Raw genomic sequence first — 72,089 nt, 5'->3', positions numbered from 1 at the left:
CACAAGGTATTAGCCAAGATTTCACAATTAATAAGTCTCTGTGTCATGATTTGGGAGCTTGCTGGTGGGACAAAGAATGACAAGCTACACACCTCTCCTCTTCCAATCATAGGGAAATGGGGGTTTGCATGGTGGCCTGATCTGGAGGGTATGACTTTGAAATCTATCAATCCAGAAAATGCCTAGCCATCTGCTTTCCTGGAGCTGACATATTGTTATTCTGTGCTGGGTGGGGATCATGAGTATTCTTGCAATGATGATTACACAGGGTTCTGACACGTAGTAGGGACGGGGAAACATTATGGTGGTGATGACCCTGTACATACGATTTCTGGTGGTTTCTTCATATTGAAATTTTCCTGTGACCAGTACATATAGGAGGACTCCCAAGCTCCACATATCCCCTGCCAGGCCATCATAGGGTTTTTTTGCCAAAATCTCTGGAGCCAAATAGACCAAGGTGCCACAGAATTCCTCCAACGTCTGCCCCTCTGCCTGCTCTCTGGCCATACCAAAGTCACAAAGCTTGACATTGCCAGCTCTGTCAATAAGGATATTTTCCAATTTAATATCACGATGGGCAATTCGTTTTTGGTGGAGAAAATGAACTCCTGAAACGACCTGTTGGAATATTGGTCTGACCTCATCCTCCTTTAGAAAGTATCTCTATGCCAGGTCTTTTCCTTCAATATACTCCATGATCACAAAAGTTGTTGAACTTGTGTCAAAAACATGAAAGAATTGAACTATGTGTTCCACAGATTGAAGTATCCTTGCTTCAGTTTTGATACAAGCCAGAGAATTCTTTTTTTATTCTCCAGGACCTTGATAGCCACCTGTATATGTGTAGGAAGGTGGCAGGCAAGCTTCTCCTCCCCATATCCACCAGAACCTACAGATGATAAGATCCTGAAATCCTTTTCAAGGATGTTTTTTTCTGAGGGGCTGGCCATGATGTTCTGCTCAGTTAGACACTTTATCTTGTTGCCAATTCCTGGGACAATCAACACCAGAAACAATAGTTAATGCAATATTAGGATGGATGTTTAGTGCTATGAATTCTGTCATGGAATGTGGGATATCCCAAACAATCTAATGATGCAGGTCAAGGACATAGAAATACTAGAATAAAACAACATCCAAGCACTAGATGAGGAATCATAGTAAAGATTTAAGATGGAAACTTTGATGTATACGTGCAAAGGAAAAGAGTGAGATCAGACATAGAAAGACTTGGGCATTTTTCAAGAATGTATCAAATGAAAAATCCTGGCCCAAACTGATCTAGAGATTTAAGATACAAACTTATAGGGGAAAAAACTAGGGGTTATGTCCCAACCAAACTACAGTCCAGAGGATCTTTCAGCGATTGCTCAACTCTGAAGCCCCAGGAAATTTGAAAGTATGAAAGAAATACCTAGATGAGTGTGACTATTAAAATAAGATCAAAAAAATCACTTAAAGACTTGAGTCATAAACAACTGGTGTGACACGTAACAAAATATCCTCAAGCCAAGAAGAGCCCAGGCTTCTTGGATTCACTGAATTTATCAAAACTTTGGAGAAGAATGAACAGTTTGCTGGGGGATTTGCTGGTCAATCTGACACAAACTGGAGTCCTCAGGGAGGAAGGGACCTCAGTTGATGACATGTCTCCATGAGATCCAGCTGTCTGGCATTCTCTCAACTAGTGACCATGGGGGAGGCACTTGCCCATTGTGAGTGGTGCTATCCTTGGGCTGCTGGTGCTGGGTTCTATACAATCAGGCTGAGCAGGCCAGGGGTGGCAATCAAGTAAGCAGCATCCTTCTATGTCCTCTGCATAAGCTCCTCCCTCCAGGATCCTGCTGTTTATTATTTTGCTTGTTTGTTTGTTTCATTGTGGGTATTTTTTTTTCTCATGATGGATTTTTTTTGAAGCAATAGAAACCCTAATTAAGACAAACAAACACTAATGTTAAAGAAAACACTTCATGAAAGAGAAAGCAAAGAATGCATTCAAACTAATCTCAGTGCCAGTAGTACCCTGAGTCCAAAACTAAATAAGCTCAATTAATAAAGACAGCACAAACTGCGAAGCAGTGGTGACCCACACCTTTAATCCCTGCAGGCAGATCTCTGTGAGTTCAAGGCCAGCCTGGGATATAGAGTGAGTTCCAGGAAAGGGACAAAGCTACACAGAGAAACCCTGTCTCAAAAAAACAAAAAACAGACAAACTAACTAAAAAACCCAAAATGGGAATATGTTGAGTTCCAGTTGATTAGAGAACTCCAAATCTATCAGGACCGTTGTTCCATTCTCCCTGCAGGCACTGCCCTTTATGGACTAGTATCTAGCATTCTTCATACTGCCTCTTTGTAATTTCACCACAAGCAACCAACCAATCATGGTTTGTCAGATTGTTTTTTCTTGGCTTCTATACCATAACAGGACCATAGTTACTTTTATCATGGATGTGATCAAGTCCCAGTGAGGAATCAATTCTAGGGAGGAAGGGTTTAGTTGCACATAGACTTTCAACAGACACGGAAGCCATGGGGCTGGGAACATCTTGTTCCTTGTAGATCTGGGTTGTTACATGGCTGGTGACATGGCATTAGAAGTTCTCTGTTGGGTGGTGGTGGCACACGCCTTTAATCCCATCATTCAGAAGACAGAGGCAGGTGGATCTCTGTGAGTTCAAGGCCAGCCTGGTCTACAGAGTGAGATCCAGGACAGGCACCAAAACTACACAGAGAAAACCCATTTCAAGGGGAAAAAAAGTTCTCTGTCCACTAGTGACTTACTTTCTAGAAAGCTTCACATCTGTGGCTTCCACAACTTTCCAAGCAGCACTAGCTCCTGGAAACCAAGTGCTCAAAAGGCCTGAGATAAGGTTAACGACACCATAGTGGTAGTTTGCATGAAAAATGTCCCTACAGTCTGGTCATTTGACCACCAGTTTTTGGCCTATTTGGGGAAAGTCAGGGGGTAGAGCTTTGTTTATTGTATTAGAGTTCACAATAACAACAGAATAATTGATACAATGATTCAATCTCTCTCTACCTCCTTCTCTCTGTCTCTCTCTCTGTCTCTCTCTCTCTGTCTCTCTCTCTCTGTCTCTCTCTCTCTCTGTCTCTCTCTCTCTCTCTCTCTCTCTCTCTCTCTCTCTCTCTCTCTCTCTCTCTCTCTCTCCTGGAGTTTATTGAAATTTCTTACAGGCAGCAGTCCAGCTAATCCAACAATGGGTGACTATGAACTGCAAGTCCTTGAATCCAGAAGAGGCTTGGTCCACGAGGCTGGATCTCACCTCCAGTCTTCAGTATATGCTGGAATCTCAAATAATTAGGCTCTAATTCCACTGAAAGAACAGGCTTGGTAACAAGGTGAGGGCAAGGGAGAAATGAGCAAAAGCCTTTTTCCACGTCTTTATTAGTCTTCCTGCAGAAGGTGTGGCCAAAATTAAAGGTGTGTCAGGGTGTGTCTTCTGGCCTCAAAATCTGAATTAAAGGTGTGTGTCTTCCCACCAGAGATCCCCCCCTTTTTTTTTTTTTTTTTTGGTTTTTCGAGACAGGGTTTCTCTGTGTAGCTTTGCGCCTTTCCTGGAACTCACTTGGTAGCCCAGGCTAGCCTCGAACTCACAGAGATCTGCCTGGCTCTGCCTCCCGAGTGCTGGGAATAAAGATAGTTGTTTCCCAGGCTGGAGAGATGTCTCAGCGGTTAAGAGCACTAACTGCTCTTCCAGAGGTCCTGAGTTCAATTCCCAGCAACCACATGGTGGCTCACAACCACGTGTAATGAGATCTGGTGCCCTCTTCTGGCCTGCAGTCATTCATGCTGTATACATAATAAATAAAGAAAAAAAAAGATAGTTGTTTCCCTCCTCTTGATCCAGAAGAAACCAAGCAAAAAATAATCTCACAGGTATGCCCTCCATTTCTGGATTGTAGTTCATTCCAGATGCAGTCAAGTTGACAACCAAACAACCAAAAATAGCCATCACAGTTTCAGAAGTCCATCACTGGTATTGTCCTTGAGATTAAGGACATTAACTAGCCTAGGCTTCTCTATCAGGTCTATCTGCTTCCTGATTTAATACGAATTTGTGAGGCTTTCAGCTTCCCACTCAGGCCCTTAAAGACATTGGAAAACTGCATCCTCACATACAATATATTATTTTGTCCTGTCAGGTTTTCCTGAAAATATTCAATGCAATTAGTCATTGATCAAGTTTCTTTTTGTTTCCTTTTCTTTTTTGTTTTATTTTTAGAGAGAAGGTTTCTCTTTGTAACAGCTTTGGTTATCCTGGACCTCCATTTATAAACCAGGTTGGCCTTGAAGTTCACAGAGATCTTCCTGCCTCTGCCTTGAGAATGCTGGTATTAAAGCCCAGAGACATGTGGTAATAACTGCCTGACCTTATAAATTACTGAAACATACATAAAGTGATAGGAAAAAGACAAATCATACAATAAGAAACTGTGAATCTTTTTGATCAAGCTGTTGACAGTCAGTTGAATGTTTTAGACTTTGAGGGAGGGCCTGCTGCTAAATGTCAGGCAGGGAAGGGCACGGCAAATGGGTGGAAAACACTCAGGAGTGTCTTCCTTCTGTGACTGACAGGCTGTGTAATGTTAGGATAATTCATGGTCCCATGCACCTCATTTCTCCCAATCCGTCCCTAAAGTCTGAGAAGGGCATGATGTACCATGGTAGAAATAACACAGGTCTCAGGGTTTGGTGCTCTCCCAGCCCTGCTCCTCACCATATGCTGGAGCAGAAAAAGATGGCCCTGACTTCTGAGGTAAGGAGGACTGTCCCTTGGCATTTGACTTCTCCATGGAAGCCTATTCAATATACTCTGCAATAAAGTAGAAACTCAACCAAAGTCAGGGAGTTTTATAAGCATATTTTTATGTGAAAATACTTTCATGTTGAATAAAAAAACAAAGAAGTTGGTCATTTTTAAAGGGAAAATGTGCACTGTATATGTGTAAGAAGATTTTATTATTGTCATAATTATTGAAAATAGTTTTTTCTATCATACAATATATCCCTAGCAGAGTTTCCCCTCCCTATACTCCTCCCTGCCCTCTCCTCCAGATCCACACCCCCTCCTTTTCCTCTTCAGAAAAGAGCAGGCATCCAAGGACATCAGCCAATCAGGACAAACCTTGAACATTAAGACAAGCCAAAAGGCCTCATATTAAGGCTGGACAAGACAACCCAATAGGAGGAAGAGAGTCCTAAGAACAGGCAAGGGAGTCAGAGAAACACCTGCTCCCACTGTTAGGAGTCCCACAGAAGCACTAAGCTTACAACTGTAACATATGTGCAGAGGACTTAGTACAGACCCATGCAGGCCTCTTCCTTGCTGCTCCAGCATCTTTGAGCACATGTGAGCCCTGCAAATAAGTACTATTAAAAGCAGATAAAAGGATACATAATTACTAATAAAAACAAATTTATGGAAAGATACTCTTTTTCTTAGACATTAATGGCTTCTGTTTGAAAGGACATTTGTTGCTCTTTGCAAATTTGATAGCAATTGCAAATTTATAGACCACCAACACTGGAGTGGGCAATGAATCAGTCACCATCCTCTATGCAGGGCACACGCCCTGTCATACCTTTTACAGCACAGGCCTTGTTTGAAATGTATGTGCACAGACTTTCTTTACTAGTAGGAGAGCACTTATACCATAGAGTTCAGGTAATAGAATAAATAGTAATCATTCAAAAAACAGATATGGGAGGTCTAGAGGCACTTAATTAGTCAGGGAATTTATGAATCAACATATTAAAGACAAGGTCTTTTAAATATAAAATAAAAGAGACAATTTATAGGCTACAATATGCCAGATTGTAAGAGAATAAATATCAAAAATGTACACTTGGGGAAAAATTTCAATGAGAAGATTCACTGGAAAGGAATTTTCTTCCATGTAATATGTCTTTTGTTTGAGCCTTTTCCTTACTTTCAATTTTTATTCAGTGCTAATAAATTCATTAGACTATGCAATTATGTTCATGAGGATTTCATTTCTACACTTCAGGGAATTTTTTAATTTAAATTTTTGTGGGCTTATGAATGTATGAGTACACCCATGCTAGGGCACATGTGTGGAGGTCAGAGGACAACTTACCAGTTTCAGTTTTCTCCTTCTGCCATGGGGGTTCTGGGAACCTAACTCGGGCTGTAAGATTTGATGACAAGTGCTTAAACTTTATCCTGCCCAAAATCTTTGACTCTTGGATGTGAAGTTTACATTCCAGTTGGGGGTAGTGTTGTATCCCAGAAAGAATCATGCTCAGTGATGTTTGAGGTCTTGTGATATACTCATAATTTTTTAAATATTTTCAAGGACTTCCAGCACCATGTTAGTGTTTTGGTGAACTATTTCCTAGAGAAAATTTAGGGGTATGGGAAAATTGATATAATTATCATAGTCTCAAAAATATATAATAATCTTTAAATTTTTATTAAGGACATAAAACATAATAGGAACTTTGAAATTGTTTAATTTATAAAAGTTTCTCATTAGGGCTAGTGAGGCAGCAAAAGCAGATTGTTTTGTCATTTTGATAATATTATTGTGAGTGCCTGTTTCCCCCTTTAGTAAACAAAGCAATCATTTAACAAATGTTTTATCAAAACAATTTTATCTTACTTTGAAAGTAAAAGAACAGAGATGAATCTGTCTCAAATACACTAATATGATTGAATGTACATATTATGATTATGTGTCAACTTAGAAATATTTGTTTATAAGAATTGAAACTTTTTTCTTTTAGCAAAAATAGATGTTTTCATACAAATATATTCTATTAGTTTCCTCTTCCCCAGCATATGTATGTTTTATGTGGGCCTTTTAATACAGGTATGGCACATCCTTGAGTACATAATGAAGACAGAGATCTGTGATGTCCAGTGTCCTCCTCTATCACTTTTCACCTAACTTTTGAGAAAGAGAATTTCACATAACCTGGAAGATACCATTATGCATAAACTATCTGGCCAAGAGTCACTGTGGTATTCCTGTCTCTGTGCCCACCAATCCTTGGGCTACAGATACCTGCCACCACGCCTAGCTTTCTAAGTGGGTACAGATGATTTGAAATCAGGGACTCATGATTTTACACCCTCATCCATCCCTCTAGACTGCATCTTTATGTAGATTCCTCTAACCTGTGGTGTTCATTAGCTTGAAGCACCACATTGTTTGATATGAACAGACTCATCAGTGGCTCATCTGGTGGGTCTTTGTTTTCTAGTTGGGGTGTGTTGAGAATCATTGCTTAGCAGAGACTTGGATTTGTCTCTAAGACACCAATAAACACTTTGTTTGTCATGTTCTACTTCATAAAAGCACAGTCAAAGCTGAGAAGGTAGATGCTCAGTGGGTAGATGTGCCTTATGTCCAGCCCTGCATCTGTTAAGAAGTACCAATTGCTAAGAGACATTCAGTGTGTGTGTGTGTGTGTGTGTGTGTGTGTGTGTGTGTGTGTGTGTTTGTGTGTGTTTGTATGTATGATATTGTATATGTGTGAGTGTGGTGTCTGTGTGTTTGGCATTAGTAGCAGGGTGAGGAACCCTAACACACTGGATGAGAGGTGTGATCCTCACCTAAACCTGGCTCAATCCATCTATTATCATTTTGACTATATTAGTGAGTTGTATTGGTTTGTGGTTTGGTGTACTTTGATTAACATTCCTACGTGGACACCACCTTTACCAGTGGTAATCCAGAAGTCCTCTTCATGCTAACAAGGAAGCCAGACATGTAGAATATGAGGTAACAAGCCAAGAACTACATGTCAAGAATAGATAAGAAATATGGGTTTATTTAAATGTAAGAGCTAGCTACTAATAAGCCTGAGCCATCAGCCAAGCATTTATAATTAACATAAGCCTCTGGATGGTAATTTGGGAAGTGGCTGCTGGATAGACTCAGGCATACAGGATAGAAAGCTCCACCTCTGGTGGTTACATTTATGGGAAACATAGGAGCCCTGAATGAAGGAAGCTGGGAGGAAAAAGACATAGGTGTTAGCATATTAGTCAAAGTTTCATTTGGTCCCAGGAGGAGGGGGCCTCACGACCAATTAGGCTGCCCTTCTCTTCTGCCATGCTCCTGTTCTGAAGCCTAGGAGAGAAACATATTCCCAAGGCAGCATCATACTTGTGTGCCTTGACACATGCAAAGAACCATCAGAGCAGTCCCCCTTTTCCTCATGACTGGGCAGGCTATGCCCCTCCCACTGTGCACTTGAAGGGAAATTTGTTCTCGCTATTCTTGTGCAATGCCCCTGTCCCGTGTGGTGATATATTGTGTACCATAATAATATTTGCCTGAAAATCAGAGGATCCAACAAGCCACCAGATTAAACATAGAGGCCAGGCAATAATGGCACATACCTTTAATCCTAGCACTAGGGATACAGAGATGTGTCTGGATCTTTGTGAGTTCAAAGCCAACTTGGACTACATGAGATTGACTCAATCTAGGAGAGAAACAGAGCCAGACTATGGTAGCATGCACCTTTAATCCCAGCACTTGAGATCCTTTGCTTGGGAAGCATGCATGCCTTTAAACCCAGGAAGTGATGGTTGGGTGGGGAAAGGTATGTAAGGCATGAGGAGACAGGAACTAGAAGCTTTTCAGGCTGAGTAGTCCTAGAGGTAAGAGGTGGCTTGTTTCCTTGTCTCTCTGATCTTCAGGCAAATGTTATGAGGGTACACAGTATATCACCACAGTCCCAGGTCAACACATACACCTCTTTCATGTCACTTTGTTCATAGTAATGGTCTCAGGACAGATTCTATTTCTTACTGTACACCTCCTCTCATTGCCCCTGTACCCTCTCCATCTAATCCCCCAATTAGTCTATATTATTCCCATTCACCCATCTCCCTCCTCCAGAGGACTTAAAGTTCTTGCAGTTCTTTCCAAGAGAAAGTCACAAAGTTAGTTGGAGAGGATAAAGTGACCAAGATGATGATCAGCATGAGATAGGCACACAAGTCATCGCTGTGGGTACTGGTCCTAAAAGCACAGTCGAAGCTGGGGAGGTAGATGCTCAATGGGTAGATGTGCCTTATGTCTAGCCCTGGGTCTGGTAAGCAGTGCTGGGGCAGGAGTAAGCTAAAGGAGAATTAAATTGGTCATTTCTATTTCCCCCACTTCAAAAAAGAAAAAAAAAAAGGGAACATGAAAATGCCTCTATTAGTGACTTTGAATTAACAGGTCTTATTCAGTACTGAACTGCCTTGTGTCAGAGCTCTGCTCCTGATTCCTCCTGTCTAAAACTGTGCTCCCTTTAGCCAAATTTTATCCCCTGCCTTTCTACCTATTCCCCCTCCATGCTATCTTATAATATTGTAGCTCCAATCTCCATGCACTTACATGAGTGAGAAAGTAGAATTCTGCCATCTAACATGATCGACATCATAAGTCCCTGCCCACTGGCAGGAGAATGACAGCTTGTAATTCTCAAAGCATATACACAGTGGAGGAATGCATGTGTGTGGACCAATCAACTGGGCTCCCTGTCAGACTCGACTGTCTCTCTTTTCTTTATAGTCCCTGACACAAAGATTTAGGTCTCACCTGAGGGTGGGCAGGTAATGGCAGCACAGTGCTCTGAGTGCATGGGAAATTCACTTCATCAGCTTTCAGCCCTGAGTGGCCTGGATCTAGAGGTTGTAGGTACAACGTGGGGCTGGTCACTGGGCATGTCTGCCCCTGTGGGTTGTTGCTCTGTGGAGAAGCCTATGTTCAGAAACCCAATGAGTTTCCCATTCAGAGGTGGCTCAGGGGAGAACTCATCAGACAGGCTATCCATTGAATTCATGTTGACTGCAATGTCCCCTGTAGCAGGGTCAATGATGTTAGTTATCAATGAATCTCTTTCAGGGACTACGTTATCTGAATGGGGCATCATTTCCAGGCTGGAGTATGTGTGGGGCATTGTGTAGCTTCTGCATCATTGTCTCTTTCTTCTATAACCTCTTCCTTAAAGTGATTCTTACCAACTTCCATCCTGGTTAGTAAAGCTGGTTCTCTAGCTCTCCTCTTCAAGGTGTAATGGAGGCTAATAGGACCTGCAGGGGTCATATTTAAGGAGGATGTGTCTTGCTAATGTCTATTCCCACAACCTAGTTGGTTTTTGAGGAGTTGTTGTTGTTGTTGTTGTTGTTGCTGTTATTATTTGGTTGCCTGTATTTTAGGGATGACACATTCTCTTCACAGGTATAGCTGATGGTGTGCATAGTCTCCATGACCCAGGGAAGGATTTCTTTAGTGGCAGGTGGTACATGCTCTTGAACATGACCTGCCAAGTCATTCCACAAGCTGACACATTGTTAGCCTGTACCAGATAAGGACCATGAGTAATCATGCAATGATAATGTGGCAGGGTTTTAACAAATGGTAGGGAATGGGGCACATTGTAATGGTAATGATCTTGTGCATATAATCAAGGGTGGTTTCTACATGACTTATGGAAAGTGCCCAGTGACCATGACTTATAGGATGATTTCCAGGCTCCAAAAATCAATTGCCAGTCCATCATAGGGTTTCTTTGCCAAGATCTCTGGGGCCCAATAGAGCATGGAGTGTCAGCCCTCCTCCAACATCTGCCATTCTACAAGCTGACCTGCCATGCCAAAAAAATCACAAAGCTTGACCTTGCCAGCTCCATCAAGAAGGATCTTCTCTAATTTAAGATCATGATGTACAATTTGTCTTTGGTGGAGAAAGTGACTGCTGACATGACCTGTTGGAATATTAGTCTAGCCTCCTTCTCCTTTAGATAGTCTATCTCCCTGAGGAACATCTCCAGATCTTTTCCCTGCAGCATACTCCATGACCACGTAAGTCATTGTCAGTGTGTCAATGACATGAAGAAGGTGAACTATGTTTCTGTGATCCAAAGATTGAAGTATGTTTACCTCAGAGATGATATGAGCCAGAGCATTGTGGTGTTTCTTAAGGGTCTTGAAAGCCACCTGTGCATGTGTGGGAAGGTGGCAGGCAAGCATCACCTTCATAAATGCCTACCACAACCTAGAGATGTTATATCCTGAAATCCTTTTCAAGAATGTCTTCTTCCCAGAGGCTGGCCATAATGTTCAGCTCAATTTCAGTCACAATTTTGGTGGAAAGTTCAGGGACACACAATACTCTAGAAACTTATTATAGCTTTAGGATGGACATTAATAACTATGAATTTTCTGTCTTGAAATCTGAGATAACTCAAACAACCTAATGATGCTTTATAAGGACCTAGAAAAAAAAATAAATCTACAGGTTAATTTACATAAACAAACTGAACAATGGTGTAGCATATGCCCATATTCTGGGGAAGAGTCCATGCTCAGATACAATGACCACTGAACTTTCTGCTATATAGAAGATCTAGTATTAGAGACAATATCATAAGAAACAAAACAATTCCAGAAACAGAAATATGATATTTTTTCTCCTGTAAAAGTGAACAAGAAGGGGGCTGAGCCCTTATAAAAAAAGAGTAGTACTCACAGAGATAAAGTGGAGGAAGTGATGTAGAGCAGCAGGGTATGACCAAAGTGCTGGATAGGCATGTATGGGAATGTTATAATGAAATTACTATGGGTGGGATACAGTAACACATGCTCTAACTGAAGAAAATTGAAACCAAATTAATAAAATAAAGACCAAATGAATTTTGAAATAGAAAATTGGGTAATAGTGAAGAAACAGATAAGACATTCACAAATCAAACATAGGATGTAAACCAATAACATACATGTAGACATGAAATAGCAAGCCTTAACCCCTGGGGCCAAAACCAACAAACTGGAAACAAACTCACTCTAGCAAAGTCCAGTAGATTGGAGATTCCTAGCCTGTCAGAGCCAATTTTAAGCCCTTCTGCTCTGTAGGCAACCAACACTTACTCCAACATACAAGGACAGGAACTCAAAGCAGGCAGTGCATAACATGGACTAGTTGCTAGCATTCATCATAATGTCTCCTTGTGATGTCACCACAAGCAACTGACCAATCACAGCTGGTCAGAACTGACAGTAGTTTAGATCATCTTCTGTACCACAACCAGTGCCCTGAGTATTTTTCTCATGGCTGGCACTAAATCCCAGACTAGAATCAACTCTAGGGAGGAAGGGTTTATTGGTGCACAGGCTTTCAAGATTCTGAAGCCATGATAGTGGGAGCATCTTTTTCTGTATAGAGCTGGTAGTTAGGTGGCTGGTGACACTGCATTAGAAGTTATCTATGCCCAAGTGGCACAGTTTCTGTAGCTAGCTCCACATCCATGTGTTCCACAAATTCCCAAACTAGAAACCAAGTACTCAACACATCTGACATTTAACAAACCCCCTGTGGTACTTTGGATTAGAGATGTCTCATACAAACTGGTCATTTGAGCACATGGACACACAAGGACAGTTGATGGTACAGTTTGGGGAACTTTTTATGGTAGACCCTTAGTGTCAGAAATTCACCATTGGGCCTGTCATTGAGATGAATCAGCATAGTCTTCATTTGCTCTCTCTTTCCTGTTTGAGTTTGAGGATATGATGCTCAGCCTCCTGCCTTTGCTTTCAAGAGTACAGTAGTTGACATGCCTCTGTCCCACCAACATGGGCTTTTATCCATCCAAAAATAAACCGAATATGCTCTTTCTTTCTTAAAATCCCATGTTTATCAACTTCTATTACAACAGAATAGTAACCAATAAACATGGGCTTAGCAAAGAGGGTTCCTACCCATCCTCACGCCACCTGAGTGGTCCAGAAGTCAGGCAGATTGTTTGCTGTCACATGGTCACACAATGACTGTCTCTTTTCTACCTTCCCCAAACAGAGAAACAATGACCCCTGCAAGTAGCCTCAATTCTACATCCCTCCCTCTGTCATGTAGCACAGGCCTCATATTAAATAAACTAACTTGCTTCCTGATTGAGCTGGACTTCCCCTTCCCAGAGAAATCTTGAAGTTCATGGAAACATACTTCAGCTGATGGAAATGCAACTACTTCAGACTCCCATTGAGTGGTCATCATTATTAGAGTCCTTTTGCCTGGAAGGAGGATCTATCCTAGCATCACAGTCCCTCTACAACCCCAATCTTTACCTCACTCCCCACTAAAGAAACAAACTTTTACAACAAAGAGATACACAAGAATCAGTGGTAGACTTGAAAGTCTAAATAATAAAACTAGGCAATACAATATAAAAGAACCAATTGGTTAACAATGTCTTACATTGTTACCATGAAAATTCACTGATGAATCCAGCAATTAAAAAAATAACTGTAATGATCCACCAAAATTCCAGTAGCCCATTTGTAAACAGAAAACAGTGAAATACAGAAGAACTATGTAGTCCTGATCAGATTCTCCATTGTATACATACATACCACCAAAGTATAAAATAAACTAGAACATAGCTAAAAATGACAACAAATGAAGGTGAAAAAAGTGGAAAATCTCAGTCATTGAAGGAACAGAAATACATCCAGATTTTAAAACAAAAATAAATACTGTCAAAAAAAATCAATCAATAAATGCCAAATACCAAAAACCAAACAAAAAAACAGAGAAATTCACATTTTCAAGATCCAACTGGCTGGGAAAATCCAAGTCTCTGAGAAATGACCAAGTCCAACTGCCCATCTACCAACCACCTTCTTCTCTATAATACAGAGACAAAAACCCAGCTCCAGGTAGCCCCTTCTGTGGAGTGGTAACTAGGTATACTTCACAATGAGTCCTCATGATGTCACCTGCAATGGGCCAATCACGGCTCCACAAAAGCTGCAGGCACAGCCCCTTTCCATCCTGAACAACGTGATACTTATTCTTGTCATGGCTGTGATCAAATAGCTTTAAACAACTTACTTATGAGAGGAGAGCTGCTTTAACCTCAGATGTACAAGGGCCTAAGTCAACATGTGGAGAAGTTTGTGGAGTGGACATCAGGAGTGTGATGCAGTTGGTACATGACATTTTCATCTCCTGTTCTTCCAGTCACCTAAGATTTTTCTGGTGGGTCCCATCTGCCAAAATGCACAGTGTCCCCAACAGCACAGCCTGGTGATGACTGTGTCACTTATGTGACAGTGGTGGACATTCCATATCAAATCACTTTCATGGGCCCTTGCTACTTTAATATAATATTAATAAATGTAACAGAAAAACTTACTTACAATGATGGACTGGAGAAACTTTGAGCTTCCCAGGGTCATGGACACAGCTTTATTAACTGCTTCAAGCTGTTAATGTGCCTCTGACATGTTCTTGTCTTCTCTAAGTAGCATTCATGAAAACTTTAGAGTATTTCTGTTGGCAACCAGAGTCCTTATATCTTCTGAATGTCCTGTCCCTTACACAGTCTCATTCTATTTTTCTGTTTCATACTCACATCCTTTAATTCTGAAAGAATGGCCTGAATATAACTACACCTGGTCATGTTCAGAAATGTCTATGTTAAGACTCATTTTCTTTGTCCTCATTGATTGTAATAATTTTCCAGTGCAGTACGGGGATTCATGAACTCAGCATGGGTCACTTGTAGTAGAAAGTAGATAGAGAGCAGGCATGGTATGAATCAGGGCCTGGTTCATGCTAGGTAGCAAGGAGGATGTAATTCAGGCAAGAAGGAAGGCACAGTTTGGGAACATGGAGGCCTGATTCAAGGAAAGTTCAAGGACTGTCCCAGCAGATGGAAGGACTGTATATGGCAGGTCAGCCCGAATCAGGGTTACTTTGTTTTCAGACCTTGGCATGTGGGATGGCTGCTGGGACAGTGAGGACATGAGGCATTACGCTCTTGCTTTGGTTGCCAGCATTGTAGATACTTAACCCCAAGGTCAGGATCCCCACGACCTAAAGTGTTCTGATCATTTTAGATCTGGGGAGGGTTGACACTGGGGCAACTAGGGCTGCAGAAGGTTTTCATGTCTGTATTGACTGAGCCCTGAGATTCTGCAGTTCGTTCACAATCTCACACTGAAACAAGTCGTTAAGTGAAAGATAGGGCCCCCACAGCCTCATTGAGAACTGGAAATGAGTAATGTTCTCCCTTTGTCTTCCCCACAGAACCATGTGATCACCAAAAAGTCATCAACTCAAGTTGAGTGAGAACCTTCAGTTGTGTCTAATGTGACTCAGCATAGTGGAGAGTTGTCCAGGGATGGCTGCAGGAAAAACAGTATGGCTAAGGATGAAGACAAAAGCCCCATTCCCTCCTTTGTGATTGGGAAACACTTGCCTGGTATAAGGCACAAACTCCTAAGGTCAGAGCTGGTGGATTCATAACTGGATGAATGGAAAAATCAGTATGTCTCCTCTGGTCATACTTCATGTCCTTTTAGAAATTGAGAGCCACATTCCACAGGTCACACATCATCATAGCATCCTTCAGGGATTCTCTCAGAAGCACTGGAGCAAGATAAAGGGAGCAAGTCCCTTAGATTCATGACCTTGGACAACTTACATAGGCATCCTTTGAGACTTCTAGGTCTTTCCTCTTTGTACTAAGTACAGAAGCATCTTAGTGCAGGAAATGAAGTCACAAGGCCTCTTACCTACTCAGTGTCCTTGACATGGGCTGCTGTGGAAACCTTTTACCTCCATCTAATCTCACCATTCTGCTGAGCTTTCACTCCCATAGAACTTTCATGCTATGGATTGCATCTGGTTCTTTCTGGTAGACAGTGAACCAGGGATCAGGAGGTCCCATAGTCATTTGTACCAGGCCGCTTGTCCTTTGGCTTTGGTCTTACCTTTAGCTTCATTCTTATAATCCATCGAGAATCAACATCATTTGGGTGTCATTTTCCATATGAGGTCTTGGTCACTAACCTATGACATTGAATGTCTACATAGTATGCAGGAAAACCAAAGTGGGAAGGTAGGTATTCTGTGGCCAAGACACAGAGGATGGTCAAAGGCTATTGCATTCCACATTGCTTTACTGGGGTTTGCATCTCTGTGGAGCTGTCCTCCTTAAGTCTCACCAGGTGGTTTCCAGAGCCCACTGGTGTCAGAAGTGGTTGACCTTCCCTGGGGCCCCAGCAATGGAAAAGCTATGAAGTAAGCTGCTGGGTGAGAGCAGGAAAGGTGCACACAATAACATGCCTTTCCATCAGGGCTTTACTCATGGGCAGTCTGTTTCCACCAAAGGTGCATTAGTCCTTCCTTGACATAGTCCCTGAACCTGGGTTATCCTACTGACCACCCAGCAATGGATCTGCCAGATCTTCAAAAGTGCTCAGACTCAGCTCCAGCAGCAATAAATCCCCATGGCTCACGAATGTATCTGCCTAATGACACCAATATATTCCCAGAGTAATAGCTATGTTTTCTTGTCCATCTACAGACCTCATCTTATCTCAGTGTTCCCTACACTTGGTGAGTCAGGATTGTCCAACTGGGATTATACTGAGCAGTATGTGTTGGGAAGCAGAGTGGTGTGTTGCAGGGACTTACAACTTAGTGTATGTGGTATTGTAGGTGCAGGTTGCATATTGCTGAGTCAAATCTAGCATTGTTGTGGGTATTTTCACAGGATTGGGCAGGACACGTGAATTTCTATGTATCAGGACCCATTGACGCATATCCCCCACAAAAACCACTATATCCAGCCTTGCTGCACTTTATTTTCTGTTTCTCAAGCCCTAGGTGTACTGTTTGATACCAGGCTTCACTCACCCCACAGTCATCGAAATACACTTCAAAAATATACCAGATCATCACATCACTTCACATTCACTGCAGGGGAAGGCACTGCAGCACACTCTCTAATCCATCAGCACACACACACACACACACACACACACACACAATACACACACACACAATACACACACACACACACAATACACACACACACACACACACACACACACACACACACACACACACACACACAGAGTTTTCTTTTTAACATGATCATCATTACCACTGTTCCATATATACTGCTGTATATTCAGCACTGCTGGACAGTCCTTGTGAGTGGAAATTTTCTTCTATGATTTTTTTTGTTTTGTTTTGTTTTGTTTTGTTTTTTGAGCAGGGTTTCTCTATGTAGCTTTTCTCCTTTCCTGGATCTCACTCTGTAGAGCAGGCTGGCCTCAAACTCACAGAGATTCTCTGGGCTCTGCCACCTGAGTGCTGGGATTAAAGGCATGTGCCACTACTGCCCAACATTCTTCTATGATTTTTAGTAAACATAATTTCCATATTTTGTTAGAAGATCTTCTTGTCATTTTTCTATTCCAATGATTATTTATTTTATTTTTTTATGATTTATCTAAAAATTTATATTTCTTCATATGAGAAAAAATCTATTACTGAACTTTAGTTGAATGATTTAATTTCTCTTGTCTTCTAGCCCTGTTTTCCGTGCATACCATTCCATGTTTTGAGGCTTTCTACTTTGTTTTAGATATACTTGTTTTTCATCTCTAGGACTGTTTAATTTTGTAGTAGTTATGTGTTTCTATTAAGTTCTATTTTCATATCATAAAATTCTTCCTTCTTTCATTTCAGTTTGGATTTGTTTTCTGAATTCAATCAAGAAATTGTTTATATCCCAGATGATTTGTACAACAAGAAAATCTTTGATGAATTTATCTAAACTTATTCAAAATCATTCTTTTTAAATTTTTATTAATATATTTATTTTACAACCATACCTTGGTTTTCCCTCCCTTCTCTCCTCCCATTTCCTCTCCTCTTCCTACTGCATAACCCCCCATCAAGCCATTCCTCCTCTATTTCTGTTCAGAAAGGGGTAGGTGCCGCATGGATATCCACAAAGCATAGCATATTAAATTGAGGTAAGACTAAGCACTTCCCCTTATATTAAATCTGCAAAAGGCAATCCAGTGTGAGGAATAGATTCCCAAGAGCCAGCCAAAGCATAAGTGACAGCCCCTGCTTCCATTGTTCAGAGTCCCACAAGTAGATCAAGCTACACAACTGTCACATATATGTAGAGGGCCTTGGTCAGTCCCATGCAGGCTTTCTGGCTATTGGTTCAGACTATGTGAGTTCCTATGGGCCAGGTTAGTTGTTTCTGCTTTCCTGTGACGTCCTTGACCCCTCTGGTTCCTACAATTCTTTCTTCCTCTCTTCAGCAGGATTGCCAGGTACAGCCTAATGTTTGGTTGTGGGTCTCTGTATTTGTTTCCAAAACAAAAACAGAAATAACATGAACTACCCAGGACAACATAACTCTTTCCCATAACTCTTCTGCATGAAGACTCTCTGATGACAATTGGAGTAGTCACCAATCTCATCACAGGAGATGGCCACTTCAGGTTATGTATCTCTCTTGAGAAGTTTTAGCTGGTTTCCTCCTTGTAGATTTTTGGGCATTTCCCTTGCATCAGGATTCTACTTGACCCCAAAATTCCCCTCTTCCAGTCATCCCAGTACACTCCCCCTCCAACCACCTGTTGGAGAATATTATTTTAAGGTGTGTTACTTTTGTTTATGTTGCATTTTTTAGCTCTATGAAGCTGTGTTAGCTTGCCTGTCTTGATGGACTAATAAACAACTGGATAACCAATAGCAAGGAAGGAGAGAGGATAGGTGGGACTGATGGGCAAAGAGAAGGAGAATTATGGGAGGAAGAAGTAGCCAGAGAAGGAGGAGAACCCAGGGGCCAGCCACCCAGCTATATAGCAAGCCATGGAGTAATAGACAAAGGTATACAAGAATAGAAAAGGAAAAGCCCAGAGGCAAAAGACAGATGAAATCATTTAAAGTTAAGAAATACTGGCAAGAAACAAAAAAAGCTAAGGCTGGGCATTTATACTTAAGTATAAGTCTCCATGTGTGCTTTATTTGGGTGCTGGGCAGTGGGCTCCTCAAAAGTATAAAGACCAAAAACAATCAACTACATCCACCTCCCAACCCAAACCCTCAAGTTCCCATCCCCACCTTCCTCCAGTCCACCCAGGAAAGCTCTATTATTTCCCCTTCCCTGGGAGATCCATGCATCTGCCTTTGGGGTTTCCATGTTATCTATCCTTGAATTTGGTTGAAGCCTATCTTATAGTTGGCCCATACTTTAGGAATGATCATTTGGGAAAGAGTTATGTTGTCCTGGGTAGTTCATGTTACTTCTGTTTTTGTCATGGGGCTTGCTTATCTAGATTTAGTTTGTTGGTTTAATGCTTCTGCTATCTTTGTGTTCAAGGAGTGTTTGGATTGGTGCTTGGTGTTCCTAGTTTGGTTGTACTTGGCTCATCTGTGTTCTTCTTGAGCTCAGGTGTGGAGACCCATGGCGATGGATTGTATCGGGGATAGCTGACTGATGCTGTATGAGCTGGGAGTGGAGTCCCTTCTGACCTCACGAACTTCAGGAATTGTGATGGGATGTGTGCTGGTGCAGGGTTCAGAATGTCCCACATCCTCTGATCTCAGGAGCCATGTTATGTCTATTACAATTGTTGTGTGTGCCTGTCACTATGTGTTATTATATATTCTGACCACACTGTGCAATGGGTACATTCACCAATGGTTCGATCTATGGGATGAACAAGCCATGATATTGCCACAGTTCTACCATCCCCCTAAACTGATGTTCCTAAAATCACTGTTGCTGCTCATATGCCCCATGATTAAATATTTCAAGGCAAATGATTTCATTCTTGTGTTTATATCCTATGATTGGTGCTCAACATATTAAAAATAAACTCATATTCCTCCTCTAACTCTGTATACATCATTGGGCACTTTTTTGTTGTGACCTTCATTCATCAGGATCCCTTAAATCCATCTCCTTGAGATACCTTCTATGATTATCTTCATTAAAATAACCTCACACCATTGTATTGTTCTGGGCATCGATTGGTTTTCTCTATGACAGCTATCTAATCTTAAAATTCTATTTGTTCATATAGGTATATATTACATACTTACAGCCAGCACTCAGTAGTTGAAGGCTGGAGGATTTCAAATTGAGGCCAGTCCTGGGTTACTATGTATTAATAATGGACACATCCTGACAAAACCCAATGTGTTAGAAAGAGTTTATTTGGTTCCCAGGTCCTGTTTAACATCCATCATTGGGGAAGTATTGAAGGAACTGTAGCAGATACAGAGAATAGCTGCTTACTGTTTTGTTCTTCATGGCTTCTTCAGTTTGTTTTCTTACACATTTCAGGACCAATTTACAGGCGTGTAGCCACTAACAATGGGCCTGGATCTCTCTTATTAGGCGTTAATAAAAATGGGTCCTGAAACCTGCATCCAACTGCAAAATCACAGTTTCAGGCACTCAGCACAATAACCCACTTTGGTTGTGAACCATCTTTCTATGCAAATAGATGGATATGGAAAAGATTATATTGAGTGAGAGAACACAGATCCAGAAAGACAAATGCCAGAGGTCATCTCCACAGCTGTTTCTGGCTCCCAAACTTCTGAAGAGAGGATAAAACATGTGGGAACAGAGAAGGGAGGGGATACCAACAGTGCCTGACACCTCAATTTTATGTCAAGCTTTGGCTATATGTATATTCCTCTTATACAACTAGATATTGTGTCCTCCTAGGGGTCCTCCTGAGACCCTTCTAGAAAGATTTAACCTTGCAGAAGTTGAAATCTAGTCCTCTGTGTGTATGTGGGCCTTTTGCTGTGGTGGAAGAAATGTCTAGACACAACAGACACATAGTTGTATATGTATGTAAGGGATTGGCTAGAGCAGGGCCTGAACATGTGTGTGTATGTATGTATGTGTGTGTGTGTGTGTGTGTGTGTGTTATGTATGTATCTATGTATGTATGTATGTATGTATGTGTATGAGTGTGTATGTGTGTGTTTGCATGTGTGTGTGCATATGTTGCATGTATGTGTGTGCAAGTGTATGTGTGTGTTTGAAAGAGAGAGAGAAGAGAGAGCAGAAAGAGAAGTAAGAGAGATCTATGATTGTAAGGCAGGGGACAGTCAGCATGACCTAACATCATCCCTGTGTGTATGTCTGGCATTGGCTGTAGGGGATGGGGTACCTAGCATTGATGTGACACCTAGCCATGAATGTGTGTTTTAAGCTTTGCTTTGGGGGAGGTTTTACTGAGGAGGACATGATACTTCAAGTCATATATGGGTCCTTTGACTACAGGGGGATATACCTAGCAGGTTCTGAGATTTGTGTTCTTGGCTCTAATGGAGGTGCCATCCAGCAGGACCTGATAGCGAGCTATATATGTGTATGAAGGTCATTGTAGTGCAGGTGTCAAGACCTACTAGGTATCAACTCATAATAGCTAAAGCACCCCCCTCCACACACACACAGTTAGGTGTCAGGTCCTGATGCACTTCTTACTCTCTTACAACCCTAGCTGTCCACACAGAACTAGGTGTCAGAGGTGGCAATGTAGTCCTACCCTATAGCCATGCCATATACATGTCCATGGCTACTTGTCAGGCCCTGCTAGTAATCCCATCTTCTACAGCAATGCCACACACCCAGAGGTAGGTGCCAGGTCCTACTAGGTACCCTTCTCCTAAATCCAAAGCTCTATCCACAAGGCTAGGGGAAAACTAGTGGCACCGCACAGTCTGATTAGGGTTCCTACAGGCCTGCATGCACGGTTGTTTGCACATGTACATGTATGTATGCATGGGTTTGTATGTTTGTGTGTTTGTATGATTGTATGTTTGAACCTGGTGTTTTGCTGTGGGTGAGGGGGTATGTAGCAACTCTTAAAACCTATGTATGTGACTTTGCAGTTGATGAGCTCTTACAGGACCCTTTATGGAAATTCCTCCTTGCAGGGAAAACTCCCCAATATGGGGCCACTTTCATGGTCTGCTAGTTACAAACTCACCCCAACTCCTACTCCCCCTCCCTTCACAGATGTCAATTCCTACTTTCACACACATACACACTCATACACACACACATACATACATACATACATACATACATAACACACACACACACACACACACACACACACACACACACACACACATGTTCAGGCACTGCTCTAGCCAATCCCTTACATACATATACAACTATGTGTCTGTTGTGTCTAAACATTTCTTCCACCACAGCAAAAGGCCCACATACACACAGAGGGTTAGATTTCAACTTCTGCAAGGTTAAATCTTTCTAGGAGGGTCTCAGGAGGACCCCTAGGAGGACACAATATCTAGTTGTATAAGAGGAATATACATATAGCCAAACCTAACCATGTTTGTGTATATGGAACTTTGGTTGCAAGTGTAGAGATAAATACCAGAACCTGACTTGTCTTCTATGAATCTGGGGAGCTGTATCGGGGGTGTTTGCCTGTAGGTGAGAGGGTTCCTAGCAGGATATGACACCTAGCCCTGTACATAGGACTTTGGCTGTATGGCAGTGGATCTCTAGGAGGACATGATGCCTAGCTTTCATGTCCTGATCTAAGTCTGTCATTTAGGCAAGTTGAGGCAGGAACTCAAGCAGGAGCTGAGGCAGAAAACATGGAACAAACCTAGCTACTATCTTGCTCTTTATGGCTGGCTCAGTTTACTTATACAACTCAGAACCAACTTGAAGGAGTGGAGTCACCCACAGGGGGCTGGGATCTCCTACATCATTAATCAAGGAAATGGGTCCTGTAAGACCTCATCAACTGCAAAGTCACAAGCCTAGTATCAGATGTCAGCACATTAATCCTCTTTGTTAGTGAGCCATCTTCCTAAGTAAATGGGTGGATTTGGAAAAGATCATATTGAGTGAGTGAGTCCAGATCCAGAAAGAGAAATGCCACAAGTTCTTTACATTTTTCTGTTCTTAGTTCCTACTGTTTGCGTGAGAGTGTAAAATATGCAGGGAGGAGCTACCTAGGATGACTGGATACCTTGATCTGCATGTGTAAGTGGAACTCCTGCTGTGTGGGAGGGGGTACTTAGCCAGAACTGAAACCTGACTCTGTGTGTTTGTGGGGCTTTGAATGTGTGGGAGAAAAAATGTGGTAGATCCAGATACATGTTTGTGTATGAGAGGCACTGGTTACAGGAGAGAGGACACATATAAGGGCCTGCATCTCCATTCCGTGAAACTTTGGTTATAAAAGAGGATACCTAGTAGAAACTGACATCTGTGAAGGGAGGGGGAGTAGGAGTTGGGGTGAGTTTGTAACTAGCAGACCATGAAAGTGGCCCCATATTGGGGAGTTTTCCCTGCAGGGAGGAATTTCCATAAAGAGTCAGACACATTGTCATTCTGTATTTGTGATGCTTTGGTTGTATGGCCTAGACTGACACTGACATGTGTGTGTGTGTGTGTGTGTGTGTGTGTGTGTGTGTGTGTGTGTGTACACTGGGGGTGGCAGTGTCAGAGGCAATTGAAGTTCAAGTGTCAGCCCACCAGGAGGCAAATTCCTGATAGACGAATCGTGGATAGGCATGGCCCCAAGACTACAGATGCCTGAATGTCTTTTGCTTCTGCTGTGCCAGTAAAAGACCTGAATGAGAAGACTATCTTGCTTGCCTACATGGTTAGTCTATAACAAGTTGCTTGGGGATGAATGTATGTGGGTCCTTGGGGATAATTGCTTTTCCACCTGTAATACATAAAATGTTTAATCATGTAAGGATATGGAACACACTGTAACCATTCACTTGAAAAATAGAATGAAACCCACATTCTAATTTTTATATTGTCTGAAAAATTTTGCTGGGGTATGTAAGCTGCAAGGGAAAGAATAAAGATGGAGTTAGATAATAGAAGGAAAACATCAAGAATGAAAGGAAAAGGAAGAATAAAGGTAGAGAAGGAAAATATCAAGACTGAAGGGACATTTCTGGATTGAGATAAGAGAATACAGAATACAGAAGAATAAAGAAGGAGCCGGGTGGTGGTGGCACACACCTTTAATCCCAGCACTTGGGAGGCAGAGTCAGACGGATCTCTGTGAGTTCAAGGCCAGCCTGGTCTACACAGTGAGATCCAGGACAGGCACAAAGCTTACAAAGAGAAACCCTGTCTCGAAACCCAAAGGGGGAAAAAGAAGGAAGAAAGAAAGAAAGAAAGAAAGAAAGAAAGAAAGAAAGAAAGGAAGGAAGGAAGGAAGGAAGGAAGGAAGGAAGGAAGGAAGGAAGGAAGGAAGGAAGGAAGGAAGGAAGGAAGGAAGGAGAAGAAGGAGAAGGAGGAGAAGGAGAAGGAGGAGAAGGAGAAGAAGAAAAGAAGAAGAAGAAGAAGAAGAAGAAGAAGAAGAAGAAGAAGAAGAAGAAGAAGAAGAAGGAGGAGGAGGAGGAGGAGGAGGAGGAGAAGGAGGAGAAGGAGGAGAAGGAGGAGAAGGAGGAGAAGGAGGAGAAGGAGGAGAAGGAGGAGAAGGAGGAGAAGGAGGAGAAGGAGGAGAAGGAGGAGAAGGAGGAGAAGGAGGAGAAGGAGGAGAAGGAGGAGAAGAAGGAGAAGAAGGAGAAGAAGGAGAAGAAGAAGAAAGAAGGAAACCATCAAGAGAGTGTGTAAGCATCTTTCACCTTATTCCCTCAGAAAGAAAAGTCACAGAATGTCAACTCCGTGGATTATCCTTTGAGCCCTGTGCTGTTGGAGGTTGGTCCCTCAGACAATGTTGTAGTGTGTGTGTGTGTGTGTGTGTGTGTGTGTGTGTGTGTGTGTATCATTATTTCATTGGGGGGTGGCAGTACCTAGCAGTACTGAGCAAACTATCCATGTTTGTGAACTGAGCCTTTTTATTGGGGGAGGAGGTACCTATCAGGACCTGACACCTAATCCTGTGTGTGTGTGGTCTGTTTAAGGGAGGGGATTCCTAGCAGGATCTGAAACATAGGGCTGCCTGTGGGCTTCAGCTGTAAGGGAGGGGACACCTAATATAACCTGACACCTGTCCGTGTGTGTGTGTGTGTCTGTGTGTGTGTGTGTGTGTGTGTGTGTATGTGTGTGTGTGTGTGTATGTGTGTTTGGGTGTAGGTGTTTTTCCTGCTAGATGTCTTTCCCTACAGCCAAATTTTCTCTCTCCTATCTCTGTCTCTGTCTCTCTTTCCTTTCTCTCTCTCTCTCCTTCCCATTCTCCTCTCTCTCTCTCTCTCTCTCTCTCTCTCTCTCTCTCTCTCTCTCTCTCTCTCTCCTCTCTCATATGAGTGTGTGTCTATGTGTGTAATTTGGCTATTTGGGTTTGGGAACTAAGCAGGGCCTGACATCTAGGTTTATGTTTTGTGTGTGGACTTAGCTATATATGCTATATAAGCCGTATAGAGGAGGCTATACCTAGCTGAATCTGATCCCTATCCATATATGTGGGTGTGAGGCTTTGCTTGTGAGGGCAAGAAGTCAGACCTGACATATAGCATTTATTCTTTGGTTTGTATGTGTGTATGTGTGTGCATCTGTGTGTGGGGGCATCTGTGTGTGTTTTCATGGGTTTTGTCAGATTTGTGATCACCTAGCATGATCTAACACCATCCCTGTGTGTGTGTGGCATTGGCTATAGCAAAGAATCTACCTAGAAAAATGGGACACCTAGCTATGCATGTGTTTGTGGAACTTTGCTTTAGGGGAGGTATTACTGAGGATGATCTGACACACAGACATGTATGGGGGCCTTTGACTGTAGGGGGTTATTCCTTACAGTTCCTGACATTTGGGGTTCTTCATACATGAGGCCTAGTCATGTGTGTGTCTGTGAGTGTGAGTATGTGAGCTGGTACATAGCAGGACATGAGACTTAGCCCTGTGTGAGGAGCTTTTGATATAAGGGAAGGGATACCTAGCAGGACATGTCACCTACTCCTGTGTGTTCCTGGGTGCATGTATGTGTACCTGTGTGTGATGTGTGTTGTTTGCTTGTACTTACACACACACACACACACACACACACACACACACACACACACACACACTGTACCTTCACCAAGCAATGCATGTTGGGCCCAGCAGAGACTTAACACATTCCATTGTATATGTAGCTGCAGTGACTGGGAGGAGAATGTGTCCAGCAGGACCTGAGTCCTTGCTGTATGTGCACACTAGTGCCAGGTGTGGGGAATCATCCACTTGGGCTTATACTGAGCAGTGTGTGTTGGGAAGTAGGGTAGTGTACAGCAGGGACTTACAGCTCAGTAGATGTGGTATTGTAGTTATGGGATGCATACAGCTGGGCTAAACCTAGAATTGTACGTGGGTTTTTGGATTGGTGATGGAATACACATGAACTTCTAGGTATCGGGTCCTATTGGCCAATATCTCACACAAACACTGCTATATATAAAGACTTGCTACATTCCCTTTCTCTGTGTCTCAAGACCTAGATGTACTGCCCTGTAGAACAGCTAACCAGTCACCCCACATTCACTGCTGCAGTCCCAAATGCACTGCCATCCAAAATGCACTGCAAGTCAGCCTCATGTTCATGCTGGGGGAAGACTATGCAGCACACTGTCTGACCAATCACCACAGGCTATCTCCCTCCTTCTCTCTCTTTCTTATGACATCATCATCATCACTGCTCCACTGCTATTTCAGGCACTGTTGGACACCCCACTGGTACCCTACATAGATGCTAAGTGTCAGATCCTACTGGATCTAGACAGCTCCCAACTGCTGCTACCCAACATACACTGTTGTGTTCACAAGACAAGACAAGACAAGACAGAGCATCTACCTGCTGATCCCACAGAGAATCATCTCAGTATCAAGAGAGGCTCTCAACTACAGGCCTTACTAGCCAAACCCCCCCCCCCCCCCCCCCCCGCTCCTGCTGCCAAACCCACCCATGTACTACTAGTTATCAGGCCCTGCTGGAAAATTCCTTCCCCTACCACTAGAGCCAGAAACACTGCTTGGTTTCAGGCCATGCTGGACACTTGCCTGAGGCCTGCATGCACCTCTATGCATCACATCCTCAGCACTCCCCAGTCCTAACCCATATATTGTATAACAGGTCATGTCTAATAAGTTTTTGTTCCTATACATCTATTGCTGCCCCAAAAGCACTGCTAATTTTCAGCCATGCTCCCATCCCCCATCACTGGTTTGTAGTGTATGTTGTCAGCAGAATGGTGCTATTTTGGGTAATGCTTGATGCCTATTATTGTGTATTCATACAATATACATGACTGGAATCTGCACAGAGTGGTGATAAGTGCCTGATAGCAAGAAACTTGCTATTGTCAGTAATGGGGTATCTATCAGAGCCTTAAAAATTGCAGTATTTGGCTCTTCCCTTGCCCGCTCACCAAGAAAATTGCCCCTTGTGGCAAGAGAAAAAATGGGAGTCATAAGCCCACCCTGCACCAACTGGGAACAGATAAGGCCCCATCTCCAGACTGGGGAGGCCAGGTGCCTAGCCCCTAAGCCCCAGGGGCACATTTTGTGCCCCTCCCCCAAGCCACTGAAGTCCCAGGGACTGGCCAGCTGCCTCCTCCCCCACTCCCTCACCAAGAAAACAGGACCTACCCTGCACCAACGAGGAATAGCTGTTCCATCAGACAGAGCCCACTGGTGCCCATTGGACTAAGATCTGCTCCCTGAGACACAGAATCCACCAGTACCAATTGGATCAAGAGCCTGGATTAGACCAAGAACTCCCATTAGATCAAGAATATCAATCAGACCAAAGAGGCTTCCTCAGACACAGACACCATTTACACAGAGTGGAGGAAGAGATGGGTAGATGCCAGTGAAAGAATACAGTCAACAACATAAAGACCAATATGGCACCATCAGAACCTAGTGGTTCTACATCAGCAAGACCTGAACATCCCAAAGCAGAAGAAGCAGAAGAAATCAACCTTAAAAATGATTTTAAGAAGATGATAGAGGTCTTTAAAGAGGAAATGAAAATTTCCCTTAAAGAATTCAAAGAAAACACAAACAAAAAGATGGAAGAAATCATTAAATCCCTTCAAGAAAGCCAAGAAAAAGCAATTAAACAGGTGAATGAAACAGTCCAAGATTTTAAAAATGAAATAGAGGCAATAAAGAAGACACAAACTGAGGGAATGCTGGAAATGGAAAATCTGAGTAAATAAACAGGAACTACAGATGAAAGCATAACCAACAGAATGCAAGAGATGGAAGAGAATCTCTAGCATTGAAGATATGATAGAGGAAATAAATTCATCAGTCAAAGAAAACACTAAAGCCAAAAATGTCATAATATGAAACATCCAGGAAATTTGGGACACCATGAAAAAAAAAAAACCAAACATAAGAATAATTGGGATAGAAGAAGGAGAAGAATACCAACTCAAAGGCACAGAAAATATATTCAACAAGATCATTGAAGAAAACTTTCCCAACCTAAAGAAGGAAATGCCTAAGAAGGTACAAGAAGCTTACAGAACATCAAACAGACTGGATCAAAAAAATGTTCCCTTGACACATAATAATCAAACCACTAAACATACAGAATAAAGAAAAATATTAAGAGCTTCAAAGGAAAAAGGCCAAGTAACATATAAAGGCAGACCCATCAGAATAACACCTGACTTTTCAATGGAGACTCTAAAAGCCAGAAGATCCTGGATAGATGTTATACAGGCACTAAGAGACCAGGGATGCCAACCCAGACTATTATACCCAGCAATACTCTCAATCACCATAGATGGAGTAAACAAAATATTCCATAAAAAAAAAACAGATTTAAACAATACCTATCTGCAAATCCAGCCCTGCAGAAAGCACTAAAAGAAAAAATTCCAACCTAAGGAAGTTAGATACACTTATGAAATGCAATAGATAATCCCACACCAACAAATATCGAAGAAGAGAAACACAAAACACACAGCACTACCAATAAAAATAACAGGAATTGACAATCACTGGTCATTAATATCAATGTCTCAATTCACCTATAAAAAGACACAGGCTAATAGAATGGATACAAAAACAGGATCTATCCTTTTGCTGCATACAAGAAACACATCTCAACTTCAAAGACTCAACTTCATATGGAAAAAACAAAAAACCTAGGATAGCTAAAAGAATCCTGTACAATAAAGCAATTTCTAGTGGCATCACAATCCCTGACTTCAAGCTCTATTATAGAGCTACAGTAATAATAATAAAAAAAAACAGCTTGGTACTGGCAACAACACTGACATGTGGACCAATGGAATCGAATTGAAGACCCTGACATTAATCCACACATGTATGAACATCTGATTTTTTACAAAGAAGCCAAAACTGTACAATGGAAAAAAAGCAAGCATCTTCAACAAATGGTGCTGGCATAACTGAATGTCAACATGTAGAATGTTGCAAATAGATCCATATCTGTCATAATGCACAAAACTCAAGCCCAAGTGGATCAAAGACCTCAACATAAATCCAGTTACACTGAACTTGACAGAAGAAAAAGTAGGAAGTAGTCTTGAATGCATTAGCAAGGGAGATTACTTCCTAAATATAACACCAGTAGCACAGACACTGAGAACAACAATTAATAAATGGGACCTCTTGAAACTGAGAAGTTTTGTAGGACAAAGGACATGGTCAATAAGACAAAACTACAGCTTACAGAATGGAGAAAGATCTTCACCAATATCACATCTGCAGAGGGCTGATCTCCAAAATATACAAAGAACTCAAGAAACTAGACATCAAAATACCTAACAATCCAATTAAAAAATGGGCTATAGCGCTAAACAGAAAATTCTCAACTGAAGAATCTCAAATGGCCCAAAAGACATTTAAGGGATTGCTCAACATCCTTAGTCATCAGGGAAACACAAATCAAAACAACTCTGAGATACCATCTTATACCTGTCAGAATGTCTAAGATCAAAAACATTGAAGACAGCTTATGTTGAAGAGGATGTGGAGCAAGGGGAGCACTTCTATACTGTTGGTGGGAATGCAAACTTATACAGCCATTTGGAAATCATTATGGCAGTTTCTTAGAAAATTGGGAATCAATCTTCCTCAAGACCCAGCTATACCACTCTTGGGCATATACCCAAGGAATGCTCAATCATACTACAAGGACACATGCTCAACTATGTCCATAGCAGCATTATTTGTAGTACCCAGAACCTGGAAACAATCTAGATGCCACTCAGCTGAAGAATGGATAAAGAAAATGTGGTACATCTATACAATGAAGTACTATTCAGGAGAGAAAAACAATAACATCATGAAATTTTCAGGCAAATGGATACAACTAGAAAATATCATCCTGAGTGAGATAATCCAGACTCAGGAGGACAAACATGGTATGTACTCACTCATAAGTGGATACTAGATGTACAGCAAAGGATAACCAGACTGCAACCCACAGCTCAAGGTAGGCTAGCTAGTAAAGAGGACCCTAGGAAAGACACAGGGATCATTCAATGAAGAAGAAATATATATAAGATATACTTGAGCAAACTGGGTGTGAGGGGGGTGGTAATGGAGGGCAAGGGATGGGGGAAGAGGACATAGGGGAACAGGAGGTTCGAGCTGGAACAGGAACAAAGTGGGAGAGCAAAAAGATACCATGATAAATGAAGACATCATGGGAATAGGGAGAAACAGAGTGCTAGGGAAGTTCCCAGAAATCCACAAGGATGATCCTACCATAGACTTCTGGCAATAGTGGAGAGGGTGCCTGAACTGGCCTACTCTGGTGATCAGATGGCTGAATACCCTGTCATCATAGAGCCCTCATCCAGTGAATGATGGAAGCAGATGCAGAAATCCATGGCCAGGTACCAGGCCAAGCTCCAGGTGTCCAATGAGTGAGGAGGGATTCTATGAGCAAGGGACATCAAGACCATGATGGGAAAAGTACAGAGAAAACTAGCCAAACTAGTGGAAATGCATGTACTATGGACCAATAGCTGAGGAGTCCCCATGGTACTGGACTAGGCCCTCTGGATAGGTGAGACAGTTGTTTACCTTAAACTGTTTAGGGCCCCCCAGGCAGTGGGATCAGAACCCATCTCTAGCACATGAGCTGTTTGGTTTTTTTGGAGCCTAGCGTCTATGGTGGGACACTTTGCACACCCTTGGTGCAGGGAGGAGGGGCTTGGACCTGCCTCAACTTAATGTACCAGGCTCTTTTGACTCCCTGTGGGAGACCTTGCCTTGGAGGAGGTAGGAATGGGGGATGGGTTGCGGGGGAGGCTGGGGGCAGGAAGAGGGAGGACAGGGGAATCTGTGGTTGGTATGTAAAATGAATAGAAAATCTCTAATAATAATAAAAAAATTCAACAACCAAAAAAATTGCAGTGTTTGTTGGGCCAGTAGTAAACATGGGGGTAAGGGTGTGTGTGAAGCTTGGTCTGATTCCTAGCATGTCATGTAGGATGAAGACTGGTGTTCAAGTGAACCTGACACACAGCACTTTATATGGCACTGTGGTTTAGGAGGGGGTTAATGTCCAGCATGTCCCATTAACTAGCAGCAGAGTGTGAAACGCAGTACATTGTGTGGCTGAGGAGGAGTCCAGCAGAACCTGATGTCTAGCAGTGTAGGTGTGTCTCCAGCAGAAGAAGGGTGTCCAGCAATGCTACTTCCCAGCAATTGTGCAAGGACTGATGGGGGAGACATTCCCAGTGTGGTCTAATAGCTGTCATTTAATATGAGGTAGAATGTCAAACAGGACCTGATACCTAGAAGTATATGTGTGGTCACAGGGGTGGCGGTATGTCCAATGTGTTTGTCAGTATGTCAGAGGGGCGCAGTGGAAGAATGGGGTGTTAGCTTATGGGTGAACTGGTGTCCATCAAGGTCTGATCATTCATTTTGAAGTAGGTTGGCAGTGTGGGATATGATGTCTAAGAGTGCTTGACACCTCAGAGTGTGTGTAAGGGTTAGGGCGTCAGTAGAGCCTGATACCTAGCAGTGCGGGTGGGGCAGCGGCAGGGCGATGTGTGCATTGCAGAGCCTTCAGCTAGCCTTGTAGGAGTTGTCATGGAGTGTTGGAATACCCAGCAGGTCTGATATCCAACAGGTGTATATGGGTTGATGGAATATGGTATCCAGTGGTCCCTGATACTAACATTGTAGTTTGTGGTGATGGGGTGTGATATTCAAGAGGGCCTGAACCCTAGCAGTGTATGCGGAATTTCAGGGATGTGAGGGTGTCAAGCGTGGCCCAATAACTAGCAGTGTATTTGGGTACAGTGCCAAGAGAGTGTCCTGTATGGCCTGATAATTAGCCGTTAAGGCGGGATTATGTGGGTGACATTCGGGATCCAGACCTAGGAATACACGTGAGGTGTGTGTGAAGGTTTGTTCAGTGAGTCCCTAGCAGACAATGTGTGGTTTGGTGGGAAGTCATCCATGGTTCCATACTTAGAAGCGTACTAGAAGCTGTGTGTATGTGTGTGTGTGTGTGTGTGTGTGCGCGCGCGCGCGCGCGCACGCTGTGTGGGTTGTTAATCACAGTCTGACAGCTGGCAGTGCGGGTGAGGTGGCATGGCTGTAGTGTCCCATGCTGCATTCTACCCAGTGTTGTATGTCAGTGCAGGAGGATTCCAGGAGTGTTTGAACCAAGCAGTAAATGTGCATTCTTGAAGAAGCTGGAGTGTCCATCAGGGCCTGGCACCTTTCACCATAGCTCAGTTGACACTGTGGTTGGAGGCATGTCTAGCAGTGTCTAAAACTCGGCATTGTGTGTGGAACAGCAGATGGAGAGTTGAGTATCCAGGCCTAATACCTAGAAAACTATTTGGTGAGTGTGGGTGAGGGGTGTCCTTCATGTCCTTACACTGACAATGTATGTCAGGTGTTAACGGGGGAGGGGCATGCATAGCACATGTAAGTGTCTAGGTATCAGGCTCTGCTGCTTTTCCCACCTGACTGTACCATCCAATACAGTGTTGTTACCAGATCCAGATGGACAGCTCATCTTTATCCACACAACGTGAGAGGTGTCATCTCTCATCACACCACACAGCAAACACTACACCTACCCGTAGACATGCAATATACCCTGCTATTCACCATGCCCAGTTAAACTCCATATTCCCTCTGACATTGCAGATAAAATGGAACAATTTAGGACACTAAAAACACCCCCCTACACACACCACCTACGTCCCCACACTTCTAAGTACCCATCCCTGATGGATGCTCCTTCCTGTGTCACTACTGCCTACATCCAGTGCTAGGCTCCTGGTCCTGCAGGATGCACACTTAAAGCCATACTCACACTATGCATCATGTCATTCTGGCCTCCTCAGCTTCAGCCCACATATTGTGCAAGCTGTCAAGCTCTCTAGACTGGGTCCATTCTCCATTTCCATCCAAATTATACAGTCATTTTTAGGTTATGCTGAACACAACCCTGGCTCTCCACCCCTATTCTAAATTTTAGGTATTGGTCCCCAATGTAAACACTCTAGTTACCAGCCATATTCAATGCTTGGTATCCTTTCCCTGGCTGCTGCAACCTCACATGCACTAACAGGTATCATAGTTGTTTTTCAGGCCATACAAGAACCCTCTGCTCTGTCATGGCTAACAACCTACATACACTGGCAGGGTTCAGGTGTTGCTGGAACTCACCTCCTTCTCACTGACCCATGTACACTACTCTGGGTGTCCTGATACATCATTCCCTTCCCCAATAAAGTGCTAGGTATCACAGGCCCCATCATGCTGCTGAACACACCGTGCTGGAAATCAGGCCCAGCTGAACACCTCCACTACATTCCACATAAAATGCAATGTATCAGGCCATGATAGACACTACTGTCACTCAACATACACTGCTATTTTATCAGTCCTTATTGGGGACACCAAATTACCATCACATATAAACTACTAGGTTTCACACTCTAATGGACACTTAACCCTGGAGGTGCTACCATGTGTACAATCCTAGGTTTCAGGCTCTACTTGTTCCCTCCCATACTTAATTCACTTCATATACTCAAGTAGGCATCAGACTCTTTAGAGTATTTCACCCTGCTTCTACCTAACATGTACTGCAAGGCTGTAGCAAGGAATCGTCCACCATGGCCTATAAAATAGCAGTGGGCATTGAGTGACAATGAGGTGGAGTTTGTGTCCAGCAGGGCCTGGGATGTGGCTCTGTAGGTGGAGTGGGGGAGGGTGCTCTAATAGGATTTGATACACATTATATGTAAGGATTCATAGTCAGTGTCCAGCAAGGCCGGACACAGAGGAAATTACATGGGGCTGTTGGGGAGCTGGAATCAGGCTGGTTCTAATACCACTCAATGCATTTGGGGAAGTATCAGGGGAGACAATGTCACGGAGGACCAACTACTAGCAAGGCTATCTGAGCACAGCAGCTTGGAGGGGACATATTTGTAAGGTCTTGACTCCTACAGTTATATGAGTTTTGGGAAAGGGTCATCCTGAACTGATACCTAGTAATCTATGTGGACTTTGATATGAGTGTGTGGGGGTAACAAAGTGTCGGGTAAGGGCCTACTATCTAATTGTAAATGTGGTTTGTGAGCTGCAGATGTCCATCAGAGCCTGAAACCTAGCAGTTTTGGAGTATGTGGCATGTCTAGACTAGCCTGGTGCCATGTAATCAATGTAGGGCAGCAGGAGTGTGGTGTGTTCTGCATGGGTTGACATCTAGCAATGTGTGTGGAGCAGAGATGGGAAGTGTGGAGCAGGGATGAGGTGTGTGCAACTCTAGGCTTTCTGGTTTCCAGGAGCAGCAGCATGGAGCGCCACCAGCTCCAGAAAGTCCTATGTATTTCCTATCCTCAACCTCCTTCTTCTACTGGGCTGAGGTTTTTGGGAGTCAAGAACAAACTAGACAGTCAGAGCTGGAAGTGACCCCCCACATTGGATAGTGATCATTCTGCTTCTATCCCACATCTTCATGCAGTGATCTTGTGGGATATGTGAGTGTAAAAGATTGGTGAGCAGAACATATCTGCCCATCTTCCTGGACATTCCCTGGACATGCTACCTCGCAGTGATCCTCCATCTTTGCTTAGAACAGAGATTTTTTTCCGCCCTCTGGGCTGTGACAGGGCCAGACTTTTCCTAGATGCCCTCGAGTATTGTCTTCTGTAGCCCTTCTCCAGCTTCTGTATTTTCTTGACTGATGGATTAAGAGCTCTTGTGTCCACAGTTCATCTTCTCTGTTGTTTCTGATCTTCCTCCTTGTGAGGCAGAAACTTACATAGGTCTCTTCTGTAACTGTTGTGTGAACGTTGCAGAGTTTGGATCTGGGTTCAGCTGTTGCATTTGAGACTGTGTTCAGTTTCCTAATGTGTTCCCTACTGTTTCCTTTTCCATACATGTCCTGCAGTGCTTTGTGGACAGACCATTTCCTCTGCCTTGATTTCCTTGGGGTGCCTCTGACAAAATCACCTGACATAATGTAGGTGGGTTTGTTGATGGGGTTTGTGTTTGATTTCACGTTTCTAGACTCTGTTCCTTCCCCATTGCGTTTTCTGGATCTCTGATGGTTTGTGGGAAGTGCTGGGACCAGAAGTGCAGGGTCCGGAGGAATCTCTTCTGCCCTCTGCGGTCTCTTCTAGGATTAGATCTAGTTGGTTGTTAGAGTTGGTGTTTGGGCATAGGATTGGCATTTTGCTGGTTCTATACAAGAAAAGATCTGTCACCTTAACAACAGTGACTGCTGCTGAGGAATAGGAGTGTCTGGGAGTTTATATTCCTTTAGATTTTTCTCAGACATCCCAGTTTTCCAATTACCAATTAGAGTAAATTCTATTGGAATTCTACTTCAATATTTTTTTGTTTGTACATTATTTCTATCCAACACCAGTGAGATACAGTACAAGTAGATGGCTTCAACTGCACCATCTTTAAGTTATGGATGGCCTGGGAAATGAGGTCCCTGGACTCTGCCCTTCTCAGGCAATCCAGTCTAGAGGCCATGCAGGGATGAACATTCCCTTCCCAAGACTCTGCTGACATTTTCTTAATCTGCTCAGGCAGGTTTTCTGGGTCATCTGTGAGGATAGAGAGGCATAGGTGACCTTTCTACAATGTCAACATATACACAGCATCAAAGTGGGACAGAGATTCCACAGTAACACACCCACTGGGAGGCTTTCACAAGGGGATCCTCCTGTTGTCCCCAGATCTTGCTGAGAATTTGGGGGTGGTGGTCTGTGGTTGGATGCTGGAACAGAAACCATTTCCTTGCCCTCCACAGAGTATCCTCCTGAGACAGCTCCTCTAGAGCTCAGGAAATGACCTGCTGGTTTTCTTGAGAAGGGAAGTGGGATGTTCTCTCCTGTATCTTTAGCACTGGTGCCAAGTATGCATGTTCTCAGGTCAGGAATTTTCTGGGTATATATTTCAAGATGTGACCAGACACCTACAAGAAAAACAATATTATAAACCAATGAAGAAGCTTGCTGAGAGTTCCACATTTCCAAAGCATAAGATCTTTGGCCTTGGCAGATAATGGCAGGTTTACTTTTAGTGGAACTTAGGGACTAATGAGGTGGGTATAATAATGCCCATTGTATTTCAATGTGACCTTCCCTAGGCCAACATCATTAGGTCCCTTTAGGGACCTCTGACTGCAGGGAATGATTTCTTATGGCTGCCCTGCTACTTTCAGGAGTCCGGCTCTGATAACAAAGAAGGAAAAGCAGTTCTCCAGCATCATGTCTAAACACAGGCACTCTACTTCCTGCACCCCATCTCACTCACACTTGTCTACACCAGACAGGATACATACTTGGTGAAAATAGGCTTCCATAATAGAACATGTCCAACGAACCTGCAGGTGGTAGGAGAGAAATCATGGCAAATGAGAAATCTGGAAGTGACCATTAGCCCCCCAAGTGACCCAACTGGACCCAACTGGTCATCATGGCTGTGTCAATAGCCCACAAGGTAGAATTTAAGCAGTGTCCCATAAAACATGCTATGTTCAAAAGAGCACCTCGAGGACTCAGCTTCGTCCTCTGTGAGGTGGAGACCTATGGAATGCTTTGAGATGATGTGTGTGAAGATCCTGCCACAGTAGCTACTACTGATGGCACCTGGTACTGCTGCATCCAGCAGACATGCAGTGAAGCGGGGAGGTGATATGTATAGGGGCATGATCCTCATCTGACTTCTCTTCTCCCAGGTCAAAAAAGCTGAAGGCAAAAAAATGCTTCACAGAGTAGGAGATATTCACCAAGTTCCCATCAAACACACAGCAAATCTTAGTAGAAACAGAAAGAAACTTCACATCTGCTCATACTGAGATTTGCCTCCTTAGAGACCATCACATGGGTCTGGAGCCAGGGATGCCCTTGGGCTGTCTGTCCTGGGATTCACTGACCTGGCTACAGCATCCCAGTCTCCCTTCTAAGGCCCTGGCTTCAGTAAAGCACATGGCTCAGTCAAGTAGGTGACTTAGTAGTCAACTACTGATGTAGAGCAGCCATGGGCACATAAGCAAGGAGCTCAGTGAGTCTGGAATGGTTTTCCTTGCAAGTCTGTGTGCACCCTTGTGCTCATGGTTCTTCAGCCCATTACAAAGCAGCTGGCCAGTTGTAGAGTAACTGTCCCCCCATACTGGTGTGAAAAAAATGTTTACCCTGTTCTACACAAACAGTTCCTCCATAACGGTTTGGGGACAGAGTGTCAGAGGGGAGGGATGTGCTACTTGTGTCAAGTCATTTCAAGATGCCTCTAAATCCATGGTTCTGTCGTCTTTCACTACACCTTAGGTCCTCTGCATCTTGAGCTCAATGACCACTTTACTTGGAATTGAAAAAGGCTGGCTTTGGCAGCCTTATGCTTATTTGTCTATAGAGCATTGTCAAGGCTAGACCAGATCTCAGAAGCCTCTCTCATACAACAGGACTAAACTCAGTGATCTCAATTACACTTTCAGCCACGGGACACCCACAGATGAGCCCTGGCATTCAGTCGCTTCTGATTGTCCACTCTTTTTTTTTTTTTTTTTTTTTTTTTTTTTTGGTTTTTTCGAGACATGGTTTCTCTGTGTAACTTTGCGCCTTTCCTGGAGCTCACTTGGTAGCCCAGGCTGGCCTTGAACTCACAGAGATCCGCCTGGCTCTGCCTCCCAAGTGCTGGGATTAAAGGCGTGTGCCACCAACGCCCAGCTCTGATTGTCCACTCTTAATGGCAGAGAGTAGTGATCTGCCTAGAGGTCCTCCACAACACCACCAAAGACAGCTTTCACAGGAGGACATCAAAGCAGAGAGCCTGGCTGAATGCCACAACTATATGGTCATCAAGGCTCTGTCTAAGCCTGACCTTTGATGTGGGATCTGAATAAAATGTAGTTCCAGGACTACTAAGTTTTTTGTAGCACTGGCTTTAAGCAAGCAGCTCACAACTAAGTTATGTGTCCTCTGTACTCCAGGACGGGAAAGCAATACTCACCTTCCAAAGTGGAGCAACATTCCAGCATTCCATCCACAGTGATACCCATTTCCTTCCAGCCTGCTGTCACTTTCCTGTTAGGAGACAAATATGGATCTGATAAACACCCCACAGTAAGGGTCCTTCACCAACAGTGAGACTGACCCAGCATGCAGTGGGACTGTGTCTCCTGTGATGAGAGGGACAAAGGGACATAGGCAGGCTGCAAACCCAACAGCAGGGAGGGGAGGAGGGGGAGGAGTTTCACCTCTGCCCCAGTGTGAGGAAACATCTCCCTTGGACCTGACCTTGAAGGGGAGACAGATGAATGAGTATTGCTGTAGTATGTCCTTGAAGACTGTCCCACAGGGGCTTCTAATCCACTGGCAACTTTAGGTGGGGTTTTGGCACAAGACTCCACGCTGAGAAAGATGCTATGGAAGGCCAGCCCTAGGACATATCCCTTGTTAACTATGGGTTCCTGTGGTAAAGCCTGTGGTAGATGGCTTACCTCTTCCTGCGCTGGATTTTTTGGCTGGGTACGTGGACACACCGCCATCTGGACTTCTGCAGGGCTCCCACTTTGGCTGTCTCAGTCACACCAAGAAAATTCCTACCCAATGTCTGAACCTGCAAAGAGGCTTATCACTTCAAAAGATAATGAAATATGGAAGGCACAGTCTTAAGATCTTTGAAACATATAATACGTAGTCTTGACTCTCATATCCTCCATTTTCAAGTGGCTCCTCTCCTCTTCCTCTTTCTTGGCCTTTGGTGTTTCTTCCCTGAAACCTTCGATCCCCTCTAATTCTTTCCTCCTTTAGCCAATTCATTCTGGCTGCCTCTGCAACCTCTGCTTCTCATGCTCTGCTGTCCACCTTCACCTAAACCATTTCCTGTTACTGGTGGTGCTGCTGTGGGACTGTTCCTTTGGAAACCAGATTTGCTAATTTGCATACCTATAATTATCCTGTGTTGGTTGCAATGCACATTAGAAAATATTTGCATTAAGAAACACAGAAGGGCATCCTGGGCACCCCATGTTGCTGCATGAGTGTACCTACACTGCTCTCCACTTCCAGTGGTGCCACTTCCTTCTCAGAAACATGGTGTCTTCGTGAGGCTGGCAGGCAGCAGCACAGGAGTCTCACCCAGTTCCCAATTCTCTTCTTAACCCTTTTCCAGCCTTGAGATAGACTGCTGGCAGATGGTGTAGTTTTACCTTCAGGAGGGACAGTTTCAAAGTTGTTTTTGAACGTTGCCTGAAGGGAAGACCTCTGGGTTCCATGGGTGGCAGTGGTGGTCACACCCTGAGGTGCCTCCCTGTACTTCTTTACAGATGGTTTCTTCTGAGTGTATGAGCAATTCTTTAGGGTGTTCATTTCCTGGGGTGCCTCCCAGGACAAATACTGTGCAGAAGAAATGCCCTCAGAGAATGGGCATCTTGAGAACAGTCCCTTGCAATTCAAGCTAACTACTGTTAAAGTGCTCATGAGGTGAGTAACCTCGGGAGAATACTTGGGAACTGGGTGGGGAGGGTTATCCCCCTTCTGCTGGAAGCACAGGATGGTAGGCATGCTCAGGCTTCTGCTCCCCTTCTTCCATGATCTCTTCTCATCCTGCATCAGGTGTTCATCCAGCAAGGCAAAGGTGTGAAGGGAAGGCTCACTCAGTCTCCTCTGAGGAGGAAGGGAAGTGAGAGCATCTACTGGTGACATGGCAACACAGGCCTGCATAGGCTTCACAGCATAGTTAGTGTGGTCCTGGGCTGACTCATGCTTTAAAATTAGGTACGTGGCCATGATGTTATTGAATTTTTTCTCACGTATACAATCACTAATATCCTTGGGATCATAGCCCATGCCCCACATAGCCACCACAAGGCTGGGGTTTGGGATGGTACTGTATGTCTCTGAGGATAGTGGGAGTTGCCAAAATTCTTCTCTGTCCTTGAACCACTGGTGCTGCATAATGTCACTTATCCTGGGTCTCTGCTCAGGCATCATAGTGAATAACTGCACAATGAGGTTTACAATGTTTTGAGAAAGTGTGGAAGGAAGGTAGTAGCAGGGATTCAGCATCTCCTCCTTCATGTCTGAATAGGTCCTTGCTTTGAATGGGAAGGATGCTGTCACCATTGTATATAACACCACTCCCAGGCTCCAGATGTCCACCGCCCTTGCATCATACTCTGTGTCAGTGAAGAGTTCTGGAGCACAATATTCAAGAGTGCCACAGAATCCCTTGGACCTCTGCCCAGAGGTGACTCTGATGGCCAGGCCAAAGTCACACAGCTTGACACTTCCTTTGCCATCCAGCAGGATGTTATCTAGTTTGATGTCCCTGTGTGCAATGCCATTCTTATGGCAGTAGTGAACAGCACACACAATCTGAGTGAAGATGTGCTGGGCCTGCTCCTCCTGCAGACAGCCCACTTTCTCAATATGGCTCACCAGATCTCCCCGAGAAGCATGCTCCATCACCATATAGGTGTGCTCTTCGGTGTTGATGATGTGGAACACCTTGATGATGTTTGGGTGGTCCAGTGTCTTCACAATGTCGATTTCAGTTTTGTTGTTGTGGTCATTATTCTCACCATTTTCCAGGATCTTGATGGCAACCTGCACCTCTGTGTGGAGGTGGCAGGCCAGCTTCACCTCAGCAAAGGTCCCTTTGCCAAGGGTCCTGAGTATGATGTAATGATCTGTAAGGTTCTCCTCTTGAGAGGTGCTGGCCTTCAGGTCCAGCTGCATTGACACCTCCTCTCTGGTCTTGCTATTATGTCTCTTGATGTTTTCCATGACAACACCAACTGAACTAAATCAGATTAAAACAATGAGAAGTAGGCCTAAAGGAAGGGTTTATAGCTTTCGATTTCTACATGGAGAAGTGTCAGGGATGTGAAGCAACCTTACAATGAACTTCTGGGTCACAGAAAAATGAATAAACTCAACTCCCAAAAATCACCTTGTAAATATTCTGAAGATTAAAACTGAACCTAAGGAATTGAACAATGATGAACATGCCAAAGGCATAAAGGCTTGATTATTGAAAAGGAAGAACAAAACAGACATCTTACCAAAAGGGATCAAGAAGGAAAAAACACAGTGTAAATCTATGGCCAAACTGTAGTGCTGTTACAGCAAACAATGGCTAAAATCTAAAGAATCACTTGGAAGTATTTTTTTTGGCAATCAACAAGGGCTTTTATTTTGATATGGAGATGATATACCTATTGTGTAAACATTTCTTGAAGGTAAAATGTGTCAATAAATCTATGCAAACCACACAATTTCATATGCAGTCTTGGGAATAAATTTTGCTTCCTTGTTCACTCCTGAGTCCTGAATAACTGAAACAATGGAAATAGTTTAACCATAAACAGTTGGGATACTTTCTTTATGAAATTATAGACTACAAATAGTAACATGGAATCAATATTTCTGGAGAAAAAACTAAATCAGAGGGACTAGAAAAAATCAGGAAGCATAATTTAGCAGATGCTGTCCTATGATGAGGGACAGGAATATAATTTTCAAAAAAAGAATTTCTGTTACCACATTTTAAAGTAATCCTTTACCAGTCTATTCCATCAAGATTACATATTTTTCCTGTTCCCAAATGGTATATTTTACTCTGAGACAATTTGGTGAATATGATATTACATTTGTTTATACTATACTAAAAAGTGGTCTCTAAATAATGTGGAATATCATTCTTTATTAGTTATAGTTATTTGCTTTTCTCTAACTCAATTCATGAAACATTTCTTAGAAATCCATGATCTCAATCATATATTTTTAAACCATATGTACATTTGCAACTTATCTTTAATTGAATTTTTAATATTTTAATAATTTCAAACATGATTATTCAAGTAACATTATTTTCTTCTACTTCTCTATTTTTTCAGATCTGACAATGTTTCTATAAAGGCAAGTGTAACAAGCAGGTTTCCTGATAACATGATAAGTATGAGGGCGATATCTCAAAGGTTTCTCTGTTCTCTGTGTAGAGATATACCAGAAAGGCTACTTAGGAGTCAATAATGTCAACACTTTGCTCATTCCAATTGTTCAAGTTTTTTAGTACTTTTATCTGTATTCTTTTAACAGTGAAGACAATTTTTTATTCTTCTCTCACATATTACAATCTGACCATAATTTTCCCTCTCTTACCTCCCCCAGACCCTCCTCCCCTCTTATCCAGTTCTACTCTCCCTCCATCTCCCCTCAGAAAAGGGCAAGCTTCCCAGGGACATCAACTAAGCATGGCATAATATATTATTATAGACCAGGCACTTATTGTCACATTAAGGCAGGACAAAACAACCTAGTAAGAATAAAAGGGTCCCATAAATAGGCAAAAAAGTCATCGATCAACCCACTCCCACTGCTAGGAATCCCACAATAACATCAAAGTAGTCAGCTAAAACATAAATGCAGAGGATGTAGGTCAAACCCCTACAGGCTCCCTGATCTCTGTGAGCCCCCATGAGTCCCAGTCAATTGATTCTGTAGGCTGTGTTCCCATGCTGTCCCTGACGCCTCTGGTTCCTCTAATCCTTCATTTGGAAGTATTTTTCAAACACTACACTGGTATTAATTGCAAAACTGCAGCAAATGACCAAATTTCTAAACATATGTAAACTACCAAAACTGTAAAGAGATCATATAAAACACTGAGTAGATCAATAATGAGAAGTATAGTCAAATATTCATTGAAAAAAATTCTCAAGAAAACAGCTTTTGTCCGGTGACATGATTGTGTTCCATCTTGCTGCATAGCTGGAAAAGGGCCCTGTGGAAACCCCCAAAGCTAACATCTACTGCCAAGACAATTGCTTACACACAACCTTATTGTTATGCCCTATTGCTGAAGACAACACCCATGTATGTCAGCCAACATAGAGAAGTTGAACTGGTGCATAACTAAAAACTTCACTTCTACTGACTGACATTCATGATACAGGAATGTACTCTGCATTCTACTGAAGGAAAAAGATAATCATCACTATCATCCAGTTACAAACACTAGGACAACAGTGACTCATTTGCAAAATGGATTGATATAATAGTAGCACAAATACTATGGCAGTTACCAGCCACTTTCTGATTGGATTTAAGGCTGACTCCAGGAGATGGAAGGCATACCTGATACTGCTAAGGTGACCAAGAAACTAAGTAGATAGACCATGGACCTGGCCAAAAACCAGATACTATTGTTCTGCTAAAGGAACACAGTGATCATAGAACCTACATCCATTAACTGATGGAAGCAGATGCAGTGATCCACAGCCACACACTGGGCTGAACTCCTGGAGATCAGTTGAAGAGAGGGAAGAGGGATTATATGAGAAAGGGGGTCAAGATCATGATGGGGAAAATCACAAGAACAGCTGACCAGAGCTGTGGAAGCTCATGGACTCTGGACTGACAGTTAGGAAACCTGAAGGGGACAGAACTAGGCCCTCTGAATGTGGATAACAGTTGCTTGGCTTAATCTGTTTTTGGGACACCTGGCAGTGCGACCAGGACTTATCCTAGGTGTATGAACCGGCTTTTTGAAGCCCATTCGTTATGGTGGGATACCTTGCTCAGGTTTGATGTAGAGGAGGAGTTTGTTAGTCCTGCCTCAAGTTGGCATGCTTTTGCTGACTTCCCAAGAAAGGCATTACCCCCTATGAGGAGAGGATGGTTGAGGCATGGGAGGAGGTGGAGGTATCTGGAGAAGGGGAGGGAGGGGGAACTGAGGTTGGTATGTAAAATGAAAAAAAATTTAAATGAAAAATTGACAGAACATATGAAGAGGATACAGAGCAAAAAGCCCGTAGCTCCTAAAATTTAGTCTTTTTCCAGAAAACAGTTGCAAAAGAAGATGACTTTGTGATGTGTGACATACCAGTCTCAAAAGGTAAATTTTGAGGGAACATAAACAGGCTAGTGAGGACTTAGAAGAGGACAGTGGTCTCCATGGAATGGCCCATAGTGTCCTGGGAAGGAGCCTGGATGTCTCAGCCACCACAGACTCTTCAGACTAAAGAGTGAGGCACAGAATCCAAGGTGGTTCCAAATCCAGGCTTGGGCTCCTGATTAGCCACCCAGTGGGAACAAGATCTGGTGGTCTAATCCTCACTCCAAAGTGGTTTTGACAAAGAGAACAGTGTGGGTCCCAGGAAAGCATAGTAGTCCCGGGAGACAGCTGCCAATCAAGCTGTACCTGGTGTTGCTTCAGTAGATCAGGAATCTTTTTCCAAATTCGCGGCTTAATGCACGGTCTGTGCACACTGCCTCTGTCACTGGTGTCCTTGTTATGAAAGCTCTGCCTTCAACATCACAAGACTGGCACCAACTGTCTCTTAGCCACCCAACTCGTGCTGTGCATCCTGATCTGTGAGCTGATTGGTGACAATGTACAGAACTGAGCCAATCAGATTGGGTAGCCAATCAGGACTCTCATTGGTCAGGATGAAGTCATGTGACTAGTGTCTGCCCTATAGTGGTTTGGCGCTCACCTGGACTGCAGGTTGGGGTCCTGTGAGAGCAGGGTTAGAGCAGAAGTCTTTGCTTGTTCTGTGCCTTTTGTGCAGGGACACCCCAGCTCGTCCGCATCTCCCCACACCTCTTTCAGTTGTGAAAATAGACTTGGCTTCTGAAGGTCAGATTGGGGTTTGATCTCTGTTTCTAGTCTGTCCTGAGTAAAAGGTTCATCGGTCAATATATTTGAACAACTGACTTGTGATCATGCCTAAATGGAGCATCAACAGGCTCTCAGGAATTTCTGTCTTCAAAGAACTAAGAATCTGAAACAAAAATCCAGGCTCTCTGAAGAATGCAGTATCCATGTCTTGAGTTCGTGCAGACCTTTTTTCCCTAAGAGTACCCTGTCTTCCTTAATGCCAGTGCTGAGGTCTATGTTAAAACTTTTACTTTGTAAAATTGAAAGTTTCATCATTAACTAACCATGGCTTATCATACCTTTTTTTTTTCTGGGTCTCAATAGTCTAAAATTAAAATAATATAAAATATATCCAAACCAAACCATTATTTTCCTCACCAATTTCCCCATTCCATGCATTGTTTTTATGATGGTTCATTTTAACCCAGACATTTCTGTTTCTCAGTTGTAGCAACTTCCAAAAATTATTCCATTCGTGTGTTTTCTTGTACTTTGGGAAAACACTGTCAATCAATTTCGGAACTAGTCCTTAAATTCCTGGATGCAGTTTTTACACTTTCTCAGCATCCCTGCCTAACCTGAACTAGGATTTAAGGTCTGTTGTTCTCCTGTGGTTTTTGAGAACCTCTCACATGAAGACTGCATCTCAATCTCTCCTACCAACTCCCTTCCCCCTTGTGCCTCGGCTTATCCCATGTACCCCGCCCAAAATTATGATCTCTTTAAAGAGCCAATGCATGTATATGTGTGGTTTGTACATATACATACACACATGTATATATAATCTACTGAGTCCAGTTAGCTTTGTTCATTTGTCCCTGTGTCCAGGGCAGACCACTGGGGGACTGAGCATCCTATATGGGAGCTTGTCCCTGGAGGAGACTGACTCTCCCTCTCTCAATGGGTACTGACAACTTGTAACTCTTCTTCTAGTGGTGTCCATGTGGAATTCTCCCTGTCCACATTTGCAGGTGAATGGCCCTTGTGAAGTTTCTCTTGCGTATGTGATCACATTATTGAGAGGCAGAGCTTACCTGTCCCATGAAAGGCACAATTGCAGATTCATCAGTCTAGATTTAGCACGGAATAGTCACTTCTCTGCATTTTGACCAGCTCTGGGTCTCTATAATAGTCTCATCCTAGTTACCTAGATTCCTGGTAGCAACCAAGGTCAAATTTTCACTTTCTTTTTTTCTTTCTTCTTTCTTCCCTTCTTTCTTTCTCTCTTTCTCTGTCTCATTCTTTTCTCCCTCCCTCCTTCCTTTCTTCTCTTTTTTTTCTTTTATGTGTTTATTTACTTGTTTTTAAATCCAGATCACAGTTTCCTCTCCCTCCTCTCCTCTCAGTCCCCTGTCCTCCTGCCCAATCCATCCACTTCTCTACCATTTCTCTTCAGAAAAGGGCAGGACTCTCATGGATATCATCTAGCCATGGCATACAGTTTCATTGATACCAGGCACATCTTCTCCTATTAAGGCTGGGCAAGGCTAGCTGGTAGGAAGAAATGGTTCCAAAAGCAGTCAACAGAGTGAGAGAAAGCCCCCCCCCCCACACACACACTCCCACTGTGACGTGTCCCACAAGAAGACAGGATATACAACTGTAACATATGTGCAGAGTGCCTAAGTCAGTCCCATGCATACTTCCTGGTTGTCAGTTCAGTCTCTGTGAGCCCATATGAGCCCAGTTTAGTTGCTTCTGTGGGTTTTCCACATGCTTGGAAGCCCAAGGGTCACTCCATGTAAAACAAGATTGCTGGCAGTGGGTTTGGCCCTTACTTTCAGGAACCAGGAATTTACAGAATTCTCGCTCAGGGAAGATGGAATCTCAGGACTCAAAAGGAAAGAATCCCTATGGCCATTGGAGTCTGGATATTGGGTCCAAGAGCAGAATCAAAGCCCACTCTCAGAACATGGGACCTCCATTCATCATAGCTAAGTGAGGTCATGGGGAGGGGAGCAGGTCCTCAGCATGCATCTGTGTTGAAATTAGTGACCCCATTCCTCCTATCTTTCTTCTTGATTGAGGAGTGGAAGGAACATGGATTATTTGCTAGTGTATTGAAGCATGGTATGGATGGGGAAAGATGGAATTGGAAGCAGTGCTATTTAGACTTTGGTGTATAAAAGTGTTCAATTAGCCAAGAAGTGTACTTAGAAAATGTTGCTAGAAGTCTAAAAATGATAATCAAGGAGATTGTTAAATTCCTATCTCCTAAGGATAGCTGTTAACATGGGACCATACATCTAAAGAGGGGAACGATGACAACCTTGCCCAATGTGCCTTTCTCTAATTGTGTGGATGTTCTGGTTCTCCTAGAAAGGCTTAGGGAGTTCTGAGAATGGAGAGCAGATCCTGTCTGCAGGCCTCTCCCAAGCTCAGTCGACCATGCTCTGGAGGAGGTTGTAGCAGAGACAGCTGGGCAGCCCCAGGAAGGTATGGCTTACAGCTGGGCTCCACTGCCAGCCTTCCCAGCTGAATTTCTCTGGCCTCTACTCATGAGGATTAAGGACAGTCAAGTTGGGACCTCTGTTGTGGAATAATCTTTTTGTACACTCTGAAGATGTGTAGTCTGACTGGTTTAATAAAAAGCTGAACTACCAATAGCTAGGCAGGATTTCCAGGCACAGAGGTTGCTGGGAAGAAAAAGGGTGGGGATGCCAGGACACAGAGCAAGTAGCATGGGGATTACAAAGTAAAAGTAACCAAGACACGTAAAAGAACGTAGATTAAAAGATATGTGTTAATTTAAGTTACAAGAGGTAGTTAGAAACAAGCCTAAACTATCAGGCAAGCTTTCATAATTAATAATACATCTCTATACCATGGTTTGGGAGCTTTCTGGTGGGACAGAGAAAAACTAGAAACAGACCTCTTCTCTTCATTGTAAAATGAGGGTTTGTATGGTGGCCTGAACTCGAGAGAACAGTTTTGAAATCTATCAATCCAGAAAATGTCACAAAGGCATGTTGATAACTCAATCTAAGGGGCTCATTCCTCAATTGAGGTTCACTCCTACCAGGTGTCTCTTGTTTGTGCCATGTTAGCAAAAACTACCCAGCACAGTTATTAAAGTCAGTGTCTGCACATCTCTACAGCATCACTTTTGCTGTTTAACACCTTGCAAACACTGATAATTCACATTTTTATTCATCAGCATTGTATATTTACAGATTATGGATGAGAAATTATTTGAATTAATTTACAATTTCCTAAAATGCAGACATTATCAAGTCTTATCTCTTTAACCATTAGTTTATTATAATCTCTAGTGAAAATTAAAATCTCTAGTTATTCACTGTCTCCTATGCTCTTGGTGACCAGTAGGCTAAATGGAAGTGCCATATGCTTCTCTAAATTGCCTCAGCTCATGAGGTTGGATGTGTTACACAATAATTATTTCAACAAAGCCTGAACTGACAGTCTCTCCGGGGCAGTTTTCTCTTCACAACATTTTTTGTGCCTTGCATATCAGTATGAAAATCTTCAGACATCCCTATTTCAGTCAGTTTTGAAGTAGAGGGTGGGCCCTTTTCATAGACCACAGCAATGGTCCCATGCCTCTAAGACTTCTCCCCCTGTCCTTCAAGAATTTGTTGACTCCACACTCACTGTCTTTCTGAAAACACAAATCTCAGTCTATAATCCATGGAAAAGGGCAAAAACAACCTACAAATTCCTGCCATGCCTGATGGACTTTTCCAAAGCATGTCACTGCTGCTGATTTAATCAAAACATGAAGTTTGCAGGGCCTGAGCTACGGCTCAGTTCTTAAGAGCACTGACTATTCTTCCAGAGAACCTGGTAAAAATGGTAGTATTTCAACAGAGGCTCAAAATTGTGTATATCTCCAGTAGGGGAATTTGCCATGCTTCTTCTATGCTGTGGGGGCAGTGCATATATTTACTACACAGACCTACAAGCAGTTCATAACACTCGTAGTCAGACATAACTACAAACATAAATCAATTAATAGGTTGTTTTTTAAAGGTACTGTTTAGAACTGCACATGCAGTGCACTTCAGTGACACAGACAAAAACCAACACATGAAGAGGCATGTTCTTATCAGAATTGAACACTGGTATTCCATATTGGAAATAAATGCCCTGAGATTCTATATTTTTAACACAAGTAAGTTAATTACATTTCCCTAGGTGCTGCTGATAATCTAATAATCCGAACAATTGGTACTTTCTCCTCTTCTACTCAAGTCAAACTGTCTAGGAAATTTCTAACAAAAGCCTTCCTAAATATTTAAAATGTAACAAAAAGCACCAGGGTTTTAAAAAGGAAAATTACCCTCCCCAAGGCACCATGAGTTTATCATGCCATTTTGAGCTATCTGAACACATTCACAATCATTTGTAGCTGGAGTTCTCTCCAGTCCCACCTGGGCCTGTAGCCACTCAGACCAAATAAACACACAGACACCTATATCATTTAAACTGTTTGGCCTAATGGCTCAAGTTTTTTGCTATCTAGTTCTTATATCTTAAATAAAACCATTTCTATTAATCTATAAGTTGCCACATGGCTTGTGGCTTACTGGTACTTTACATCTTGCTTCTCATGGCAACAGCTGGCAGCGTCTCCTGACTCAGTCTTCCACTTCCCAGAATTCTCTTCTCTGCTTATCCCGCCTATACTATACTTCCTGCCTGGCTACGGGCCAACCAGTATTTTATTTTTCAATCAATCATAGCAACACTTCCACATCATAGAGAAAGAAATCCCCAGCAATCATTCCTTCAAAAACTTTGTCTCACATTTTGTTCCAGTGACTCTTACAGATGGCCATTAGTATGGGATTGTTCATTTGGGGAGACCAACCAAGTTGTCTCAGGTTTTCCCTATTACTTCTGTTTTTATAATAGGACTTAGTCATTTGGATTTAGTTTTCTGGTTAATTCTTTGCTACACAGTTGTGTTTAGTGTTTGGATTGGGCTTGGGGTTCACAGCTTGGCTGTTCTTGGCTTAGGTGTATCTGCATAAAGCTCAGTTGTGAAGACACATAGCACTGTCTTGTAGTTAGGATAGCAGAGATGGGGGTGGATGAGAGGTGGAGACAGTAGGATCCCATGGTTGAGACCCATCTTGGGAACTGTCTTCATATACTTTCTTTCTTTTTTCTTTTTTTTTTTTTTTTAGTAAATTTATTTTACAACATCATTTAGTTCAACATAATAGCCACAGATTCCCCTGTTCTCCCACTCTCGCCCCCCTCCCCCTACCCCACCCCCCATTCCCACCTCCTCCAGATCAAGGTCTCCCCCGAGGACCGGGATCGACCTGGTAGACTCAGTCCAGCCAGGTCCAGTCCCCCCCTCCCAGACCAAGCCAAGCGTCCCTGCATAGGTCCCAGGATTCAAACAGCCAACTCATGCAACGAGCCCAGGACCCGGCACCAACACACAGCTGCCTCCCAAACAGATCAAGCCAAATGACTCTCTCACCCGTTCAGGGGGCCTGATCCAGTTGGGGGCCCCTCAGCCTTTGGTTCATAGATCCTGTGCTTCCATGCATTTGGTTATTTGTCCCTGTGTTTTATCCAACCTTGGCTTCAACAATTCTCGCTCATATAAACTCTCTTCTTTCTAACTAATTAGACTCCCAGTGCTCCACCAGGGGCCCAGCCGTGGATGTTTGCATCCAGATTCCTCAGACCTTCCTTGGATGGGTTTATGGCACAACTAACAGGGTGTCTGGCCATCCCATCACCAGAGTAGGTCAGTTCCTGCCATCTCTTGACCATTGCCAGCAGTCTTTTGTGGGGGTATCTTTGTGGATCTCCGTGGGCCTCCCTAGCTCTCTGCTTCCTCCCCTTCTCATGTGGTCTGAGATACCACCTTATGCCTGTCAGAGTGGCTAAGATCAAAAACACTGAAGACACTTTATGCTGGAGAGGTTGTGGAACTAGGGGAACTCTCCTCCACTGCTGGTGGGAATGCAAGCTTGTACAACCACTTTGGAAATCAATATGGCACTTTCTTAGAAAATTGGGAATCAATCTCCCCCAAGATCCAGCTATACCACTTTTGGGCATATACCCAAGAAATGCTCAATCATACCACAAGAGCACTTGCTCAGCTATGTTCATATCAGCATTGTTTGTAATAGCAAAACCTGGAAACAACCTAGATGCCCTTCAACTGAAGAATGGATAAATAAATTGTGGCACATATACACAATGGAATACTACTCAGCAGAGAAAAACAATGACATCATATGGTTTGCAGACAAATGGACCGATCTAGAAAAAATCATCCTGAGTGAGGTGACCCAGACTCAGAAAGACAAATATGGTATGTACTCACTCATAGGAAGATGCTAGATGTGGAACAAGGATGACTGGACTGCTACTCAAATCACCAGTGAGGCTACCTGGAAAACGAGACCCCAAAAAAGACACAGAGAAATGGATGAGATCTACATGAACAGCCTGGTCATGAGTGGGAACAATGAAGGGCAATGGTCGAGGGAAAGAGAGTGGGAGATCCTAGCTGGATCAAGAAAAGAGATGGAGAACAAGGAATAGGAGACCATGGTAAATTCGTATACTTTCTAATGCTGACAAACATCATGACAAAATCAATGTGGGGAGAATAGTGGTTTGTCAATTACATGTTCTGATCAAAGTCCATCATTTAAGGAAATCAGAGAAGGAATTCAAGCAGGAGCAAAGGCAGAGACCATGGAGGGAAGCTGCTGTTGCCTTGCTCTTCATAGTTCACTCACACGAAGTTGTTATACAACTCAGGACCAACATCAAGGGAAGGAAGTGTGTACAGTAGGCTGGGATACCATGTTAATCCTTAATCAAGAAAATAGGTCTCACAATCTGTCACCAACTGCAAAATCAAAAGTTTAGTTTCAGCTGCTCAACACATTAATCCTCTTTGCTAGTGAGGCATCTTTCCTGGGTAAATGGATGAATGAGGAAAAAATTATATTAGCAAGAGGTTCCAGATCCAGAAAGACTTATGACATAAGTTCTTTATATCTTCTGTTCTCAGCTCACAGTCTTTGGATGTGAATATATAACAAGGAGGAACAGATATTGGAGCTATTACTTAGCAGACCTCATGGCTATCCTTTTATTTGAAGGTTTTTCTGGAGGGAAAAGGCTACCAAGAAGGATTGATACTTGGGGTTCTATTTGTTCTGGGACATTTGGCTATAGGGGAGGGGGCATACTTAGCAGGAGCTGAATTCTAATTGTATGTGGGGCTTAGAGAGTGTGGGAGGAAATCCCTGGCAGAACCAGACACAGCAAATACTGTATGCGGATTTTGGTTACAGGGGAAGGGACAGGTAGTAGGACCTACATCTCTATACCTGTATGGGGTTTGGTTGAATGGAAGGATATCTAGCAGTAACTGACACCTCATTGTGAATGAGTGAATGTGTGTGTGTGTGTGTGTGTGTGTGTGTGTGTGTGTGTGTGTGTGTAGTTCTGTATCTAGCAGAACCTGACAGCTTGCCATATTATCACGTGTGGCAGTTTGAATATAATTGCCTCTTATAAACTTGGAGGGAAAGGCGTAGGGAGATATGGCTTTGTCAGAGTAGGTATGTATCCTTGTGTGAGGCAGGCTTTGAGGTCTCATATATGCACAATCCATGAAAAGTGTTTCAGTTCATTTCCAGGTGCCTGAACATAATATGTAGGCTGTCAGCCTGCACACTACCATGTTTCACCATGAAGACAAAGGACTAAACCTCTGAAACAGTATACCACCCAATAAAATGTTTTCCTTAATTAGTGTTTCCAGAGTCATGATGTCTACTCACAGCAATAGAAACCTAACTAAGAAGGAAATTGGTACCAGGGAGTGGGGTATTACTGTAATAGGCCAGACCATGTTTTTGTTTGAAGGAATATGGACTTTTCAACTGTGGATTAGGAAAGCATTTGAAAGTTTTAAGTGCTGCTTAATGGGCCATACCAGTAGGAGCATGGAAGACAGTGGTGCTTATTGTAAATTGATCTGTGGGTGACTGGATCAAGAGGTTTCAGAGGAGAGGAATATAATTATGTGGCCTAGAGACTAGTCACAGGATTTTTGATGAAGAATGTATCTGCTTTTTGCCTTTGTCTGAAGAGTCTGCCAGAGGCTAAAATCAGGAGTTTTGAATTAATCCCTTTGTCAGAGTAAATCTCAAAACAGCACAGTATAGACTCTGTCATACAGTTATTAGTAGAATCTCTAGTGAAGATTTATAATGAAAAGGAGCAAGCTGACCAAGCAAAAATACAAGATATAGAATAATTAGAGGATAAAAGGAACACCAGTAAGGGGAATGGAGTTAAATTCTGAGTTTAATGAGATAAACAAATTAAGAAATGGAATAAAGGGAGTGGTAACCTAATGGCAAGTTTTCTCCAGTTAATTTTCCAAATTGTGAAAGAAATTAAAGAAAAGCTTAGAGCCAAGTAGAGTGGTACAGGGCATTAATCCCAAGTCTAGAGAGGCAGAGACTGGTCAATAGGTGAACGTTACATCACCCTTGTCTACAGAGCTAAATCCAGAGCAGACAAGCACAGGCAGTGACAAAAACCATGGAAAACAGAAATCAGGTTATGATTTAACTGAACAAGGGGAACAAGTTCCAGCCCCTTCAAGCAGCAGAAATTGGCAGTTTGGGCTACATGGTTCTGGCTTTAGAGTCAAGGATAGAAGAAAGACATTATGGAATCTCCCTCCCCAGCTAAGCAAAGCTGTTAAAGCCAGGCATGTGTCAGGAGTGTGTCTGAATGGAGGCATATAGAGATCATTGCATGAAGCTGTGAATGTAAAGCCTGGGTTGCCTAGAATACACCAAGGTGTTTGAGATCCCAGAGCTGTGAGTGGGTTACCTGCCAAGGACAGTGACTTTTTGGGAGTAGAACCAGCACAAAAGAAAGAAGTATGTTGTAGTCAGCAAAGCTGAAAGCAGTTGGATATTTGAAGAGCATTTTGACATCAGACTGGGAGACACAGATTTGGAGTTTGCCCAGGTGGTTTTTGATATTCTTTGGTTTATAATTTCCTCAATTTGTTCCCTTCTCTGTATTTTGGGCAGTAAAGTGTATCCTGTGCCATTATATGTTGGAAGTATGTGGTCTGTTTCTTGATTTTGATTTTATATGGTATTACAGTTAAAAGATTGCATGAATCTCAGAAGAGACTTTCAACTTTGTACATTAAATACTTACTTTTGAGATTGTTATAGAATGTGCAGACTTTTCAAGTTGGACTAAATAAATTTTGCATTATGCTATTGCTACAAGATATTGGAGTCCAGGGTATGGATTGTGGTTGTTTGAGTGTAAATAGCCTCCATAAGTTCCCAGGGAGTGGCATTTATACAAGGTGTGGCATTGTTGGAGTAGGTGTGGCCTCCTTGGAGGAAGTGTGTCTCTACTGAGGTAGGCTTCAAGGTTGTATATATGCTGGAGCCATGCCCAGTGTCTCAGACCATGTCCTGTTGTCTGCAGAATCAAGTTGTGGCTACTTATTCACTCTCAGCTCCTTCTTCAGTGCCATGTGTGCCTGCATGCCACTATGTCTTTACATGATGATGCTAGACTAAAGCTCTGAAGCTCTAAGCCACTCAGTTAAATGTTTTCATTTGTAAGTGGTCAAGGTGTCTCTTCAAAGCAATAGAAACCCTAACAAATATGGCATGCTCTGTGTTAATTATCGTTTCTGTATGTTTGTGTTATAGGAAAGTTTGTGCCTAATATGAGCTGAAACACACCTGTGTGTGAGGGCTGTAGCTGTTTGAGAGGGTAAGCACAGTAGTACCTGGAAACTACACTATCATGTGATATAGTACTTCTTTGGATGTAGGAGATGGGCTCCTGTGCAGTGCCTAGCCCTGCATGCATATGTGCAGCTTAACTGGAGAGAAACATATCAGAACATGACACTTCCCTGGTATGAATGTGGGGACTATGATGGGCAGGCAGGGGTTTATGTAGTAGGTTGTAACAATGGATTGAGTGTATGTAACAAGGACTAAAGTTGATGGAGAAGTGTGATATACCAGGACCTGAAATGTAGATTTGTATGCATATGTTGGGCTTTTACTACAAGCAGGAGGCTACCTCTACCTAGAAGTGACTGTGAACTAAAGTATGTATGGCAATCTTTTTGTAATCAGGGCATGTCTAATGAGATTTTTTTTTTTTTTTTTTTGCTTTTTCGAGACAGGGTTTCTCTGTGTAGCTTTGCGCCTTTCCTGGAACTCACTTGGTAGCCCAGGCTGGCCTCAAACTCACAGAGATCCGCCTGCCTCTGCCTCCCAAGTGCTGGGATTAAAGGCGTGCGCCACCAACGCCCGGCTTCTAATGAGATTTTTAATCTAGCTTTGATTGTGTGTGTGTGTGTGTGTGTGTGTGTGTGTGTGTGTGTGTGTGTGGAGAGAGAGAGAGAGAGAGAGAGAGAGAGAGAGAGAGAGAGAGAAGAGAGAAGAGAGAAGAGAGAAGAGAGAAGAGAGAAGAGAGAAGAGAGAGAAGAGAGGGGTTTTGCTATTGCAGTAGGGGACAGAATACCTAGCAAGACCTGATACACAGACCAATATGCATATTTGGGGCTTTGTTTGTAGAAAATATGGTACCCAGTAGTTCCTGAACATTAGCAATATGGAAGGCTTACAATTCATGGTTGTATACCTAGCAGACCCTGACACAAAGTTGTATGTATTCCTGCTTTCATGTGTGTGTTTGTGTGAGTGTGCTTTTGACTGTAGGGGAGATGTACCTGGCAGGTGCCCTCTGAGATACTATATTTGTGATTTACAAAAGAATATTTATGAAAATAACATAGTCAAGATACAAGGGAGGAGAACATCTTGGTGGCCAAACAAATGGGTCTCTTATGCAATGTACAGTCTTCTCATTTCTTTGTAGATTACACAGGGATTCAGGCCTCACAATGAAGTTGGCTTGGAGCATGGAAAACAGTACAATCAGTGCATGGGAAATTGTCTTTTTCATCAGCTTCCATCCCCTGAGTGCCATGGATCCAGTTGTTGTAGGTTCATCATGGTGCTGGTCATTGGACTTGTGCCCCAAAAATGGTTTCTCTGTGGAGAAGCCTATGTTCAGAAACCATGTGTGTGTTCCATCCGGGGCTGATTCACCTGAAGAGAGATCACCAGGCAGACTCTCCACAGAATTCCTGTTGACTGCAATGTGTCCTGTAGCACTGTTGATGACATTCACAATCAGGACACCACCTTTTGCGACTGTATCAACTGAACAGGTCTTTTTTCCTCCCTTGAGTATCTATTGAGCATGGTGTATCTTTTGTCTCTTCCCATCTCTTATACTTGTTGGAAAGGAAGGTTTGCTGGCTCTTCTCTTCAAAGGGAGTAGAGGCTGAAAGGCACCTTCAGGGTTGCCATTTAAGCAGGGCTCCTGATTCTGCTGATGGCTGTCCCCACAGCTCAGTTTGTATTTGAGGATATTGAAGGTTGCCATTAAGTTATTTGGTTGCTTGTGTTTCAGAGATGATTCAATCTCTTCATGTGTGTAGCCCATGGTGCACATGGTCTCCATGACCTTGGGAAGGATTTCCTTAGTTTCAGGTGCTGCATGTTCTAGAATGTTGCCCAGCCATTGACTTTCCTGGAGCTGACATATTGTTATTCTGTGCTGGTTGGGGACCATGAGTAATTGTTCAATGAGGATGATACAGGGTTTTGACAAGTGGTAGGGAATGGGATACTTTGTGGTGGTGATGACCCTGTACATACCTTCAAAGGTGGTTTCATCATATGGAAATTGTCCTGTGACCAATACATATAGGAGGACGCCTAAGCTCCACATATCTCCCTCCAGGCCATCGTAGGGTTTCTTTGATAAAATCTCTGGAGCCAAATAGACCAAGGTGCCATAAAATTCCTCTAACATCTGCCCCTCTGCCACCTGTTTGGCCATACCAAAGTCACAGAGCTTGACATGGCCAGCTCCATCAATAAGGATATTTTCCAATTTAATATCACGATGAGCAATTCGTTTTTGGTGGAGAAAATGAACCCCTGAAACGACCTGTTGAAATATTGGTCTAGTCTCATCCTCCTTAAGAAAGTCCCTATCCCCAAGGAACATATCCAGGTCCTTTCCTGAAACATATTCCATGATCAGATAAGTTGTTGAACTTGTGTCAATAACATGAAAGAAATTAACTATGTTTCTGTGTTCCACAGATTGAAGTATCTCTACTTCAGTGTTGATGTCAGCCAGAGAATTCTTTTTCTTCTTCAGGACCTTGACAGCCACCTGTGTATGTGTAGGAAGGTGGCAGGCTAGCTTCACCTTGCCAAATCCACCAGAGGCTAGAGATGTTAAGATCCTGAAATCCTTTTCAAGGATGTTTTTGTCCAAAGGGCTTGCCATGATGTTCTGCTCAATTAGGACACTTTATCTTGTTGCCAAATTCCTGGGACAAACAACATGAAAAAGAATAGTTAATGCAATTTTAGGATGGATGTTTCGTGCTATCAATTCTGTCATGGAATGTAGGATATCCCAAACCATCTAATGATGCAGGTCAAGGACATAGAAATTCTAGAACACAACCTCCAAGCACTAGATGAGGAATCATAGTAAAGATCAAATATGGAATTGCTGATGTATATATGCAAAGGAAAAGTCTGAGATCAGAGATAAATGACTTGGGCATTTTTCAAGAATGTATCCAAATGGAAATTCCTGGCCCAAACAGATCCAGAGATTTAAGATACAAACTTATAGGGGGAAAAAAGAGAGGTTATATCCCAATGAAACTACAGTCCTCAGGATCTTTCAGGGATGTTTCAACTATTAGACCCCATGAAATTATAAAGTATGAAAGGAACTTTTAGACATGTGTGAATATTAATATGAGATTAAAAAAAAACACTTAAAAACTTGAGTCATAAGCAACAGGTGTGGCTGGTAACAAAAATGGCTTCAAGCCAAGTAGAGCCCAGGCATCTTGGCTTCACTGAATATATCTACACTTTGGAGAAGAATGAACACTGTGCAAAGGGATTTGCTGATCAACTTGACACAAACTAGAGTCCTCAGAAAGGAAGGGACCTCAGTTGATAACAAGTCTCCATGAGATACAGTTGTCTGGCATTCTCTCAGCTAGTGACCAAAGGGGGAGGCACTTGCCCATTATGAGTGGTGCTCTCTTTGGGCTGCTAGTCCTGGGTTCAATAAAAGGCATGCTGAGTAAGCCAGGGGTAGCAATCAAGTCAGCAGCACCCTTTTATGGCCTCTACATAATCTCCTGCCTCCAGCAGCCTGCTCTGTTTAACTTGCAGTCTTAGCTCTGATTGGAGATGAACAACAATCTTGCAAGTATAAGCTGAATGAACCTGTTCTTTCCCAACTTTATTTTTCTGATTTTTGTTTTGTTTGTTTGTTGTTTGGTCATGCATTTTTTTTTCAGCAGCAGAAACCCAAATTAAGACACACAACAATGTTACAGAAAAAGAAAGCTAAGGAATGTATTCAAACTGATCTCAGTGCTGGTATTACCCTGAGGCCTCAACCAAATAAAGAAAGTACAAATAGCTGTCCTTGAAGTATATAGATTGGAAAACAAAGCACAAGGCCCTGGCTTCTGTCATCAGTTCCAGAAAAAAAAAAAGAAGTAAAATTGGTAACAATCAAATTGAAAAACATAGTGAATATGGATAGTGTGGAGAATGGTCTACACTCAGCACCCTGACTAGTGTTCTGCTGTGTTGTAAGGAAAAAGTTAAAACTAGTTGTCGTTTTATGTGAGACAAAGTAGGTCCACAAACAGAAATAGGATATATGTTGTCTTCTTTGGGTCATGAGGAAGGAGGAGGAGGCTGAGCTCTTGTAAAAGTCATAGTATCAGTCACATTGCTGTGGTAGGGGTACTGAAATAATGCAGGGCAATATGATCAAGAGAAAGTACGGGCATATATGGAAATGTTTTGTAGTAGGAAATCTAGTAGGTCTTTTAACAAAAGTCCCGTGGACAGATTTTGGGATAAATGCTGAAAGACCAGAGAGACAAAGGAACAAGCCACTGCCATGTCTTAGCTCTGAGACTTCTCAGCCTGAAAAGCTGTAGTTCCTGTCTCCTCATGCCTTCTATACTTTTATCTTCGCAGCAATCTCTTCCTTTCTATTGCTGGAATTAAAGACATAGGTGCTTCCAAAGCAAATGCATGACATTTCTAGTGCTGGGATTAAAGGCATTTGATTCCCAAGTACTGGATTAAAGTTTGTGCCACTATTTCCTGGCTCTGTTTCTCTCCTAGACTGATTCAATCTCATGTAGTCCAGGGTGGCTTGGCACCCACAGAGATCCAGACAGATCTCTGCCTCCCAAGTGCAAGGAGTAAAGGTGTGTACCACCACTGAATGGTCTCTATTTTTAATCTAGTGGCTTTTGCTCCTCTCTGATCATCAAGAAAATTATACTAAGGGACACAATATATCATCACATGGTATAATAAAATTGGGTATGTGGCAGACTTAAATATGTTTATATACAGTAAAATGAATCAAAATGGAAATAAGAGACTTAATTTTCAAAAATGAAATAGAGTAACAATTAATGAAGAATGGGACAAACAGGCACAAATTGACCCTAGAACAAAAACTAACATTATAAATATAAATATCAAACAGTAAATATAAATCCCAGGAAACAAAACCAACAAAATTGGAAACATCCTCACTATATTGAGGTCCAGTTGATTAGAGAACTGTAAATCTATCAGGACCATTTTTCCATTCTCTCTGCTGTGAAGGCATCCAACAGTGACTCCAATGTATAAGCACAAGGCCCAGCTGCAGGCAGTGCCCCTTAGGGACTAGTATCTAGTATTCTACATACTGCCTCTTTGTAATTTCACCATAAGCAACCAGCCAATCATGACTTGTCAGATTGTTTTTTCTCAGTTTCTATACCATAAGAGAGCCCTTGTTATTTTCACCACGGCCCACTTAATACCGAGTACTGGAGAGGAATGGTTTATTTGCACTATGGCTTTCAACATACCAAGAATCTGTGGGTCTGGGGTCATCTTGCTTCTTATAGAGCTGTGTTGTTTGGTGTCTTGTGGCATTGTATTAGGAGTTCTCTGTCTACCGGTGACTTATTCCTAGAAACCTTCACCTCTGTGGCTTCCACAACTTTGACAGCAGCAGTAGCTACTGGACACCAAGTGCTCAAAAGGCCTGAGATAAGGTATACATAACCACCAGGGTAGTTTGCATGGGAATTGTCCCTACTGCCTGGGCATTTATGCACTGGGTTTTTGGCCTATTTGAGAAACCTAAGGTGGTAGAGCCATGGAGTTCTAAGAAAAACAACAGAGTAACTTATACAATGATTCATTCACCTTCTTCCTCTCTCTCTGAAGTTTATTGGAATTACTTACAGGCTGCAGTCCCGCTAATCCAACAATGGGTGACTTGAACTGAAAGTTGCTGAATCCAGGAGAGGCTTGGTCCACAAAGCTGGATCTCTTGGCTGGTCTTCAGGTTATGCTGGAATCCCCAAGATTCAGATGATGAATCCCAAAGTAGGAACGAATTCCACTGAAGGAATGGGCTTGGTAACAAGGCAAAGGCAAGGGAGAAATGAGCAAAAGCCCCCTTCTTCCATGGCCTTATATAGTCTTCCTGCACAAGGAGTGGCCAAAATTAAAGGTGTGTCTTCCTGCCTCAAGATCTGGATTAAAGGTGTGTGTCTTAACACCTAGAGATCCTCATTAAAGATAAGGGTTTCCCTGCTCTTGATCTAGAACAAACTAAGCAAATAATAATAATAATAATAATAATAATAATAATCTCTCACAAGTATGCCCTCCATTTCTGGATTGTAGGTCATTCCAGATGCAGACAAGTCGACAACCAAAAAATAGCCATCACAGTGGCAGAACTTCATCCCAGGGATTGTGCTTAAGATTAAGGACGTTCACTAGCCTAGCCTTCTCCATTAGCTCTCTCTGCTTTCTGATTTATTTTGAAGATGTGAAGTTTTTAGCTTCCCTCTCAGAACTGCAGTGTGTCACACAGTATATTATTGTGCCCATTCAGCTTTATATGCAAATATTGGATTACACTAGTCATTGTCCAGTTTGTTTGATTTTGGTTTTTTCTTTTCTTTCTTGGTTTGTTTATTTAGGAGAAGGTTTCCCTGAGTAAAAGCTCTCATTATCCTAAAACTTCATTTGTAAACCAGGTTAGCCTAGAACTGCAGAGAGATGTACCATCCTCTGCATTGAGAATGCTAGGATTAAATCTAAGAGCCATAACCACCTGGTAATATCTGTTTTCTTTTGGACCATAAACACTGCACCAGCACTGGGATTCATCTCAGATATCCTGCTGTTGCCCAGAGTCAAGGGAGATTATGATTAGATAGGGGTTTGGGATACGAAGTTGTGGGTGGAATATTCCTGTGAATTACAGGCAGCCACCCACCTCTCTTTCCTTGATGTGGCCTCCCCAAGGCTTGCCAGTCTCTCCCTTTATGCTTGTAGCCCGCAGGAACTGCCACTGTCCTGTCCTACCCCACAGCATTACCAGATGTGTCTCCCAGCAGTCCAAGCAGTGCTGCCACAGCACATCAGCCTCAAGTTAGGGTCTGGCAGGTGCATTAGGACCTGAACTATTTAGGGTTGACAACTGGTTCTTCAAGACCAGCTCCTCCATGTGCTCCAGTAGCTTGTAGATGGAGTAATTGTTGAGGTTGATGGACTCAAAGCACTGGATCTGTGCCCTGGTGGCACCAGAGTTGATCAGCCTGCTTAGAACTCTGTGGTGATATTTTATTTGTGCACTTCAATAAAGCTTATCTGGGGATCTGGGAAAAAAGTCAGCCAATATATTAAACATAGAGCTCAGGCAGTAGTAGTACAAGCCTTTAATCCTAGCATTCAGGGGGGAGAGAATCATTTAGATCTCTGTGAGTTCATTCCACACTGGCAACAAGCCATGTGAGGTGACTCATGCTTTTAATCCCACTGCTAGTTAACCAAGGAGGTCTGGAGGTCTCTACAGACAGGAAGTGATAGAGCTGTGTGAAAAGAGGAAGTGATGTAGCTGGAAGGAGTGAAGACGTAAGGTGGCAGAGCACAGAAAGGCATGTAGGCATAAATATACAGGAAGTAGCTCTCTCTATGGCTGAGGATTTCCTAGTGGTCAGAATGTGGATGGCACCTTTTGGCTTCTCTGATCTCTCAGTTTTGACCACAACATCTGGCTCAGGGTTTTCTTTAATTAATAAGTCCAGTCAGCAATTCATCTTACAGAACTCTGATCAATTATGCAGGACTGCAGAACATTCCTTTAAGTGTTTCACTTTCATTTGAGTTTCTTCCTTTGAAGAGCTCAGGCAGTGGTAGTATACGCCTTTAATCCCAGCATTCAGGAGGCAAAGAATCATCTCCATCTCTGTGAGTTCAATCCACACTGGAAACAGACCATGTGTGGTGGCTCACGCCTTTAATCCCAGTGCTAGCTAACTAAAGAGGTTGGAGGTCTGTACAGACAGACCGGAAGTGAAGCTGGGTGGAAAGAGGAAGTGATCAATCTGAGAGGAATGAGGAAGTAAGGTGGCAGAGCACAGAAAGGCATGTGTGCATGAAATACAGGAAGTAGCTCTCTCTTTCGCTGAGGATTGGCTAGTGGTCAGATTGTGGGTGGCACCTTTGTGCTTCTATGATCTCTCAGTTTTGACCACAACATATGGCTCAAGGTTTTTTTTATTAATAAGTCCATTTAGCAATTCATTTTACAGAACTCCGATCAGTCATGCGGGACTTCAGAACATTCCTTTATGTGTTTCACTTCATTTGAGTTTCTTCCTTTGAAAATTCTGTTTAGGTTGTACCCCATTTTTGGATGGAGTATTCTTTTTTTGATATCTAGTTATTGATTTCTTTATTTATTGTGAATATTAATCCTCTGTTAGATGTGTAGTTAGTGAAAATCTTACTCCAATCTATAGGCTGACACTTTGAAGGACAGTGTCCTTTGCTGTGCAGAAGCTTCTCAGTTTCATGAGGTCAATTTACTAATTATTGACCTTAGTATGTGTACTAACAGTGTTCTCTTCAGAAAGTTTTCCTGTGGCAATGAGTCCAAGGTTATTCTCCATTTTATGTTCCATCACGTTCTGTTTATCTGTTTTTATGGTAAGATCTTTTGTCTATTTCCAGTTGAGTTTTGTGCAGGTTGATCAATATGCATCTATTTGGATTTTTCTACTTGCAGCCCTCCAGTTTGACCAGTAGCATTAGTTGAAGATGTTGTCTAATTCCCCGTGTGGTTTTCTGGTTTCTCTCTCAAAAATCTGGTGTCCATAGGTGTGTGGCTTTATATTTTGGTCTACGATTTGGTTACATTGAATAGCACATATCTTTTGGGTTTCATGCCATGCAGTTTAAGTTCATGTCATGGTCTTTAAGTTCATGCCATAATGGTAAACATGGTATCCATTTAGGAATTTTCATCAAAGTACACCAAACCACAAACCAATACAACTCACTAAAATAGTCAAAATGATAATAGATGGATTGAACCAAGTGTAGGTGAGGATCACACCTCTCATCCAGTGAGAGTTCCTCACCCTGCTACCAATAACAAACACACAGACACTACACTCACACATATACAATGGCATACACACTAAAACAAACACACTCAATGTTTCTTAGCCATTGGTACTTCTTACCAGACCCAGGGCTTGTCATAAGGCACATCTACCCACTGAGCATCTACCTCCCCAGCTTCGACTGTGCTTTTATGAAGTAGAACATGACAAACAAAGTGTTTATTGGTGTCTTAGAGACAAATCAATATCTCTGCTAAGCAATGATTCTCAGCAAACCCCAACTAGAAAACAAAGACCCACCAGAAGAGCCACTGATTATTCTATTCATACCAATTAACGTGGTACTTCAAGCTAATGAACACCACAGGTTAGAGGAATCTACATAAAGATGAAGTCTAGAGAGATGGATGAGGATGTACAATCATGAGTCCCTGATTTCAAATCATCTGTATCCACTTAGAAAGCTAGGCATGGCGGCAGGTATCTGTAGCCCTAAGATTGGTGGGCACAGAGACATGAATACCACAGTGACTCTTGGCCAGATAGTTTATGCATAATGGTATCTTCTAGGTTATTGAAATTTTATTTCTCAAAAGTTAGGTGAAAAGTGATAGAGGAGGACACTGGACATCACAGATCTCTGTCTTCATTATACACTCAATGATGTGCCATACTTGTGTTAAAAGGCTCACATAAAACACACATATGCTGGGGAAGGGGAAACTAATAGAATATATTTGTATGAAAACATCTAATTTTTACTAAAAGAAAAAAGTTTCATGTAGATCTCAGCCATTTCGAAGTCATTGGGCGATCCTCGTGTCTTTCTTGGGGTCCTGTTTTCCAGGTAGCCTCACTGGTGATGTGAGTAGCAGTCCAGTCATCCTTGTATCCTCTAGTATCCTTCTATGAGTGAGTACATAACATATTTGTCTTTCTGAGTCAGGGTTACCTCACTCTGGATGATTTTTTCTAGATCCATCCATTCACCTGCAAACCTCATGATGTCATTGTTTTTCTCTGCTGAGTAGTATTCCATTATGTATATATGCCACAATTTTTTTATCCATTCTTCAGTTGAAGGGCATCTAGGTTGTTTCCAGGTTTTGGCTATTACAAACAATGTTGATATGAACATAGCTGAGCACGAGCTCTTGTAGTATGAGTGGGAGTAATGAAGCACGAGGGTCGAGGGAAAGAGAGCCTGTGGGTGAGTGAGATCCCAGCTGGATCAAGAACAGAGAGGGAGAACAAGGAATAGGAGACCATGGTGAATGAAGACCACATGAAAAAAGGATGAAACAAAGTGCTAGAGAGGCCCACAGAAGTCCACAAGGATACTCCCACAATAGACTGCTGGCAATGGTCAAGAGACAGCAGGAACTGAACTACTCTGGTGATGGGATGGCCAAACACCCTAATAATCATGCCAGAAAACCCATCCAAGGACTGAGGAATCTGGATTCAGACATCCACAGCTAGGCCCCAGGTAGAGCTTCGGGAGTCTAATTAGCGAGAAAGAGGAGGGTTTATATGAGCGAGAATTGTTGAAACCAAGGTTGGATAAAGCACAGGGACAAATAGCCAAATGAATGGAAACACATGAACTATGAACCAAAGGCTGAGGGTCCCCCAACTGGATCAGGCCCTCTGAATAGGTGAGACAGTTGATTGGCTTGATCTGTTTGGGAGGCATCTAGGCAGTGGTACTGGGTCCTGTGCTCATTGCATGAGTTGGCTGTTTGAAACCTGGGACTTATGCAGGGACTCTTGGCTCAGTCTGGGAGGAGAGGACTGGACCTGACTGGACTGAGTCTACCAGGTCGATCTCAGTCCTGGGGGAGGCTTTGCCCTGGAGGAGGTGGGAATGGGGAATGGCTGGAAGAAAGGGAAGGGAGGCAGGAGGGTGGAGAACAAGGGAATCCGTGGCTGATATGTAGAACTGAATGGTAAAATAAAATAAAAGGAAAAAAAAATAAAGTCTTCAACATCAAAACAAAAAAAGATATATGATGTAAAAGACACAGAATAAATAAAAAAAAAATGTGTGAAATTTCTCATAAAAAAACAAAAAGAAGAAAGCCGGGCGGTGGTGGCACACGCCTTTAATCCCAGTACTCAGGAGGCAGAGCCAGGCGGATCTCTGTGAGTTCAAGGCCAGCCTGGGCTACCAAGTGAATTCCAGGAGAGGCGCAAAGCTACACAGAGAAACCCTGTCTTGAAAAACCAAAAAAAAGTTTCAATTCTTCTAAAGAAATATTTCGAAGTTGACACATAGTCATAATATGTTACATTCCATCATATTTGTGTATTTGATACAGATTTATCTCTGTTCTTTTACTGTCAAAGTAAGATAAAATAGTTTTGATAAAACATTTAAATGATTACTTTGTTTACTAAAGAGGGAAATAAGCACTCACAATAGTATTGTCAAAATGACAAAAAAATTGCTTTTGCCGACTCACTAGCCCTAATGAGAAACTTTTAAAAATTAAACAATTTCAGTTTCTATTATGTTTTATGTCCTTAATAAAATTTTAAAAGATTATTATATATTTTTGAGAATATGATAATTATATCAATTTTCCCATACCCCTAAATTTTCTCTAGGAAATAGTTCACCAAAACACTAACATGGTGCTGGAAGTCCTTCAAAATATTCAAGATTTATGAGTGTATCAACAAGACCCCAAACATCACTGAGCATGATGCTTTCTGGGATACAACACAACCCCCAACTAGAATGTAAACTTCACATCCAAGAGTCAATTATTTTGGGCAGGATAAAGTTTAAGCACTTGTCATCAAATCAAACAGCCTGAGTTCGGTTCCCAGAACCCCATGGGACAAGGAGAAAACTGACACTGGTAAGTTGTCCTCCGACCTCCACACATATGCCCTGGCATGAGTGTACTCATACATGCGTAAGCCCACAAAAATTTAAATTAAAAAAATCCCTGAAGCGTAGAAATGAAATCCTCATGAACATAATTGCATAGTCTAATGAATTTATTAGCACTGAATAAAAATTGAAAGTAAGGAAAAAGTTCAAACAAAAGACATATTACATGGAAGAAAATTCCTTTCCAGTGAATCTTCTCATTGAAATTTTTCCCCAAGTGTATATTTTTGATATTTATCTATTCTCTTATAATCTGGCATATTGTAGCCTATAAATTGTCTATTTTATTTTATATTTAAAAGACCTTGTCTTTAATATGTTGATTCATAAATTCCCTGACTAATTAACTGTCTCTAGATTCAATATCTCATATCTGTTTTTTGAATGATTACTATTTATTCTATTACCTGAACTCTATGGTTTAAGTGCTCTCCTAATAGGAAAGAAAGTCTGTGTGCATACGTTTTAAACAAGGCCTGTGCTGTAAATGGTATGACAGGGCGTGTGCCCTGCATAGAGGAGGGTGACTGATTCATTGCCCACTCCAGTGTTGGTGGTCTATAAATTTGCAATTGCTATCAAATTTGCAAAGAGCAACAAATGCCTTTCAAATAGAAGCCATTAATGTCTAAGAAAAAGAATATCTTTCCATAAATTTGTTTTTATTAGTAATTATGTATCCTTTTATCTGCTTTTAATAGTACTTACTTGCAGTGCTCACATGTGCTCAAAGATGCTGGAGCAGCAAGCAAGAGACCTCTATGCGTCTGTACTAGGTCCTCTGCACATATGTTATAGTCATAAGCGTAGTGCTTCTGTGGGACTCCTAACAGTGGGTGCAGGTGTTTCTCTGACTCCCTTGCCTGCTCTTGGGACTCTCTTCCTCCTATTGGGTTGTCTTGTCCAGCCTTAATATGAGGCCTTTTGACTTGTCTTAATGTTCAAGTTTTGTCCTGATTGGCTGTTGTCCTTGGAGGCCTGCTCTTTTCTGAAGAGGAAAAGGAGGGGGTGTGGATCTGGAGGAGAGGGCAGAGACGGGCCAGCAGGGAGGAATATAGGGAGGGGAAACTCTGCTAGGGATGTATTGTATGAGAGAAAAAACTATTTTCAATAATAATAATAATAATAATAATAATAATAATATCTTCTTACACATATACAGTGCACATTTTCCCTTTAAAAATGACCAACTTCTCTGTTTTTTATTCAACATGAAAGTATTTTCACATAAAAATATACTTATAAAACTCCCTGACTTTGGTTGAGTTTCTACTTTATTGCAGAGTACATTGAATAGGCTTCCATGGAGAAGTCAAATGCCAAGGGACAGTCCTCCTTACCTCAGAAGTCAGGGCCACTTTTTTCTGCTCCAGCATATGGTGAGGAGCAGGGCTCAGAGAGTACCAAACCCTGAGACCTGTGTTATTTCTACCATGGTACATCATGCCCTTCTCAGACTTTAGGGACGGATTGGGAGAAATGGGACCATGAATTATCCTAACATTACACAACCTGTCAGTCACAGAAGGAAGACACTCCTGAGTGTTTTTCACCCATTTGCCCTTCCCTTCCCTGACTGACATTTAGCAGCAGTCCCTCCCTCAAAGTCTACTAAAACATTCAACTGACTGTCAAAAAGTCTACTAAAACATTCAACTGACCAAAAAGATTCACAGTTTCTTATTGTGTAATTTATCTTTTTCCTATCACTTTATGTACATTTCAGTAATTTATAAGGTCAGGCAGTTATTACCACATGTTGAATGGTTTTATAGTTTGACATAAACAATTTGCTATAGAATTGCTCTTCTGAAATGAAAATGTGTAAATATTTACATGGTCTGAGTTGTCAATATTTCCTGTATAGTTTCTGAGATTTCTAGTCTTCTTGGCAAAGATTTCTTTGGTCTTAGAGAAATAAATTACCTCAGGAATTTTTCTTTAACCTGTGGATTTGGTTACATTTTATTCACTGACTTTATCAGCAGTTCATCTTAGTGAACTTCTGAAAAGAAAACTGTTGCTGTACTTTGTTCAAATGTTTATCCAGTGGGGAAGTGCCCTGCATTGCAGTCTTGATGTTCACACTGATTTAAGATGCCAATTTCTTGTACACATCAGGTGTGTGCATGTGTGGAGGGGTGCATGCCCAGTGGTGATTGTGCAGATTTATCTGCATGTGTATACATGGGGAGAAAAGACATAAATCTTGGGTGTTATTCTTCAGGTTCAAGTCTTCTTGAATTTTTATAATTAAAATTGTGTGTGTGAGAGAGAGAGAGACAGAGAGTGAGAGACAGAGACAGAGACACAGACAGAGACAGTGACAGAGAGAGTAAGAGCTACTGTGCACATGTGGAGGTCAGAGGATAATTTGTAGGAGTCAGATTTTTAATTCAACCATGTAGAGTTCTTGTAGATGTAACCAACCGTCTTATTAAATAAGAAACACAGAAACAATGTAAAAGAGAAAGCCGAGAGGTCAGAGCTCAGAGCTAAAATCTCACCCTTCCTCCTGCTGTCCCAGCTTCGCCAAAAGAGACCTACCTCCTGTCGGTTCGTATTTTTAAAGTATGTTGTTCTGCCTTCTCATTGGTTGTAAACCCAAACACATGACTGCCTCGTCACTGTCTGAATGTACAGCCCCCTAGGTCTTAAAGGCATATGTCTCCAATGCTGGCTGTATCCCTGAACGCACAGAGATCTTATGGGATTAAAGGCGTATGCTACCACCACCACACTCTTGCTATGGCTCTAATAGCTCTGACCCTGAGCACACAGATATCTATGGGATTAAAGGCGTGTGCCACCACCGCCACACTCTTGCTATGGCTCTAATAGCTCTGACCCCCAGACAACTTTATTTATTAACATACAATCAAATTAATATTTCAGTACAAATCAAAATAATATTTCAATACAATTAGATTACCACCACATTTCCCCTTTTCTATTTTAATAAAAAGAAAAAAAGCAAAAGGTTATGACTAACAAAAGAAAAACTATATACAAAAGTACAATAACTATATACAATATATACAAGTAATAAATACCTAAACAGGTATTTGACGAATCAGAGAAAATAATTCCATTATCTATCCTATTTTGATAATTCCAAGATGTATCTAATGTACTTTCTATCCTAATTAATTTTCAACTATAACTAACTAATCTTCAACCATAACTAACTAATCTTCAACTCCCTCAGAGACCCAAGAAGGGAATAATATTAGCTAACAAAAATAAAAACAGGAAGTGCATGCAAGCAACTTCCAAAAAAAATTTTGTGAGTTGACAGAAACAGCCAGCTGCCTGGGCAGTCACCTGAGGTTTCTCCGCAGTGTTGGGGCATCATCTTCAGCCTATAGGCTTAGTGTATCTGACAGACTCATTTGTGAAGTAGGATGTACACAAGGTCAACAGTTCAACCTCACATTGGGTGAGAGCAGTCCACGTACCAGAAACACCTGAATTCCACTAGTGTCCTGTCATGATTCAGGATTTTAAATTCTGGAAATTGTTGACAGTTTTTTAATTCAGCTGTCCATTCTTCTTGGCTGTGTATATATGGCTTCATCTCAGCATCCCCTTCTTCTCCACATCCCTCTATTAAATGCCAGTCTACTTTTGAGAGGCATGAGCTTTCAGCTGCTGTTCCATTGTACAACAGAATCCATCGGCCCTCTGCCTGTTAAGCTGCCTTCGAAGAAAAGGGCACCGTACCTTTTCCGGATGCGAAGGCCACTTCAGGGATGGGGCCATATTGTCCTGGCCTCAGAAGATGCCTTTTGATAAAGCCATAACCACACTTGTTTTGGCAAGAATCAGTAGTCCCTTGTTTCGTGATCTGTCTGTCCATTTTGTCCTGTTGATTCGAGGATACTTTGTTGTCCAGTGGCTAACTTTTGCCAGAATGAAAGTTGACTCCATATGCAGTTTCTTCAATGCCCATATTTTCTCTAAAGTAGATTGGTACTGCCAGGAGCTGACATGTCTCAAAAAAGAAAAATTTTCTAAGTTATTAAAACATTTTAAATGCCATATTCTGTAGATCTCTGAAGGGTTTGAAGATGACCTGTCTAAAACATCTCTGCTCAATTTTTAAAACATATCTAATATGACTACAAGTTCTATGATAATGTCTAACTACTAGCTTTCATTTCTTTATATCCTAATAGTTGATAATAATAACATTCAAGGATCAGAAATTTGCATTACATTGTTAAATGGATGGAATAAATACAATTAGAAATATACATATAGCATTTTCTAACAATATCAGTTTCAAATTTGTGTACAATATAAAACAATTCAATCCAATGTAAAGTATTTAAAACTAGTAATTGTCTTTTTCTTTTCTTTCTTTCTCTTTTTTTTTTTAAACAAGAACTTTAAATCTAATCTCCTTTGCTTAGCCTTTTTCCTAACCCTTGACAATAACTTGTAACCAACCCCCCTAAATACTGAAAATTATCCCAGACCCAAAACCCATTAAAAAAACCAAAAACCACCCGCCCCACACCACCTCTTTGGGAATGTGGGCGTCGTATTCTTAAAATTGCTTCCTGCTGGGTATGGGCGAAGTTTTCTTTATCCTGAAAGAAAAATTTTAGGTTAATTGTCAAATTCTAAGAGAGGTAACTATATCCTTCATTATCCAGTCTGTGTATAATGCCAAAGTTCAGGGTTTATCTCAAGTCCTTATTCAAGTAGTCTTTGAGACTGGATCATCTCAGCTAGTCATCTCAAAATTGCTCTGAGCATCTTATAGTTCAAAGCTGATCTATGGATGATGTTTGTCAGCTTAATGATATTATTATTGTCCACGTGGAATTGTTGTTGTTGTGGGGCCCCATCTTCTTTCTGGAGACTTCAGTTGATGTTAGGCCTGGCCATGATTTCCTGCAGAAAACTGATAAGAGACTCGAACACAAAAACATATATATGCAGCTAGCCTTTTTTCTAGAATTAGTTAGTACTCAATGTGACCATTCATATCTTAACAAGGTTTAAAATGTATATATATATTAATCTTGTAAATTTTGATATAAAATTTATAATTTGAGAAAAGTTTAAAGAATCAGAATAGAATCAAAGAGTTGAGATTAGTAATAGAATCGTCCCTTAATTAATTTTGCTTTTGTCCTGTACCATAGCAGAAGATGGCTCTTATTCTGGCATGATACAGGGAGTTTGCATTTACCTTTTAACAACATGCTTGATTTTAAAGAAGGAGAGAGCCATTCTCCAACTCCAAAGTCAGCTTTAAATTTTAATTGAACTGGGACTATTAGAAAACCAATAGTGTTAAATCTTTAGAGAAAAGCAGAAACAAACATTTAGGAAGACATAAAATTTTTTTAGATAATATATACCCATACACCGTTTCACTCTGTTTCTTGGGATAGATGATTTGTCCCTTTTCTTCAGTTGTCTCATTTGTCCAGTGTTCTTCAGATTCCTTAACCTTCATTCTCCTAAAAGACAAAAACAAAAACCTTTCCCCAAGACTAATTTTGGGGATTTTTCCTTTTGACAAGTTATTATCTGATTAAATGAAAAGGCATGTTTTATTGATACAAGTTAGTTTAAATTGGATGTTCATGCTGGTTGATGAACTATCACCTCCTCTAATTAAGAGGTCTCTCTTGTTCAAATCGAACCTTTATCAATTTTGATGGTAC

The 72,089-nt window shown here is 42.1% G+C and overlaps 2 protein-coding genes across 2 annotated transcripts; both read right to left on the bottom strand.

Annotated features, from left to right (window-relative positions):
- Positions 1-35,641: 35,641 nt before the first annotated feature.
- Positions 35,642-44,633, bottom strand: LOC107400217 (putative sperm motility kinase W). Its single transcript, XM_076557249.1, has 5 exons — positions 44,459-44,633; positions 38,751-41,056; positions 38,261-38,334; positions 36,594-36,635; positions 35,642-36,224 (listed from the first exon to the last, which is right to left on the bottom strand). The coding sequence occupies exon 2, from the start codon at positions 41,038-41,040 to the stop codon at positions 39,247-39,249; it is 1,794 nt and encodes a 597-aa protein (XP_076413364.1). The 5' UTR covers positions 41,041-41,056; positions 44,459-44,633; the 3' UTR covers positions 35,642-36,224; positions 36,594-36,635; positions 38,261-38,334; positions 38,751-39,246.
- An 11,558-nt stretch (positions 44,634-56,191) lies between these two features.
- Positions 56,192-57,304, bottom strand: LOC143269871 (serine/threonine-protein kinase MARK2-like). The gene has a single exon (XM_076557090.1). The coding sequence runs from the start codon at positions 57,302-57,304 to the stop codon at positions 56,192-56,194; it is 1,113 nt and encodes a 370-aa protein (XP_076413205.1).
- Between the last annotated feature and the right edge of the window lie 14,785 nt (positions 57,305-72,089).

This window comes from Peromyscus maniculatus, chromosome 21, assembly GCF_049852395.1.
Source record: "Peromyscus maniculatus bairdii isolate BWxNUB_F1_BW_parent chromosome 21, HU_Pman_BW_mat_3.1, whole genome shotgun sequence".
Taxonomy (NCBI): Eukaryota; Metazoa; Chordata; class Mammalia; order Rodentia; family Cricetidae; genus Peromyscus; species Peromyscus maniculatus.
Note: the sequence above shows the minus strand (reverse complement) of the source record. Positions and strands in the feature narration are given on the sequence as shown.

Coding starts and splice junctions, on each gene's coding strand:
- LOC107400217 (XM_076557249.1), bottom strand. CDS start 41,040: ATGGAAAACATCAAGAGACATAATAGCAAGACCAGAGAGGAGGTGTCA.
- LOC143269871 (XM_076557090.1), bottom strand. CDS start 57,304: ATGGCAAGCCCTTTGGACAAAAACATCCTTGAAAAGGATTTCAGGATC.